The 63,643-nt window shown below is 47.2% G+C and overlaps 1 protein-coding gene and 1 long non-coding RNA gene across 3 annotated transcripts in view; both read right to left on the bottom strand.

Moving 5' to 3' along the window:
• Positions 1-3,064: 3,064 nt before the first annotated feature.
• On the bottom strand, positions 3,065-22,666 carry LOC144144760 (monocarboxylate transporter 5-like). 2 transcript variants are annotated; one of them, XM_077676270.1, is made up of 5 exons: positions 22,580-22,666; positions 19,922-20,148; positions 18,652-18,795; positions 4,789-6,009; positions 3,065-3,329 (listed from the first exon to the last, which is right to left on the bottom strand). In XM_077676270.1, the coding sequence occupies exons 2-5, from the start codon at positions 20,091-20,093 to the stop codon at positions 3,193-3,195; spliced, it is 1,674 nt and encodes a 557-aa protein (XP_077532396.1). In that variant the 5' UTR covers positions 20,094-20,148; positions 22,580-22,666; the 3' UTR covers positions 3,065-3,192. The 2 variants fall into 2 exon arrangements, with proteins under 2 accessions (XP_077532396.1, XP_077532397.1); XM_077676271.1 differs by having other exon boundaries at positions 19,922-20,108; positions 22,580-22,658.
• A 40,552-nt stretch (positions 22,667-63,218) lies between these two features.
• Positions 63,219-63,643, bottom strand: part of LOC144144759 (uncharacterized) — a 7,348-nt gene continuing 6,923 nt past the window's right edge. Inside the window, exon 3 of the long non-coding RNA XR_013317331.1 lies at positions 63,219-63,643. This exon is cut by the window's right edge and continues 55 nt beyond it. This is a non-coding gene — a long non-coding RNA (uncharacterized LOC144144759).

Raw genomic sequence — 63,643 nt, 5'->3', positions numbered from 1 at the left:
ATGTGTCCTTTTTTTAGACCGTCTTGTGTTATGACCAGCGCAATCCAACAAACGAAGTTCAACCAACTAGCCCGCCACAAAGCGTTACTAAACTAATGCTAGGATGCAATATTACTGCGCCGCAAGCATTACATGTTTTTACATATAATTACTGCACCGAATACCACCCTTCAGAACCCGTTTATATTTACGGGTGAGGCACTTCAGAAATTAATTGCTTGATTGACTGAATATTGTTTGTGGTGTCCCATTTGTAACGGGTAATGATGGGTCCTCTTACCAAAAAACTAATACATATATCTATGTTTTATAATCTTAGTTTAAAACTAGCGCCGCTCTTAGGGAAGGCACAAAATACCTTTTTTCTGTTACAGGTGGTAGCTGTCCTAGGCACTATTCCCCTCCCGGCTTTAAAGAGGTTAAACAAGCGTAGCGCTCTCTTCGGTCTGATTAATCTGTATTAACGCCGATGCTGATAAAATGCGTTTGACCGACCCTCTCAGGATTGACATCCCAACACTTTCACAGCTTAAGAAATAAGAGTGAACTTCGTGCCTCTACGAGGGCTAGCAAAGAATATGTAGTTTACGGGAATTTGGAGGTGGAGGCGAGTGGTACATCCACGCTTGCATTCGTTATCAACCTGTTAGGGTGGGAAAAACGGTCGCAGCCCGCATTGGTTGACGAGCCTAATTATATCGTACTGCATTCTCCTTAAAACCTGCACTCAAACTTGAAAAATTTGCGGATTCTGGCTAACACGAATGAAAAAAAATTTTGAAACCGTCTATTGACGACACGCTGGACAGGAACCAAATTGTGGAGGACACTGTATATTCCGAAGAGACATCTCTGGAGGAACACCGCGCGGTCATCAAAGCTACCACAGGTCTCGTGGATGTCGGCTCCAATGTCGCATCACCGCTTCCGTCGCCGTTTCTGAATAAAACGGTGGTGATGCCCAATTACGGCCGCCTAATGGCGACCTACAGCAGCTTTCCCGACTATGGCAGCACAGATGTGCAATAACAACTGCCAAAAAAGGGAGGTCCGACAAAACAGTTATCGTCAGGAAAGACATCAGCCCGGAATGTGGCGCAACCGTACGTGTGATATGGCTCACGATGATCCTTTGCAGCACCGTCCTGTACTGCCATATGAAGCACAATAAAAGATATTCAAAATATACATATGTGATCTCGTGCACGTTTCAGTAACTCAATTTCAGGCGCAAAACGACTTTCGTTGAAAGAGTCAAAGGTGGGACCGTGCAAATCATTCGGTGTCGAAGAGAATACCCCTCCTACCAAGTATGTTCACTGTATCCAGAAGCAAAAAAAATCATTCATATCTGGAAGATATAATTCAATTAAGTATTTTGTGGCAACTCGTAATCTGTTTTGTATCTTGTCGTGGAATCCGTATAAGATTTACCTGATCTACCCTTTATAATGTTAGATTTAATTTCGTCAACATCATACTTAGTTCCGTGGAAAGGCAGCAACCGAACCTTAATGCACAGTATTTTCATTGAACAAACGAAAAAAACGCCCAAATGATACACATCACACTGACTTTACACTAGTCACATCGCAGGCGTTCGTGTTGGTGTAGCGACTTCCACCGAATTTGAGGGATGAATTGTAAACATAAGCAGCGCCACCATAGCGTTCATTGAAACTGCCAGTAGCATAGCGCTTCGTACGAAACTTTAGTGATTCATGTTACGACAGCGTCCAGCCTATTCTGTTTCTTACAAAATATTGGCTCAGAGAACCACCACTTCCGAAGTAGTTCCAGATAACGTGAGTGCATGCTTGAAACTGACATAGCCCGTACCCGGGAAAAGGTCGATAAAGAAACGGGTACAACTTCGTGACGTTTTTCTTAGGCCCAGCACTTCAACGCACGGTGGCATTGGAAGCGAAAGCTTGGGCTATATTTCCCGACTAGAACTGAATCTGAGAGCGCTGACTCAAAATACTGAATTCCACACAAAGCATTCAGAAGGCTTTTAAAATCGATTCCGAAAGAAGGAACTTGTGCTGACACCTAATGTTCTACGAAATGTTATTTGCTAGAAAAAGTAAGCAAAATGTTTTCTAACGTTTGGTGCAAACAACAAAAAAAAAACGTGGTTGACTTCTTACGTCACCGACAGCGAAATTTCCCCGACTTGCTTAACTTTAATTTTTTGTATCGAAAGCTACGCTACACTACCTCGGGCGCTCATGGCGGGGTGACTAGTTTTGATCTTGAGAGCTTGAGGTCAAACCACACCCCCTTCCTCAGGCCCCGGTTTAGAGCAGCGGCCCGATGGCGGGGAGTGATAGGCGTATTCTGGGATGAAACCAGCGCGACCTAAAACAAAGAAAAAGGACGTGGCACACAAGGACAGCCGCTGATCTAAAAACTAATGTTTAATATCAACAAGAGTGTTTACAAAAGCCACGGCAATAGGACAACTAGATAGACACGGGCTACGGTCAAGGCCCACGCAGATATGCCATCTCTTTGGGATGAAGAGTGACGCTTGCTTGGCTGACACAATTGTCTCCTCTTTCTGCTATGTGGAACGCTCCCATAATTTTGCGGGGTGTTGGTTCACGCTGCCTAAATAAAATGTCAGTGGCAGGAAAATTTGGTTTACATCCGCTGGACTTAGTACAATGTTAAGAAAGATGGGAGTGGAGGGGGCCTTTAAGGACAATTCATGCTATCTCAAACGCACACTTATACAACTTGTGTTACATTCCCTTTGTCTTTGTTTAACTTCGCGCTGGTTATATCTGCGGATATGTCTTTTTAACTAGCCCAGCTTTCAACCCTTCTGGCGAGAGATAGGCGAGGAGGGAACGGACACATGCGCGGAACCCGTGTCGCCACCTGGCGGAGCAATGTGAGGAGGGCGGTGCCGGAGCGATAAGCGCTCGCTACAAATGAAAGCCAGGAGGCCACGGGCGGCGCAGAGCCGTGTGCGGTGCAGGAAGGCGAACATCCAGTGGTGGTCGCTCGTACAGCGGCGAGGCTTAGACAACGCCATCAGGCGAAAAAAGATGCTGAATAAGCAGTGTATTTATTGCAAACATGTCTGCATATCACTGAAAAACCACACCTCGACAATGGGCCTAGCCAGGGCAGTGAAGCTTTCGCTATTGACTACGGTTAACCAAAGCTAAACCCCAGCAATTTTTATGTAACAACCCATTGCTTGGTTTGTCTTCTATCGATAATGCTTACTATCGCAAACAAAATTCCGACGAAGATATGAATTCCTGCTTGCAATTGGTACAATCCGTCGTAGCTTCCCTGTTTATCACGGAAGAAGCCTGAAAAATGAAAAGAACATTGAAAATTCTACCTAAGTCATATTTGGGTGCCTTTGATCATTGACATCCTACAGAAATTGTGAGTCCTTTACTTAATTTATAAAAAATGTGTTCGTCGTGTGTTCTGAGGAAATGATAGGGTTTCTATTCTTTTGCATTCGCAGCTTTTTTGCTGGAAAGACCGATGGTTCAGGAACTTAGTAAAACCACTTCATATATTTCCCATATAAGAAGGAGACAACTTGGTAATAAACAACTTGAAACACTTTCTAGAACTACAAATAGTTTCTTCTGTAACTTGTTCTTAAAATTTGCATCTGATAGGTTTAAAGCTAATAGTTTTCATTACTCTATAACGTTGTAGAACAATGTGTGAACATAAAAGTGCCACACGTCCGACGTTTTCCGTTAATGTTAGCTTAGCGAAACTAACTTTCATTACCAAAGGACCGAGTTGAGTGAGTGAGTGAACAACTTTTACTGAGATTCAAATAAAGAATGGTGCGCGCAGGCACCAGATGGGGTGGTTCCCTATTCGCGGGACCCATATGTGTCCAGTAATTATTCTTCTCGAGCCACCAGCTGTTGCTGAATGGCGAGGTCAGAGCTGGACAGTGGGTCTCCCACAATCATCCCCGAGAATATTCCAACAGCTACGCGCACCATATTACGGGACAACAAAAGTAGTGTAAACTCCTGCACACAGAGGGTTCCGGGGCAAGAAACAGGCCAACACTGCTGCTTGCGCGATCGTCACTCGAACAGCAAAAAACGCCCTTTAGAGGCAGCCAGTCGGTCACAGAAGTTTCACACCCTAAACGTATCCAAAGACATAACAAGCACTTGTTACAAACTTAGCAGGTGGGTACTTCCGGCAGACCAGCGCGCGCTCAACGCTGCACAGGCCTAGCTATGAAGAAAACTGGTAACCAATAGCTGCACGAACCCCGTCACCTATAGTCACTTCCATCTGGAAATCTTACCAGATAATGCAAACACTGCTGCGACCACGACGCTTCCTTAACGCACATGATTTGGAGATGCCAGAAAAAACCACAGTACAAGACCTTCTACCCTCCCCCAGACATCAAACACATAGGACCCGGCGAGGCCCTTCTGCACAGCTCGATCCCCTACTGCAGCTGCGCACTGTTGAGGTGGCTAAAAAAGCTGCCCGTAATCAGCCTCCTGGCTCAGTAACGCGGCAGGGGGATGTCAACCTGTCTACGTCTAGGCGAATAAAGTTATATATCCCCTCGGTCTCTCTCTCACTATATCTCTCTCCGGAGTAATGACTTGTGGAAGAACTATGACGAGTAGAAAAGCTGCACTAGTTTTTTTTCTAACATTCTTTTCGGCATACAGATGCTCTAAACTAACATTGAAATCTTATATTTCGAGAAAACCTAACGCAACATTGCTAGTTGCTCACCCAACACCGGCAGTGAATATCACTCACCTGTAATAGCCGGATTACAAAGGAGAAGCGGCAGCAGTGATACTCCAGCAAGTCCACAACAGGCCCCGATACTCTCCACTCCGAAGTAGTCCGCGATGATGACAGGCTTCATGCTCATCAGGCACCCAATCATCATCGTGATAAACGCGCACACAACGATGTATGACGCGAAAGACGTAGTGACCGGCAGGATCAGCATGCCGATGGCGACGAGTACAAAGCTGGCTGCTGCAAGCGTCGGTCTGCGGATGCAGCCGCAGTCACCAATCATAGGCAACACAATGCGTCCAACTAGCTCCGCTGGAGCGCAGTAGGTTACGGACAGGTCAGCGCTGCTTCTCGGAGAACGTTTGTCCAGTGCGTAGTCCACAATAGTTGCTGGGAACACAGCTATGGTGTAGTCAAGCGCCACAACTCCAAGAATGATAACAAAGAGTCTGCGGTTGCGTAGCAGCCGTCTAATAATCTGAAGCGTTGAAGAACGAACCTGCTGTTCTAGAGAACCACATTTCTTATGTACAGAAATAGAAGTGGTGCCATTGTGGGGGGTATGATTCCAATCCGCTTCTGGTACTTTATTCGGTTTGGTATCTGCCAAAGCCCTCTCGTGCATAACAGCACTTTCAAGACTTGATGTACGATGGTAACGATGTATTAAATATTCTGGTTGATTATATCCCAAACAGGTTGCATCGAGAACTTGTCCGATGGCATTCGCTTTCTCGGCGCTCTTGCTGCAAGCGGGAATGTTTTGGGGAGCTTCCTTCTTGCTCGTGGTATCATCATTCGTCGTGTGACTATCCCCTTGAGAAAGCTTTAGTACACGGTCACGCTCCAATATGTTAGGCGTGTGTGGCAAATTCAAAGCACTCCCCTTGGTACACACTGTATCACAATTGCTCAAAATAGACGCAGCAGCACTTCTAGCCACGTCTGTTTTTGCAGAACCCACCTCGTGCTTCGTCTTTGTCTTCACTTTTAGCCACGGTGGTTCTTTAAGAAGCAGTGTGAGGGCTGTTACGTTCATGGTAAGACCCGCGTAGACGAGAAGTGCACCTCTGAAGCCAAATGCATCTTTGAGCATGGTCAGTACCTTCGGATAAACTAAAGAGCAGATGGTGTAGCCGGAGAACTTGATACCACTCGCAATCCCACGGTATTTGTCAAAGTACATCATAACCACGATGGTGAGAGTCACGCAAACGATGCCGACGCCAACACCTGCAAACAAAAGCAAAATCGAGTGACCACTGTTTAGTTCCCTTTCTTTTGTGATGAACACATCTACTAAATTGAACCAAAAATATTTTCACCCTTGTTCTCGGAGAAAACAACGCACACGTACAGTTCTCTTGTCATAGAGAGTTTTTGCATATGGAATAATCTAGCACGAAAGCTGTCCTGTTATACCGAAAAATTCTTTCCAGTTATTTTAGTTTTGATTGGTTATGTTCCGCTTTTATTGATAACGCAAATATTCATCATGGTACGATAAATAGAGACATCTTGTCAGCCGCTGACACTACCATTTAGCTGCTGAGAAAGTCCTACGGACTCATATTATCCCATCGGCATTAAGGATCACTTACAAAACCCGTGACTCACGAGATTTTAAGTCACGAAGAGAAGAGAAGTACCCATTAGCGGAGTAATCTGGTCAACGTTCCGTTTTAATAATGCCCCCACAGATGTCTACAGTTGTCAGTGAAATGTTATTTTGGTGTAACCAATCATCTCTTCATGACTTACAAATCTCACCAGACTTGTAAGTCACGAAGAGATGACTGGTTACACAAAAATAACATTTCACTGACAACTGTGGACATCTGTGGGACATTATTATAACCAGATGGACGTTGACCAGATTGCTGCGCTAATGGGTACTTCTCTTCTGGAAACACCTATTTTCAAGCATTGACAGTTGAAGACTTTGGATCTTCTTTTTTCTTTTCCCCTAATAGCGCTCTCATTAACAATACTGGCCTGTCTTCACAAGCAGCACAATGACACTTTAACGTTTGAATTGCAAATTTGGTGGTTCATTCAACGACACTTTTTCAAAAGAACCTGTGGTTGGTACATTTTTAAAATATTCTGCTCCTCAAACATGTACACCCAAATATATAGTACAAGAAACGTTTACGCATATGTATAGTCGTTATCACAACAGTTAAAATCGCGCCTGTTGCTCCATGAAACCTAGGGAATATAGTCCAGATAATTGACACAACCGTATTTTAAACACTCATAGGAAATATGGGTAACTTAATCCTGCATAACCAAGTGTTTAGTGATAATGCTTCTCCAAATTTGCTGAGAGAAGCTTGTTAAAAATATCGTAGTAGTTTATTTTCTTTCTCGCAGTCTCAGCGGACACAAAGCTTACCTTCAATGGTCAGCAGAAGTGAAGTGAAATTCACAGTTCTCGCAGTCTCAGCGGACACAAAGCTTACCTTCAATGGTCAGCAGAAGTGAAGTGAAAATACACAGTAAAAAAGACAAGTTGGCGCGACCGACTGAGGGATGATTCGGCTTGGCATCACCACGGCCGTGCCAGCAGTACTAAAAAATTAAAAATTTTAGGGCGGCTACCGTTCGTTGCGTGGAGAATAAATATGGAGAATTTCTCGATATTTTACGTAAACGAGGTGCGACAGCGGAATTTAGTGCCTTAAGAGAGACTGTGATGAGTGAGGGAATTCTATAGTTGAAGGAACTAGTTCGATACAGCGTATGAACAGCCCCTTGGGTACCATGTATTTGAAACTGAGGCAGGAAAAGGGCCCAACCACCCAAAGGAATTGAGAGCCTTAGCTGTGCCTGCCCAGAATTAGTCGATAGCAATATGTTTAGTTTCCTGATAGGTACAAAACTTCCATTTCCTGCAAGAATCGAGCGACACCTACGTAGTAACATACGGTTGACCAACTACTGAAGAGGTCACGATTTTTTACTTCCGTGTCATTAAGGTAGACTCTGATATACCCTGCAGCGGCATTAGTTCGTGTCACGTAATTAGAGTTGATTTTAAGTCGAACTATTTTATTGAAAATGTTCTAAATCAACTGTGCATGCGGCTGTACTCTGCCCAAAGAAAAAAGATACCAAAACAAAAAGATATTGTGGAGAGCATCCATTACAGTAACGGCGGACAACAAAAGAGAGGCTTTATCGGATATAATGAGGTGTTATGTGGGCACAGGGTTGGTTTCGTACTAATATATACATTGTTTCGTACTAATATATACTGGAGGGAAGGCTCGCGCTGCAGTCGCCGGCCGTTGTGGGCGCCGTCATTGCAGCAAACGACGTTTCTCGCCTATTCTAAATTACATGGCACACGACTTCTTTTTGCTTATGACGCCAAAAGAAAAAAAAAACATGGAGACATTTTTTTCTCGTTCATCTTACACAAAGCTTCTAAATAATCTCTGAGAAATAAAACTTTTTGAAAGTCAATTTTTATCATAGTTCACCACAGTTACATAATCTTTTACAATAATTTTGTTCCTTTTTTTGCAGCCAGACAACTTTTCAGCCTATTCATGAGCCATGCCAAGAACAACTGGAACGTGCCTCCCCGATACATGACGGGACGTTCGCTAAAGCGCGGCTTACCTAGACGCTTGCGCCAGGTTTCTCTCTAGTATATTTTAGTATGTAACTCTGTGGGTTGCAGAAAATTTCAAAGGTAAGGTGGCCAGCCTCCAACCGGACAATCACTGTGCAGGAATTCACCGCATCATGCCCATCGCAAAAAACTTGAAAAAAGTAAGGCAGTCACAAGGGAAAGTCTCTAAAACATGACATAATTCTTAGGTCCATTTCGGAGAGTTCTCCTTTCTTCACCTTTGGGAACTCTCATTGGAAGGTGGTTGAAACAAAAGAATTCGCGGGGATCTCGGAAGCGACTCTGTCGCTTGTCTGCGTAGTTGTGAGTAGAGCCACTAAATGGCTCTAGTTGTCAGTATTTCGGTTCACTACAGTGTCGGTTCTGTGTTGGCAAGGACACATGACGACTGCGGAGTCCTCTTTCGTTCACATTCATAGGGAACTGGCACCAACTTGGACGCGCTCTATGTCCGCCCGTCCTCCAAGCTTAGCGAGCTTGGGCATAGTTGCTTGACCATTTGCAGAGGATTGTAGTAGGATAGCCCTGTATTTCCCGTACCCGGTGGCTTAGACATTCACACGTATTCTCCTTCACGGAACTCAGCAGGCTTCGCAGCTCGGCTCTCCTCGGTATGTGGGTTCATGGATACCTCTTTTTGCCGAACTCCATCGCGGAGTTGCCGCATCGCCAAGGCAGGCTGTTGGGAGAACGCCTTCAACAATATGCCCACGATCTCGAGGCGTGTCTTCGGCTGGCGGTGGTGGAATAATATTGCCGGAGAGGCTCCTGCATTAGCATGTAGGGAGGACCGGTACACAGCCAAATACCCCACGATACTTCAATTGATGGATCGGCCTTCCAAGGCAGAAAGTTAGCAATTAAAAACTGACACCGACTACGAATGTTTATAAAAACCGAAAAGACATTTCGGTTCCCGTGCAGAAGCCTTGTTCACAATTTTCCCTACCAGACGGACTTAATACCCGCCGCTGTGGCTCAGTGGCTAAGGCATTGTGCTTCTGAGCACGAGGTCGCGGATTTGATCCCCGGCCGCGCCTGCTGCTTTTCTGATGGAGGCGAAAAGCGTTTCAAAGCGCCCGTGTGTCGTGATTTCGGCGCTGGTTAAAGATTCCCAGGTGGTCAAAATTAATCCGGAGCCCTCCACTACGGTGCGCCTCATCACCCGTGTAGCGTCGGCGCGTTTAACTTCATAATCAATCATAACGATTGTGTGCGTATGAACATCCATTCGATCAAAGACCGAGCCAAAGACTGATACCAAATCCAATTCCGAGCCAAAGTCCATTCCTTCGACAGTGAAACAAACGCAGTTTTTATTACCCTTTTCATCACATCGTGTGTCTTCTCATTGCAATACTGCACGCTCCGTTGGGCGATTTTGGTGAACGGCGGGGTTTACACTGGTGCAGTAGGCAGCTGCCAGCAACCGATAGCACACATGCGCATTTCATGTTGTGTTGCCAGAGCTGGCGTACGGCCGTGACACATGCTTTAACCCGCCACATGACCACGTGGCGCCCTTGTTCCAAAAGAAACATGGACTTCATGGAGAAGGTTTGGAGTGGGCCTTGACCTGTTTGTTTGTTTCTTTGTTTATTTGTTTCCATAACCGTTTCCATAAAAGATATTCGTGTGTGTCATTAGTGTGCCCTTTCCTCAATCGACAAAGTGCAACTTCCACGAATCTGTGTGGTTTTCCTATACCTGGTTTAATTATATAAATCTTCTTTTCTGTTGGCGTATCGCAATGTTTCTGCCAAATTTCACGGATATTTTTAGTGGTTTGAGGGCAGAGTAAGGCACAGAAATAATATCCAAGTTATTATTAAGAGCTGAAGCAGCTGCTCCTCTGTCAGCAGCCTCACCCATTCAAGCGATTCCACAATGGGCCTGTACCCAGCAGATTGTTTGGCGAACTTCATAGCACCTGCTCGCATGAAGGTATTCAAGCGCGATGTTGATTTTTGTGAGAATTTTCTCAATACATGCGTGATTTGCCCTTTTGTGTAATAGCTCAAGATTCCGTCGCCTGCCTTAACACTCGCTAGCTTGGTGTAACACCACTGACCAGCTAGCCACGTTTGAAGGTCTTCTAGACTAGTGAAACGGCAAGCGCTACGTGGGCTACTGAATGCCATAATGGGATTTAAATATCGCCTAAAATGTCATTTTCTTTCTTCCGTTTTCTGAGTAGCGATTCTAAGGGTATGTTGGTCTCGGTTATTTGCTATATGCAGATGATATCAAGGCAGACCAGGGCAGATTTTTTTGTCGTTGCGATTATGGAGCAGTTCTCACAATTTGTGGAGACCTATATCCTCTCAGACAGTATTCCTGCCATAACAAAGCGCCTGAACACAAAGTACACAGAGGGAAAGGCTTTGCAAACTGCTAACACTAATGACCCAAACCATTCATGACATCAGCCTCGAAAGTAAACAACACATTCGGGATATTTCACGCGAAACGTAAGAAAGTGACAGCGCGTACAAGCGTTCTTCTAATTCTATCCTTGGTTCGTGTTCACAAAAAGAAATTACAAAGCGTGCTCAAACCCCGCGTTTAAAAAAGAGCCACGATAAAAGTATAAGGAACAATATCAAGAAAAATTCACTGTCTCGCGCTCAAATAGTGCCAAAACTATCTTTGGGTGTTGGAAAAAGGTTCCATGTTTAATTCAGGAAAAACAAAAGTGAGAGAATATGCCTTGCGCTGCTGCATCTTGCATGGGCCCCGCGGCCGATGTGGTTTACACCGTGTTACGAATCGGCCAGCGCCGCCGTACTTTCCCGCATCACTCCGCGGCTGTGCGGAGAAGCCACTGCGTGCGCCTTTGAAAACAGGCGCCACCATGTCGGTGACAAGTTTCGGCAAGCCCGGCTCAGACGCTTCGCTTTCGGCGCATTTCAAAACTTCGGCGGCTGCCGGCGAGGCTCGTCTCCACGCTCTTCAAGGACACAGAGGCCCCGCGAACTCAGCGGAGTCCTCCTCTCTCCCCTCTCTCGGACGCAACGTGCGCTGAGGCTACGAACTATGGAAAGAGCGTTGTGCGTGTCGGTGACGTTCGTGGCGTGTTCCAGCTTTTTGGCGTTTGACCGTTACCGCTTTTGGGTATAAATAGACCCCCGCAAGCGCTGTAATTCATTCCTGTTTGAGCAGCGAATCCATGCTGTCGCTCTGCTCGAGTCCTGTATTGTAACCTCGCCCGTCGGGGCATTGTTCTTTGGCTTCGGCTCACCTCCTGCTATGAAGTAAACAGTTACGTTAGCCTTCGGCTTCTGGACTTCTTCACGGCTGCAACAGCGGCTGGCCGCTCGCATCATACACGCTACCACTCGTATGTCGGAGGCCACGGAGCTCGGATCGGGTGCCCCCACACGGTCGCAACAACCGCTATAGGGCCACTGTTACTTGGTGCCTCTGCCGCGGCGGCCGCTTTTCTGATGGAGGCGAAAAGCAAAAACGCCCGTGTGTACGAGATTTCGGTGCACGTTAAAGATCCCCAGGCGGTCAAAATTAATCCGGAGCCCTCCACTACGGCGCGCCTCATCGCCTGCGTTGCGTCGGCGCGTTAAAACCCTACAATCAATCAATACTTGGTGCCTCTGTTACTACTGTTGTTCCTGTATTAGGCTGTCTTCTACTTTTCCCTACGTCATCATTCTCTAGGATCAATTGTGCCTGCAATCGCGCGGAAGCTGGTAAAAATGAACTCATAGCATGCATGTTATACCAAATTTCCTTTTTCAATGACTACAGTCACGGCAGGTGCCTTCAAAGTTCATGCATATGATAGATGACACACTTCCCGTCTTCTGAGCAACGACATCTGCATAGATCTATTTGGTCTATCGCTTTTTTGTCCAACAGAATCTGGCCTTGCTTCGGAATGGCAATTTATAGAGCGACTCAAAAAGCATCAAATGTAGGCGATCCGACCACATGCTTGTTCCGGTCCGCGTTTTACCGTGCGTCTTCGCTCCATTGCAGCTGTAGCACTACAGTGTTTGAAAGCCCACAGCTGTTTTGTACCTTGATCGCAAATAAAAAGAAACGTCAACATTCGAATTTGATAGAATAATTTTAGTTCGATGAGGAAAAAGGTGCATCATATAGGGACCGGGCGGCCGTTGTATGGCACCACCGTCGTTTCAGCGAACAACGCCGCCTGTGGCGAACGGCTCGTCAGTGGAATGCTGGTGGCGGTCAGCGCAGCGTTGCTGTTCATGGCTTTCTGTCTTTTTTCTGTGGTGCGGCTTGCAAAGCGTACATAGCCATGAGGACTTTTTTCAGGTCGGTAAATCTTGGGCGTGGATGTGACCTTTTCGAGGCATGCCATGTGCGTGATAAACGCCCATACTCAGTATTTACAAATAGCAGACGACGCTCAATGCGCCAGGCTGGAAGTCGAACTCGAAGTGAAAGTCCGTTCTTTCATGCGATTTTTTCATGCCTGCATGCAATTTCGCGTATCGAGGAGTATATTGCAGCTAAATGCTCCCAAAAAGCCGGTGTGTGCTACCGATCCAGGAATGCTACCGCGCTGGCCTTTGCAGCTGACGACGAAACGGTGTCGTGCACAGGCGAAAGGCAAAGTGGGCGGGTGTCTTCTAAGATTTACCTCAAAACATAAATTGTGATGGTCGCCGCTCCCGTAACTTCATTAGCTACGGCTGAAACGTGTTTAAGTTCACAGAAATGCTCTTACAACAGTTATCGGGAATCGTTAAAGAATACATACAGCATGATAGTAGAACGTTATTGCTTGTCGTGGAGGAGCACTGGTTTGCAAGAATTGCAATGGTTGCTGGCTAGTTGGTTAATGGTTTTTCAAAAACCAATTCCTGCGTGGCTGAAGGACGCGAGACAGGAGGGCGCCCGAAACCTGTACTCAGTTTCACAACTGAATGCTGCGGTCGGTTTACAAGCTGCCACCTGTCCTTGAAAAATCATGCACTCCTCCGTCTAACGACGATGATGTTGTTTTATAGCAAAGCTTTCTAGTGTGTGTTACCTTAATTGCCTTACGGATTTGAACTTTGTCGAACTGTGCTTCGAATTTGACCAGCACGAAGTTTGGTCTTTGACTTTCACCATTTCCCATTCGATTTCGCACGAAGAAAGCTTTGCGTTCAACCATCGTAATCATTAAAGAGGGAGAGCTAGATGATTTTGCTGTTTAATTTTGAACTTCCATGCACCCCTCTCCAAATCTAAACTTTTTCAGCGTGTCGGGATCTGTCTGTGCTGGAGGACTCGGGCTGGTACACCCATATTTGTGGCAACTAATCCCGCGTTTTTGGTGTGTTCACAAGGCATTACACGACTTTTTAGGAATTCTGTAAGGAATGCTTAAGCATTAAATTACACCGGCTGACGTTAACACTGCCACATTTTTAAACTATCGATGCCAGCCTTTATTCCCGGCAGGTGTGAAAACGGGAAGAGAAGGAGGGATGGTTTGTAGCTTGGGGTGTTGGGTGGGTGAATAACTTTGGCTCTTGATAAAATTATCGCCACAAACGTGGGAGTTCCACTTCGGCTTTCAGGCTCCCATGCAGTCACAGTGTCGCTCACCAAAACCGAAGGCACAAAGCTTACGGGTACAGAAAGAAAGTACACTTCTACGGCTACACGGTAATCCATCTCGTACGCAAGTGCATTTCTCTTCAAAGCACACGTATCGAGGTATCCCAGCGCTAAGGCTGGCGTGGAAACCATAGTCAATGAAACCAGTGAAGATAATTTAAAATGGTAGAAATAAATACTAATATTAATATTTTATTCCTACTCAGATAGCGCGCAGCCAGGCGCAGAGCGCTGTAAAAAGCGCTCATGTCAGTGTCGCCCGTTCCCAAACTTAGAAGCGTCAAATACGTTTATGGAGCCGTTAGTGCATTTAGAAAGAAATAAATACTAATAATAGTAGTTTTATCCGTACTCAGAACGGGTGCTGCCAGGCGTACATCGCTGCAAAAAGCGCCCATGCCATTGTAGCCGATATCCAAATTTGGAAGCGTCCGACAAGTTTACGTAGCCGTTACTGCATCTAAGAACCCAACACATCTGTCTAGACTTCGTTTCATCTCACATGTCCGCTCACTTCACCGCCAAAACATTCAAAAAACCGAAGCAAACTAGACAAAAACAACGTGAGGCTATGTAGTCCAATGCACCGGCTCATTCCACTAACGAGGGGAGCGCCGAGTGGTGGCGCCACCCGTACAGCTGCCCGGTCCCTATAGAAATGGCTTTTTTGTGAAGGTCGAAACAAGAGCGAACATATCCCGAATATTCCTATCACTGATGCAGCTGTCAATTCCATAAGCACGACCGCGGTACGTGACCTAGTTTCTACATGTAGGTAAAATTGCAAAATCGATATTTCTTCGGAAATTGTATTGAGTTTAGATATTCATTGACACGAGTGGTAGAGGATAAAATTGTAGTTTTCCTGTGTTAATGAAATAATAGGCATAGTTATCGGCCAGCGGTTGTTTAGGTATCTCGATGTTGTCGAAGTTATTAAGTAGTCCTCTGCTAGGTTTTGGTTCAAAACCCGATTCTACATTTGACATTAAGCTTTCGTTAGACCCAAAGGACTCTATTCATTCGGTCGCCCACGCATCGTTGCCCATTATTGGCGGTGAGCGCGAACACAGGCGGCGCTGCGAAGCGCGCCTCCCTGACGTCAGCTTAGAGATTCTCGCATTTGTCGTCTGCTACACTCAGGATCGCTCTCCCTGCTATTTCTTTGCGCTCGGTCAACGTCTGATGCTTGTCCGCACCAGAATTGGCGTGTGGGTAACTTTTAAATGCAGAGCATTTCTTTAACTCACGATGTCACCCGGCGTTGTCGGCGTGCTTCGGCGTCCGCAACAGCCGTTCCAGGTACGCCCTCTCCCCCACTCCTCCTCTCCCGCATCACGCTACCCTCCTCGCTCTCAACAACAGGTCCGCACCCCTCCCCCTACACTATATAAAAAAATAATACTTACCGGCGCCTGGTTTCGATCCCACGACCCTGCGGGCGGAAGGCAAGGTACATGGTGCTCTACCCACCGCGCCACAAAGCCGACACAGAATGGAAGGCTACGAACGCGCCTTATATCCTTGACTCATTCAAACTACGTCAAGAAGCTGCTGATACAACGCATTCACTACCTGTGGGCGGAACGCGAGGTACATGGTGCTCTTCCCACTGCGCCACAAAACCGACAGAGAATGAAAGGCTACGAACGCGCCCTATATCCTTGACTCATTCAAACTACGTCAAGAAGCTACTGATACAACGCATTCACTACCACCAACTCCCCAAACACTAAACGTTAACGCAATTCACCCACCCCCTATGCGACGCATTTACTCGAGTCCCCCTCGCGGGGAGATGGGCCCTTTTTTATCATAATATTTGCTTAAAATCGCATACACTAGCTCATGGCGTCAATTGAAGTATAGTTTAGGATACCGCTACGGGAGAAACATTACCGGCGCCACCCCATTCCTTGCGAAGCCGGTCCTGTGCGGAGCGCAAAGAGTCGGAGCTAGGCGTCAGCTTCTGATGTAAGCATTCGAACAAAAGGAACAGTCAGCTGCTAATAACCGACAACAGCGAAAATGGAAGACCAAAACAAATTCTAGGCCTTCAGGGCTGTCGGCTTTGGCAGAACGCATCACGATTCCCGGTAATGATATGTAAGGTAAAACAGTTTTTCAACCTTGCCGAACGTTCGAACGCGTTTTGTCACATCACTTTACGTTGTCAAGGCATGAAAGTTTGCCGACATGCACTATAGACTGCAAAAACTGTAGGTTGAGTTCCAAATAACCCAGTGTGTATATACGCGCGTGCTGATTCTATACCAGGCATCTAGCCAGTATGGAGGTTTATTGAGCAAAACGAGTCACGTCTTCGTTAAATTTATAGTAACACATATATGTTTGTTAAGACCTGGAGGGATATTTCGGAACATTTTGCACAGCTATATCTTTCCGATATTCGGAAATGCGTTATAGGAAAACTGCACTCAAGAGGAGGAGGAGGAGTAAAGGGAGGAGGGGAAAACTTTGTTTAACAATTAAATCGATCTGGTTAGTGGGACGGGTCCTCAGTCCAGGACAAGAGAGTAAAAGTAATTTTCTTCAAATCATAGAACGCCATCCCGAGTAGAATAGGATTTGTTCTTCGCGCCTGGAAGGGTTGAAAAGCAAAAAGAGCTACTTGGAATTATTCGGTTTCGAGTCTTGTAATATAAGCTGGTATACTATTTATTACGTTAGTTAGCAAGTATATCATGCCTTCAACACCGTAATCATGTCATCATTGTTCGAGTTGAGAGTCAGTTCGTTATGATAACGATATAATTACGATAGAAATTCGGAGCACAAAAGCCGCCTTCGAGTACTGTGGACCACGTTGTTTAGGGCGCGATCGCGGTGGCGTAGCACAAACATTCTTATTGTATTTGCATGTGAATAAACAAAGCACGCTGCGGATATGCACCTTCTTGCACGCAGCCGTAATGATAGTCAATTTGTGAAGAAGGGAATGTATGCCATAAAAAATGAAGGAAATATCCACACGACCTTTGTGAGGCTCCCAAACATCCCGAAACCTCCTAATAAGAAGTTGTTGACGGCGTCGAGTACTGTGGACCACGTTGTTTAGGGCGCGATCGCGGTGGCGTAGCACAAACCTTCTCATTGTATTTGCATGTGAATAAACAAAGCACGCTGCGGATATGCACCTTCTTGCACGCAGCCGTAATGAAAGCCAATTTGTGAAGAAGGAAATGTATGCCATACAAAATGAAGGAAATATCCACACGACGTTTGTGAGGCTCTTAAAACATCTTGAAACCTCCTAATAAGAAGTTGGCGACGGCGCAGAAAAATTAATGCTTTGGGCAGAAAAAAAGAGCAAGAAAGATTAATCCGATAGAAGACAACAACGAACGAAACAGAAGAAAGCCGCTTTATTTCCTGCTGTGCGATGAGCGTGTAGAGGCCGCTGCTTGGTACGTAGTATTGACTGTTTATTCTTCATAGGAGCATCTCAAAAATACTGCAGGGAAGCCTACGCATTTTGAATACTTATCGAGAAGCTCTGATCGATGATCCTCGCGAATAAGCAAGAAAGGACGAGTTACACACGATCTTCTGACCGATACTCTAAAGAAAGTTGTTCTCTATCTCTTCGTGTGTTGCAAACTGGTGGGGGATACAGCTTCAAATTATTCAGGTGCCTCAGAAGCTGGCAAATAACTGAGTCGCTAGAGATACGCTTTTTAACGCACTACAGCAACGAAGCGGGCGATTTCTAGCCCAGGCACTGTTGCCCCTCACAAGCGGAGTGTAGCAGACGACAGCGGCGCGAATCCCTAAGTCGACGTCAGAGCCAGGGGGGGGGGGGGGGGGGTGAGTGAGTGAGTGAGTGAGGGACGCAGTTAACTATTTCCACGAGCATGAAGCGTTGATAGTCCAGCGCTCTCCCGTTGGGGGCATCCTCTACTCCTGGCAGCCCTCGTCCGCGCAGGCCGCTCACGTTGCGCTGCGCTGGTTGAGAGGTCAGTTCTGGCCAGCTGGCCCGCCCACTACTGGCAGGATGAATGTGCATCAGGGATAAGAGGTCGTGTTTGCTGCCACTCCCATACCATATGGTACAGAGTGCCAGGTTTGGGACAGAAATTACAGGTACCGTATTATCAGGGGGGGGGTAATTGATATGGGGAGGGTGCATTGGGGGATGGTAGTTCATCTGAAGCCGTCGAAAGGCTGTCTACAGATGGGCTGTGCTGGCCGAAATTGTCGCCGCCTTATAAAAGTCACAAAGAACTGGAAAAGGCGCCGATTCCAATAGCTAACTGTGCGCTGTGCTTGCGCTAAACCTGTACTTGTTGAAGAGGAACTTCTCCTACGAACGCGTATAAAGGCGTCGCATAGGCGCCTTGACAGCGGACAACCTTCGTTCCTGTCACTCGATGGTGGCAGCGGGTAACCACTTTTAACAAGCCGTGGTATTGTTTGTGTTCGGAATTTTGTCATGTCCGACCGGCCACCAAATCTTGCTGTTGCTTTAACAGTTTTAGCTTTATTAAACCCTTCGCCAACTTGTATAAATAAGCGTACATGCTGTAACGTTCAAGATTTGCGAAGAGGTCTGTATGAAGCTGGGCTGCAAAATTTAGCACAGCGTGGAGAATGCGATCGAATAGTTGCACCATGCTCACCGTGTACGGCGCCCAGGGTTGCCGTCATCCAGGCCATGCTGGGGGCAAAGACAGCGCCAAGGATTCCCGCCCATAGAAATATGCTTCCAGCAAGTCCGATTTGGAAGACTGAGAAATGCTGCTGACCCATTACCACTAGAAAACCTGCGGTGGGGAAGCAAAAAGCGGAGTACCGTTTTTGTGAGCCCGTCATGAATGGCCAACTCAGGCTTGTGGCACTTCATGAAATTGCTGTGTTAACGAAATATTTGTCAGAACCTCACTACTCATATCAACGCCTCTCGCTGGAGAATCTGATAGAGCGACGAGCACTAGTGCTTAAGAACACACTATTCCAATGGTACCGAAGAAGATAACGTTAAAACTCAGCAAAGAGGCGTAGCCGGGTAACGGTTGTTTACATGTCGAATGTTCGACATCTAAGCTTTGCTTAAATGCCGAACTGTCATAATACGAAGGCAATTTAACACCCACAAAAAATATTTTAACCGTTGAACGAAGCAAGTGCGCAACAAAAATGTCCCCGCATCTGCTGTCGTTGCTGTAATTGTCGCACGACGATAGAGGAGGCTGCCTTTTGGCCTTCCAGCCAGCACCCACGCGAATTCCTGTACTAGTGCCATATAGTCCCCTAACATGCCTGTGGAAGCATGGGTGACATGTAATTGCCATAGCACCACCACCGCCATGTTGGGCTTGGAGACGTTATAATTGCCATGGCAACAACAGGAGAAGGCGCAATTCCGGTAGGGAGAGATACGAGGAGGGGACAGACAGACAGACAGACAGACAGACAGACCGACAGACAGACAGACAGACAGACAGACAGAGAGACAGACAGACAGACAGACAGATCAAAATATTTGCGTTTGAGTATTGCAGGAAAGACTCGTCTTTAAAAACAAACAAAGCGAGCACAGACGAATACCTTACACTATGGAGCACATCGCACTCCAAAAACGTGATTATAAAGTTAAGTTCCCCAAAATATGTTTGTAGAACACAAGACAAAAATACATGGGATCCTAGCCATTAGCAGCTTCGCTGTCAAATCTCTCGGCACGCATTTTGTGTGTATGATGGGCCATCGAGCTTCTCACGTGCATCAAAGCGGACAATCCCATCTCCTACCCCGTTTACTTCATCGACTGCGGGGCCCGGCCAGTGAAATCACCAAGCAATACAAGTTCCAAGCATACCGCCGCTTGTTACCTGAAACAACTGCTTTTAGCAAAAGCAAATGGAAGTTCAGGGTTCGAATTTTGCTCACCGGATGAATGCGAGACAATAGACAGAACGCTCGTTGGCCAAGACGCCGACTCCCGGTCAACTTGAAACTCCTCCAAGAAGGAAACGTAGAAGAATCCGGAGGTGGTTATCATAGCCACCGTGAAAAATGCCGCCAAACTGCCGGCGGTGGCAACGCTCCAGCCGCGGTCCATGCTTGTTCTTCACGGCTGAGGGCAGTAAAGCTGGTTCACGTGTACTGCAGAACGTCTGAAGCAAATACTCACTGTTAAACAGTGTGAAGGGCTTAACACTCAGTCAGGAACTTCGGAAATTTTGACGAATCAAAAGAGCGATGCACAGGTTCTCTTCCATGTTTCAAAGCGAAATCTTATGCAGTGGAATCACTGACGTCTTGTCCAAAAACTAAACTAATTTTTCATAGACATGTTGGGCCACCGAAAAGCTCTGACAAGATTTCTGCGCACACGGCGCGTGCGTGGAACTGGGCTGCCATTGTGTCATAACGGTTACTTGAAAACCGCAAAAAACGATCTGCTCTAGATGAGGGAATACATGCGTCGATTACGAAGAAAGAGTGTAATAGTATACCTTCATCTTACAAACCACGTAACGGAATGCATTTAGATGGAACCTAGATGCGTGTACGTAGTTCGCAAAAAAAATGTAACAAGGGTTCGTTCTTTGTTTCAGATTCTGGTCTTTGAAGGTTTGACGATCGATTGGATGAAGTTGAAATGCCCTTTCAGTTTTCGCGTTTCTGTGAACTTTCGTTAAGATGGAACGGTAAATTTTTGCACTGCTATGGGTATCCTTTAAAGGAGCTGAATAAAATGAGGGAAAACTAATGCAAAGGGCTTGAAAGCTTTTATGATTCATATACTCGGTTACACCTGAAGAACGGCACCACCTCATGTAGTGTATCACTCCGCAAAGCGCCGGACCCGTGACGTCAGTTCGCCCGCGTTTTGAAAGAGGTTTGCTGTGAATGCGTGATATCGTCTGCCTTGTCTCACGCACTTTGTTTGTCGTCACTGGAGTCGTTTATAAGCATATTAAGTCCACAAAATCACGGGAACGGCTCAGGCCATGTTCAAAATATTCCCAGTAACGCCCTACTTGCGCCGCGCGGAGAAACATCCGGCTACGGTGATAAGGCACAGCGGCAACTTCCAGTGCCGTTCTTAAGTTGTAACTGAGTATAGTCTTTTTGTCGAAAACAATGGTTTCAGGTTAAAGTGAAACGACGTTTCCTTCACTCTTTATATCACAAATAGTGAATGTCACATACATGAGAGGAAGCCGGTGTAATGCCGAAATTTCACGAGAACAAAGAGTGTTCTATTCATTGTAATGGTCTCAGTGGAAAATAAAACTGCACGCTGTGAATAGGAACTGCAGACGAGGTAACTATTCCATCTAACGCATCTTAAGAACGCAGGCACCGGCTTTACGTGGGCAAGATAAATGCCACTTCTGTCACTTTTGCGCGCCACCAAATACAACCTCTTCATATCAAGCATACTTAGTAAAATACGAAATTTTCCAAGATAAAGGATGAAGTTTTTTGTGTCAGCACGTAGAAGCATTTTGGGACTCCAGGGAAGTGTCTATAGTTTTCAGTTCCTCAGGCCACAGCCCAGTCGTGTAAACAGCGAGATCTTTGAGCAATCTTTTGCATCATACGACCCGACATGGCTTTCTGACTCAATCGATTGCTCAGTTATATAGAGAGCTCTCCACACGTGTACATACCGGACTGCGGAAATTCAACCCAAGACGAAACAGCTTTGCCAATTGTGTTCCGCTCCTTCATCGCTTGGGCCAGGCGTGCTCATGTGCCGCTGTGTAAAAGTCTGTGCTTTGCAAATGGAATCATCAACACTAGAATATAACCAAAAAATTTCTCTGTGCACTTCAGTGCAGTTCTTAAGTTCCTTTTAAAGGGGAAAGGCGGTCACAGCCAAAGTACGGTTTTCTTTTTTTCCTATGGTATCAAGCTCACTCAGGTGCGATTTGAATGGGAAGAAGCATTTTAAAATATGCACATTGCCAGATCTTCGAGAAAGATAAAAAAAATGGTAGCATCTCCACTCCGTAAATGATGGTCATGGTTCGGATTACGGGGACTCGAAATGACATCAAAGTTGCGCCAGGAGTGACATCCGATTTATGTCCCGACCGTCATTCGATTTGACCCGTGAGTTGCACCTTGATTATTGCGTGGATGCAACTGTAACTCACGGCTCAAATGGAATTTTGCTTCATTTTTGCTTTCTGGTGGTGTGCGCACGATGGACGCGGACGGACATTGGGACGTCCTAAGGTACTCCGCACCGTTACAGGCGAGGGTGTAAGTTGTTTGACTCTCGGGTACTAACTCACGGCCGTAGACCAATGGTTAGGATGACTGACAGTAACTCTGTCTGGTATACCACACAGAGGCTCGAATCCTACCGGTGCCTGTGTGATTTTGCGGTTGTAAATACTATGCAAACGAACGCGGACGGGCATTGTGCGGTCCTAAGGTAATCCGCACCTAACATTGATTTTGGTTCTAAAACATGCCTTTGCTCAAACCACGCAGCCAACGATAAGTACTGTTTCACTAAATACGCCTCCGTATGCTCACCCGCTTCAAAGCACCCAATGTGCGTAACGCGCAAGAAAGCCACCTTACCGATCAACATGCAAGGCGAGTATTCGACGACATTCGGGCGACAAAATGATGACCTTCGTTCTTCTGCCGCACAACGACACACCTATGTGGTAATACCAGGGCGACGTCTGCTGCATGGCGAGTGCTTATATCACAGCCTACTGTGGTGTTGTAAAGAGGCTTATTTGCATTGCTTTATGGTTGATAACGCTTTGTAAGCGGCGGGCGACATATGATTCAGTTGGGCCGAGTGCAAGCGGTTTTCTGCGCCCCCCCCCCCCCCCCCCCCCCCCCCGTCTGCCGGTGACACGTGCCCTTGCCACATAACCGGTAGCGCAATGATTGGTTGACGCGCAAGCGGAACAGTCCGTGTCGTAGATTGTTTACCGGCGACCCACCATAGCAGCACAGTTTCTATCATTAATCTTTTACCCACGCTCGTGCACGAAGCCATCAGGTGCGTCACGGAAAAACGCGAGGACAATTGTGTTCATGCGAGTGACGGGATCGGGCTGCGTTTTACTAGGCAGAATTCCAAGGGTGGAATTCTAGGGTTTCTTCATTTCGTGTTTGTATCAAAATGTTTACTTCGAACGAACTCTCGTTCGCTGACAGCCGATACGCATGTGACTCAAGTTGATTTCTGTGCTAGGATAGGAGGTTCCAGAGGTTACAGAGGCACAGGCCGCCTACGAGGAAGTACGCGAAATAGGCATTTTAAATGAACGCAACACAAAATTTCCACCTCAGATATAGTTAAGCGAGAGACAACATACCTGCCGCAGCTGAAACACCCTATACAAACGTGTGATCCCATGCAATGAAGCGAAATTGCTCTATGGTGGCCTTGTTCGCGTACCAACGGTGGCGCCGCGCGGTAGCATGAGGGTAAAACATTCTATGGACGATCGGCCAGCTACGGCGGAAAGATCGGAGCCCACACGCCCCCACGCTGGCTGGAAGCATTCGCCCGTTGGATTACAGGGATTTTGACGCCGTTTTCACGTGATAACCAGCACAACATTCTCTCGAATTCATGTTATGTTCTAAAGGCTCTCGTGTTTGATACACTGCGTGCAAGAGATTTCAACGGGCTGCACGAAAACGAGGACACGAAAACCGAACACAGAGCGCAGGGTGTGTATTGTGATGTTTTAGTTCCTCGTCTCTGCGGTTACAGTGCGGACGCCTTTACTTTCTGTAACCCTTACTCTACATTTGTGTACATATCAGAAGTTACGGGTCGCAGATGTCCGTCGCCTTAATTGTGCAAGCAACGATAAAAACGTTGCTTTAATTTTATTTTCCTCGCGTTCACGTTCTTAGATGGCAAAGAACCGGTGTGAGAGCGGAGGCTTTGCACATTTCAGTAATACGATGTTACGCTGAACGATAATCTGTTTTCAAAGCCTTCCGCTGTTGGTGACCGTTTCTCTGCTTTGCGCATCGTGCGTTGTTCGAACGCGTTTTCAAATACTATGGGCTCATATTAACAAAGCTGTATCCACGTTCGACCGAATGAGGGAAGTTTTTGATTTGGGGACATCCTGGCCATCACCTCACGTTTCACAGACAACAGGCTTGCCCAGACGCGATAGTTTAGAACCAGCATTACAATTAATATTTTACGTGTGAAAAGCTTTCTGGTTCTTCCTTGTATTTCGAAGTTGCAGGGCGCCGCTGCTAGCAGTGCAGAAAACATTAGGCGATAGTAAGAAAGCAGCATAAGCTGGTTAGCAAATTAATTTTCTGCATTAGGTTTCAAGCGTTTAATCAGCTCCGCTCTTGTACCACAACGTCGTTTTGGTTTGTTTCTGCGACACCTTTAATTTAACTGACAGTGTGCGATACAAAAAAATGCTACACGTTTATTATGCGGTATTTGCATTGCTCGAAGGAACAGTAAATTTGCTAAATAGAACCCTCTGGGTTATGGAATGGAATGGAAGCACATAGGGTTGGAATGCACAAAATTATTTCCTACACCTCCCATAAAAAAGAGCGAGTGGGTGTACGGTTTTTCTAAAAAAAGGTTTTTCTTTCTTTATAAGCAGAATCCAAGCCTCTACTGATAGTGGGTCTAAACAAAGTATTGGTTTAAGTAGACGACAATGCGTCTACGACTGCCATGGCGTCGATGGCTCGGTATTGTTGTTTTAAACAAAAAAAGCCGCCTCACCAAGATACTGTCAACCTTCAAGCGACCACGCTCAGGTAGTTTCATAGAAAGTGTTTATATCGTTGCCTTAGCTGCTGGTGAAACAGACCTAGCACAAAACTATTATTGATAACGCTGACCAGGCCATTGACTTTCGTTTCCTCCATCTACTACCGAGCGGTATGCTATGAAAATACCTTATGCAGGCAAGATTGGTCAAGTAAGGTGGCGTTAAAGGCGTACTGACACCAATTTTCGGTGTCAATATTACCGCACAGTTCGCTTCCTTTACTCAACAGAATACCCTGGCTGAAATATGAGCGGGCTGCGAAGTGAAAAACACAATTTCATTGGATCTCATTTGTAGCGCAGACGGAACAGCACGTGGAGCGGCATTCAGCAAATGGACATCAGTGTGACATCATCCCGTGACAGCCAAAAGAAGTGACGCGGACAGCGCTCGTCAAAAACTCGTGACGTCACTTCACGCGCACGGTCCCGCGAGCGGTGAGCGGGCGCCGGCGCATTTATAAACGGGTGCATGTAGAGGAAGCGATAATATAGCCCGGAATAACAACAGAAGTCGCCATCAGAACTTTTATTGAAAGCGGTCATCGAATTTCCGCTGCAATGGTAGGCCTAGCACCTTCACGCAGCTCAGCCGTTCAGTTCCGGCGGAGGCGCAGCCGAAACAACCGGCCTCCTGAGCGTTGTGACGTCCGCACAAAGCGGTGAGGCCATGCCTGGATTCTGTCATATGCGCCTTTCGGGATGAAAGCACGGGAATTCGAAACAAACGATTTTCAGGCCGTTCAGTGTAATTAATTATCGCGCGCTGAAGTATTTCAAGTGCTGTTTCGGGTTCGCCAGACCAGTAAGCATCGATAAGAGCAATAAAAGTGGCACATAAAATTTTCGTGTCAGTACTCCTTTAATGAAGCGCCTAGTAAGTTCGCTTTCTCTGATAAGTCTGTACAGCTAATGAATGAACTCCGCCAATTGTGTTGGCTTGTGAATCATTATATCCGCAGGCAGAAACTTTGTAGTTTCACAGTTCGAGCGCTGGCAGCCTTCACTTCGCAACAAATGCCGTGAACGGCTTTTGCCACATCTCTTCACCTTCGTTTATTTGGCAAAATGTTCGTATTTAGTTCTAATGTGGTGCGTGACATCTTTTAAGCAGAGTATTCGTTAAAATCAGGCGTCACCGCAACATAACGACGTTAAAAAGTAGAGCTACCCCCCTTTCTTTCAACGGGAATATAAGCCGCACTCCGTGGAGGAAACCTCCGCATAGTATTCTTTCGTCGATGATCCGGATCCTCCTGAGGACAGCCATCTTGGATCGCTTTGCGCGCCTTCTAATGTGTGCGCCCCTTGCGAATACCATGTGGCCCTGACGGTATGATACCGGGTGGTGCCTACTCTCGTAAAGCTATTCTCATGGTGACTGGAGAGCCATGAAATGTAAACGAACAGCGCTAAGAGCCTCCATATCGACGCAGGGATCGCGCAGCGGTAGACCTGTGATGGAACGGTGAAATCGTGTTCAGAAAGCTATATATAAGATGCGCGGCCATGAGAGAAGTAGCAGAGGACATCTTTTTAGTCCTAAAGATGTTAGGCGTGATAGCATGCGGCTACAGTGTGTCGGTAAATTTTAGTGAATTTTTTAGTTTCTGTGATTCGAAGTGCATATTCTGCGAGCGTTTTGTTGGGCCCGGTGCACGGCCGCATGGCGCCAGACATCATTTTGCAGATCGCGCCTACTGGGGTTATTTGGCCGCCGGAGATTCCAGACGAAATTTGGGTATTCATCTCACTCGACGTTAATTTCAAACCGTAATTTTCAATGAGAAGGCATTTCAATTCGTTTCCAGTCATAATTTCGGCTTTCCATTCGTTTCTGCAGGGCAAGCACTACAATGACCATGACCGCTTTTTGTACCCTTTGGTTACGCAGTGTTGGCGCCGGAATCAGTTCCCGTCGGACAGGCGCTCTGCTGTGCTGGCCTCATTTCCGGGCACGACTGGTGCCGGTGTCTACGGAGTCCCATGCGCGCACCTCCAGTACGAAGGAAATGTGTTGCAAAGTAGCGGCGTTGGCTGAAAACACGTGTCCTTTCTTTTATGTCAAAGTACCACTCTGGGGCCCCATTCCCGACTCCGTGAATTCGCCGTGAACTGCGAATTCTCCAGAAATCTTGTTTAATTGACTTTCAGTTTCGGTCACGTGCTTCCGGCTGACAAAGCGGCTTTGTGTGCTTTCGTCATTTTGATATTTCATGAGGTTTGATAGCCCCACTTATAACGTTGCCCTTAAGTCTCTACACCGAAAGCGGATCCTGCTATGAAACTAAACGAAATGCAGCGTACATGATAACGGAGGCCTAAACAATTCAACAACATTATGGTTTGTAGGTCACGCCGTCTCTGTGATTGGCTCAGAAGGCATGACGTAATATAAACAGTTCACGGGGAGGTTTACGTCACACATTGGCAACATCAGCCTGCATTAAAATGACGTGGCATCACGTAACAACTTGCAAATGGTGACTGCCGTCGCTGTGGAATAGAGCAAAAAAGTTCACTGTATACCGGAACACGGCGTCCTTTCCACCAAACTCCGGTTTTGGTTAGCGAAATTCCAGCTTCACCAAGAAACTTGCACCTGGGTGCCGCGGTGGCCATTTTTGGTTGACGAGATGACGTCACTTTTCGGACGCTTTATCAGTACGGCTATGAGCCATGGCAGCTGCGGATGGGTAGCGTCCATGGAAAAGGGATCAATCAGCCCGGTACCGCGCATGTGGAAAAGGTAAAATCAGAAGGCTAGTTTTCTGGTAATAGCCATGGTACGTTAAAACTATGTTGGAGAGGGCCCTGTCCGTCGCTCTGTCAAATATGTCACGCTCAATCTGATTTGCTTTGGCCTGCTGTACTGTATGGCCCATTCAGCAACGTCATCCAGTCATTCCCTGAGAAAGTACAGCCTCTTTCAAAGGTTTCTATGCAATGTCAAACGTTTGTGGCCCACAAAGAATTCATAGCAACGGTTTAGCGTTAAATTTCCCGGTGTCGTTTTACGTCAGCAGGTTACTTTCCCAGATTTGCGGTATAAAGCAATTCAGCATCACCCTAGAAGTAAGCTTGTGTTTTGATTTCTTTGTAGCCTACAGCCATCTGGCATGGCCTAGAAAGAAATACTGCACGCGGCTGTTTGTGCTGCTGGCAGTTTGTTGGCCATCATCGTGGTTCTGAATTTTTTTAGCAGTTTCTGCCAGCGGTACTCGCGGAAGTGAGATACTGACCAGTCAGCGGCTTCGCCTTGGGTTCCAGTCGATTTCTCTATCCTCGAGGGTACTCCACCACTTCCGCCGCAGCTAGTGTGCAAAGAGGTTTACTCCTATTATAAACAGTGCCTCGTCAGTTGGGGGAGGCGAGTTACTGTACTTTTAGGTACGAACAAGCGCAAGCCGAACTCAGTCTTTCTGTCTTCTGACGACACACACTCTCGACTTCTAGCAGAGATTGGTACGAGTAATAGCCGACTAGCTTCAGCAATTCTACACAGGCGAACATTCGTAGTAGCATGGTTACCACGTCAAAAAAAAATGTTGCCTCAGCAACATATTTCAATTGCGCCAGCTGTACGAATTAGTACGCATTGTAGAAAAGTGCGACATGTGCAGCCACGTTTTCTTTGAGAATGGTTTACAGTGGTTTGGGGGTTCACCATAAACAAGGAGGGACTTATATGACGGTAATACTGTAAGCTACTTCACGGAGAACAGAGAAACAAAACCGCATGCCAGGCTGTTCCAAACAGAACCTGCTCCGCAGTTCTCCCATGTGGTGCACGAAAGTCTCTTCCGTTATTCAAATCGTTGGCGGATCCATATCAAGCGGAGTTGTTATTTATGGCAGGCTACTTTTTCCGCTGTTTCGTTAGAACAATCCCCGATTTTTCGAGTTTGCACATTTCTGATGAGGCCACAATTGTTGGCCAGGGCCATTTCGCGGCTTGGCGATAGCGCGGAACGTACGCACTGAGCACAAATTGGACTTCAGGACGGCCCATAAACCTCAGCAGATTTATTAGAATGCTAAGAACCATCTACACGCGACCATTCTTAATTGCAATTTAATCAAGGGGTTGATAAGCCGACGGTGGCGCGATGTTATCTTTTCTTGTCCCATAAGTTAGCGCTCTGTTGCATTCCGTTGAATATGACCGACTACCCCAAATGACCGTGTTAGATGCGTGTTACGCGCCTACAAATATAATTTCTCGTTGTGACATTCAGGATTGACGGCAGGTTTTGTCCGCGAAAAAAACATGGGTGCAGGAGGCACTTCAGACAGCAACCAGCCGTTTCAGGTGCTACAATGCTGCTTCAAGAGCCAGGTGGCCCAGGCGCTACGGTCTCGCATGCCCCTTCTCAAGATCCGTACAGCTGGTCCAGACATCGATCCCGTTGCATTTCCCATTCATTGCGGTGTCTAATTACAATGCTATTCCAATCCTTCACGTGGTGATGGAATTTAGTTCTCAATGTTCTGTGGGCTAGGTACAAAGGTGGAATTGTTACAAAGGCATTAAAACTCTGAATTGGACATTCCGCGGCAGACTGCCTTATATAGTATGTGCCCGCCAAGTCACTTAGATATCATACGGCCCTATCGGCTAGGTTGAAAAGAGTACGCGCCACTTGGAAAAAACTTGAAAAGGAGCAGGAAACAACACTGAGAGCATTACAGCCAAACACGTACTCAAGTTCCAAAAGAGAGCACGCAGCATTTTCCAATTTCTATAAGATTCAGCGCGCACACCGCGCAGTACGAGCGCACCTATATTATGTAGTATGTGTCCGCCAAGTCAATACGCAAATACCTAAGATATGAGACCGAAAGAGTGAACGATGTAAGGAAATGTGTTCCAGTAGAGACCCAAAAGTTCACCAAGGTAGCCAACAGGAAAACACGGTCAAGAAAATGCAACATACTCCAGAAATAAGGGGGGCAGACAAAATTTTTTTAAAAGCGAAAACCATTGCGAAGAATCCTGCACATATGAGGGGAAAAAACAAACGCGGTCTGCTACAAAGACGGACACCAGTAACCATGCTTGTATGTTTTTCTCTCTCCTATATCCAGCGCCTTTTACAAGTACTCAGTTTTCTAAGATCATGAACAATATGGCCCAGCAAACTAACTTACATGCGAATTTGACAGCTAAATGAAGAATGTTTATATAATTATCATTATCATGATCATGATTATCATCATCATCATCATCGCCATCCCTCCCTTCTTTGGTTTAGTTGCTACTAGAGTGAACTGTTGCTGCGGTAAGTTTAATTGCAATTGCTGACTGACTCAGTCCACTTCTTGGCAAGTCTCATTGTGGTTGTGCGCTTTTGTGTGGACCATCACCATGCCTTGACCATCATCATCATCATCATCATCATTATAAATGTACCCGCTCTCTGGCGCGTCGGCGAGACTTTCTTCCCAGGGTCTGTAGTGGCTATCAGGATTGGTAGCTGGCAACAGTAGGTCAAGAGGCTTATGACGAAACAGCTTACGGTAGCTCAATAGTATCAAAACGAATACCCGATGCAAGAGGGGAAAGTATAAGGAGCCTAACGTCACCACAAATCATCTCAATGAACCACCTATGCAAGGCAGCGAGATGGGCAACGTAACGAGTGTCGCAGAAGTGCCGAACAGGCTTAGCTATAGGTTTCAAGGATGGCATGAACTTTGTCCCCGTGGTTTGGTTACTGTGACAGGTTACTGCTCTTTGGTGCAGACTGTTTACTTTTCCTTTCCCAAAGAATTACTCATTCGCTACTCTGCTTCACTGCTGTTTTAACTTGCTAATAATCGACAAAGATGGATATTCCCTGCCAAGTTGCTTTATTTCCCCAGGCTGCAAGGCAGCAAAGCATGATACAAACCCAGGGTTCTACTGCCACCTTCTATGAATAATTGTTATAATAAAGTGATTTTACCATTCGTCGGGGGGGGGGGGGGATTCTTCGATCGTGACCCCCACGAAATATTCCGTGTTCATCTGAAAGCGACGCTTTGTCATATCATACCTGCCAGCATTGCATAAAACTCCCCCGTTGTTTTCCACGATCAGCGTCATCTTCACCAGCTCTCAAAAAGCCGAAGAAGAAGACGGCGATGTGCTCTGCACGGTTCTCGATGCGGATTCGTCAACGGGAACCAAAAGACGACGGGTACGTACGTATTCTGTAAGGCCGTGGTCACGTCTTTCCGTTTCGGTTGTCCGGAACAATCAGAGCCACTTTCTTGCAAACGTTTAAGTGTAAACATTTCTTGCTGCCTCAACCATGACGATAGTCTCTTGGGTGGTGCAACACTGATGTCGCCTTAGGCACAGAAACGGAAGCAGGAAGCTTATTCAGCTGCAGTCAATGGTGAAACTCGTATCTTAAGGCTCGTGCTGAATTTTGCAGCGGGTACTCATTAGGGCAGTATGAAGATTTTGCTACTCTGACAGCTTACCGGACGGACGACCTTGTTTCCCTCAATATCGGACCTCTATCTGATTACCGACACCTTTAAACTTGGTAGGCTACCGTGGAATTCGTGTCGTGCTCGTTCTCGTCAGGCTCGGTAACATCTTACCAGGCGTTGCTTCTTTCTGACGATCGCTAAATGCCGTTTGTACCAGCGAGAAACCAATGTGCAGAAACGCTATCCCTGAGTGCCAGTGTTGACAGAATGATTATACGTAACAAAAGTCGTCGGATATTAATTGGCGTATCTTCCAGAACGCACATTTGTCGTCCCTATCCCTCCACAATGTGATGGCCGGTCCCAGTCTCTCGCGTTGGTCCTGTCGCGGAAGTTCACAACTCGATGCTTTTCGCTCGTCCTTCGTACACTCTTCCGACCATGCTAAGCGCTTAACCATCTCAGTGATCACGTTTGCCCGCTTTAGCAGCGCCATTCGCTGCTTCTCGCTCTGTTTTTTCCCTGGCGGCATCAGCATGTCGTCGCTGTCATTCTCATTCCTTCTTTATTAGCTACGCCGCAATATGCTGTACACCTATTATGCAAGCCTTTCAAGCGTTGTATGGAGTTAGAAGATTCTTCGAAACGGCCTGCTACCAGCACTTCGGCAGGGGAGGATTGCTAGCCACGCTTCGGCTCGATGCCTCCCTGGAGACGACAAAAGCTTTACGGAGGCAGCTCTTTCCACGCGCCCTTTTTGTGCACTCTCATAAGTCCTGCTCTTTTGTCACTCGTTGTGTTCGCGGTTCAAGCGATAACTTTTGTAGACATGCTCCATCTTTTGGTCATATGATAGCGGGTCACCCAGATGGCAGGAATAAAGATTGCTGATGTTCGGTTCCCCGAAGCCCGGTGCAGATCAGGAGCCCAATCGCTCGAGCTCCGGCTGATTTAGCACGTGGCTGGTAGGGCGATGGTGTTGAAGTTCTTGGAGATAGCGACCGAATTGATGAACTCGAGGGCTTTGTGTGTAATGGAGGGAAACCAAAAGTTTGTATACAACTATTTACATTAGAGTAAGTGAGTGCATAAAGTATACAAAGGGAAAAAAATTAAACTGCAGTTAGACGTTAACTCTAAGTGCGTACAAGTCACGCGAGCTTCTCTACTCCGAGTTACTCTCCTATGCTCGTATGCTCGGAGTGTACACAAAGCGCTCGAGAATCGACGTCCAGGACTCTGTTTCCGCCGCAGGATCCGTATAGTGTACAACTGTACGCTGCACTTCCGACGCGTTCCTCCAGTCAGTCTACCTCTCGCTTAGGGGGCTCACAAATCCCAACCAGCTTCAGCGGTCGAGACTCCTTGTCTTGCCGGGAACTGCCTGGCTGAGAGCTCAGAAAAGATCGCTCTTTTGTTGCCAAGTTCGGCATTATAACACTTCGGTATTGCTCTCTCTCTCGAGCACGCCCATCCAGTTTTCGTACTTGCGTGAGGGAGGGCCCCACTTCACGTAGACAGCTGCCACTGAGCCATTTGCCGAATAATCAATTAGGTGCCATCACCTACACGTCAAAAGCCTGTGCACAGCGCAGCAAGCACGCGGCGGCGAGTACACATACGCCTCCGAAGGGTCGGGGCAAAAAGCGGCGGCTACCCAAAAGCACCCGTTCCTACGGTGGCGCGCGACAAAAAGATCTCCCGGAAAATCCGCCGTTGCCGTGCTATCAGACGACGATAATTAACCCTTTGTTATCCGCTACACCAACAATCCTCAGAACTCGGCGGTGCCGTCTGTCTTCCTGAAGGCGATTATTCCCGCGGCATTCCCTCCATCAAGACAAGCCGTCTCCCGAACGCGCCGCAGCGAATTGACGATTGCCGCAGCGTAGTGTTGGCAGCGAGCGGCGGGGATCTATCCTTTCACACGCAAGGCCGGTGCGCGTGGCCACTGACCTCGTGAGTGGACCTTACAGCAGGGTAACCGAAATTTTCAAAATAAGCATAATTTTGGAGAAACAAGACTGCAAACTGCGGTGCTGCTCTATCCCGAGAAGTGTTCGGCTATCGATGTGCTTGTTCTGGCGTGAGGGGAAAAGTTAACCCTCCCTGCAGTGACTCTCCCCACGATGTGCACAGCATAAATGGAGGAGTGTAGTAGTTGAGAGATGGTTGTTTACTTGAATCAGTTTGCGCTAAGACACGGGTCTCCGAGGTTCTTGTTTCCTGCATGGGCCCCAAGGGATGCACTACGCGAGGGAAATTATGCGCTGTCTCAGGTTTCAAGCTAGGTACGTCGTGAAAGTACATCTTTAACGTTAATCTCGCAGAAATTACCCAGAATGAATCACCACGATTCCACAAAAATTGCTTTATTTCGCGGAAAAGTTGCCTAAGGCTTTGTGCTGCCATGAAAGAAGGCGTCATTTTGAGACCGGAGCCAGATACAGCAGAGATAGTCTGCTCACTTTCAAAGAAGTAACATAGCAATTCTGCTTCTCCCGCCACAAGCTACCCCCGCCCACTCACCCCTCACTCCAGACGAGGAACACCTCTGACGTCAACTGCAACCGCAATGTTTACTCTGTATTACCGTCCTATAATATATCCACCCTTCACTCTACCCATCCCCACTCTGCTCCCGCTGCGGTGAAAGGGCGACGGTTCAGCACAAATTATGGGCTTCGGCAGAGGACCCATTCCTTTCCATTAATTCCCCCACCAGTTAATGGAGGCGCTGGGTCGCTCGGACCCCCCGCTCCAGAAGGAGATCGTGGCTCGAGCGTGCTGAAGTCGTTGCGACCCCCAGGATCGCACCCACGGCGCCCCAATCTTTCCTGACAAATGAAGTTTTACAGATATATCTTTCTCGACCGTGATGGCTTTTTCTAGCAGAGGGAGGAATCACCAAACGCCCGAGGGTACAAGATTTCAGCGTAGGGTGAGCCCCGGGTTAACTCATCTAACCCGGTCACCTCTACTATGGTGCGCTTTATCACCTAGGTGTGGCTTCGGCGCGTTAAATCTAAATTAGCGTCACGACACATCTCCGTTGCAGAACATTCATTGGCTTCTTTATTCTATGCCGTAAAGTGAGTGGGTGATGGAGTCGTAGTCCATTGGATGAGCAAGTAACGCTGATTTTTTTTTGGAAGGCCAGCACCTGGTCTGACCATGTGGGCGCATCGTGCAACTTATAATGATTACTGGGAATTTAGATTCGGGATGTGTGAAGCCTGTCAGGCATGATGTGTGAAAGATTAGTGATATTAAGCGCACTCAAATTTGCGCTAATAATTTTGCCATCTCTGAAGATATAGTTGGCTTCTAACGTCAATACGCTGTAAACGCTGTCGTGACGTTTATGGTTAAGCATACTTGCGCATTTCTTGAACGGATGTTCATTGATTCAGCGACCGCGTAGATCTTGAAGGTACATCTGTCTCGAGAGTACTTATTGAGGCAGAAAGCAATGCGGGGACTTCGCGCACCTAGCATTAGTCACATTTGACATTTGAAAAAGGACTTAGGGGAATTGAAAAATATCCTATCTTGTTTAGCAAAGTGCTAATGTTTAGCGAGAGACTCAGCCTAGTCGCATGCCTACCTGTCCTGCCGTTAGGCACCGCTCCCGCGTAGCAACCATAAGACAAAGAGAACAATAATATACATTGCTTAAAGTTCGTGAAAGTAATGCTAACATGCTTACAGGTTTAGCGAAACTCGACACTGCCCGAATGAGATGTACACATTTGCACAATAGTGATATTAATAATTGCTTGTGTAAGTGAGTGATTGAGTGAGTGAGTGAGAGAGCGATTGAGTGAGCGAGTTGGTGAGGGAGTGAGTAAAAGAGTACGTGAGTGAGTGTGTGATCCAGCGAGCAAGTGAGCCAGCAAACAATCGAGCTTAAAGAAGCGTGGTCTTCGCGCTTTGGAACCATGTTTTTTTACTGTCGATGCATGTTTTCCCTGCCGCGCCAGCATACCCGTCTCGTCATTCGGTGGTTTTAGGTCTTTTCTGTGCATCCACTGTTGGCGATGTTTAGCGGTTTTCCTTACCAACGACTTCTGAACAGCCACGTATGCCGCATTAGTTTCTGAAATACTCAAATTCCCTTCAGGTAAATCAAATAACATGTTAATCTGCTGGTTTGAAAATATAGCCGGCAAATCATGAGCCACGATAGTCGGCTGTTCGGCAGCTAATGTAGACACGCGGGATAGTCGAGGTAAAAGATTGGCCACATTTACAGACGTAAAAGAGCGGCCACACAGGCAGCGCGAACTTCCTCTTTTTCCCCACAATATTCTACATTTACACAATCCATGTATGAGGAAAACAATTTTATCTTTGAGTAAATTACATTTGATGCAACAAATCTGACAGTGTGTGTATAGGGCACTTACATCACTGTACCTTTCGTGATCCGGCACTCGTTCTTATAAAAAAATAAACGGGTTCTCGATAGGCATTCCCTCTACCAGTACACATTGTCTAAACATTTAGAATAAAAAATTTCTAATCGGTTTTTATTCGCGGATAAGTCTAAATACGATGGCGCATTTTAGTTATTCAATGTAGTTTTCATGTCGTTTTTCTCAATGACATTTCGGTCGCCTTGTGTGTGGTTATGTTTAGTATTTGGAAGCCTGTATATAACAGCGAGACTTTACTTGCTTGTCAGCCTCTCTTCCAATTACGCCATGTTCTTTGCAGGCCAGTTTACGTGCTCCAGCTGAGCCACTTGTGCGATGCACGCCCAGCGCCGCTCGAGTCTGACGTGCAGTTCGCCGGCTGGCGGAGAGAGATTGCCAAGAGAGGCGCTGTCATATTCCTCACACTGGTGGCGCTGCTAACAGTTGTCCCCTTGGGCTTCGCGATCAGGGCGAAGGCCGTGAGTACATTTACGCCCCATCTGCATTCACCTCCCGCTTACCGCATTTACACCGAACCGAGTTCCCAAGACTACCACGCGAACAGAGAAAAGTAAACATACGAGCTTGCGGTACCTTTCAGCGAAGTTGTTAGGTCGGTTCCTACATGCTCTCACGGTAGTGTGGACGCTTTACTCGGTGCCGTTGGCTCAGCGAATGAATATTTCATAGAAATGAAAGAAAATCCTGAAGCCTCCGGATATTGATAATAGACGGCTTTTACTGCCCCTCCAAAACCTTGTCTTTACAGAAAGACGTTATCGTTTAGAAGTGAAGCCTATATTAGGTAAATAAATGCAAGCTTGGTCTCTCTGAGCAGTCCTTCCCACTTTGTGTGTTGCGCAGTGGAGCATGGCCATCTATGGATCGAGTGTGGATCCAGCCCTAATTTGCACTCCTTTGTATTTCGGTATCCTCTCCCGAGTTGTGTACAGTGTGTACTGTTAACCATGCGCAGCGCCTCTTTTCTCCCCACTCACATTGCGCAATGCCGTGTGCTTTTGGTCAGCCACCTGTGCTGCGTAGTAGAGCCTGCGTTGTGACTCGCGTAGCTGCGTGTAAGAAAACTTATTGTCTTTCCCCACCCATACTGTGCGCCCTTAGTCTGTGACTTGGGGATCGCGTCAGTGTCCTTGTAATTCAACATAGCAAAACGTCGATATAGGAAAACCTCAACATAACAAATCCCACCAGAGCACCAGCTTCACTGGACGTCCGTCTGTATAGGGTGAAAGGGCTGTGTTTTTTTGAGCAAAGCTTTGTTACAAAACATCTACCAGCAAGCGATTCCTTTGTGCGTGCGGGAATGAAACTACGAACGCGGATATGGAGGGAAAGGGCGGATTTTACTTCCGGAAGACAGCGTAGATGGCGCGGCGATAGGGAGCTTTTACTCAGCGTTCCCCCCGCGCAGCTGCCTGCTTGCACCGGCGGGTAGGTTGGAGGTACGGCTTTGTCCTCTGCTTTAGCGACGGCTGTTTTTAGCCTGTTCTGGCTTGCTCCGTGTCCATTGCCTTATTCCTTCGCATGGCTTGATTAACTTGTCCGGCAGCACCTCCTGGGTAAACCAGACCAGACGAAATGAAGTGGCCGTATCGCAAAGATACGTGAGGATTGTTTTGAAGGGCGGGAAAACAAAACGTAGAGACCACGTACAGACATGTGGCCGCGAGAGAAACGCTACGTTTTGCGAACTGCATACCACGAATGGCACTCCGTTTTCTAAATTGGTGAATACCAATTCGATTTAGTTTTACCAAGTATTACAAAAGGCTTAAGGAGCAACAGGATCTGATAAATAGCGATTATAAAGTTCTCTTAGCCTTCTTGCAATTCTCAAACTTACTAAACTAGCTACTTTAAATCTGTATAATAAGTGGGAATAACTAATCTCACATGCCGAATTATTTCGGTGTCTGCGCTTGTGTCACGCGGTGGTGTAGCACCAAGCTAGTATATCAGGATGGCTAGGTTCCGCTGTCTCAGCCTTGGAAAGAGGCTCCTTTCCGCTTTCTTTCTCTCGACTTACGGCCGAGCTACAGCGGCGTTGTCCCCCCGCTCTAGCCCAGCCGTGGCCGATCGACGCTGCGGAGTTCGGCAAGCTGCCCCAGCGAATTCCACGTCGAAGCTGGCAGAATCTCTGGAAACTGGCAGAACCACCTTCACAGCGTGGATTGGTGCCAATTTTTAAAACGTCGTTCATCTAACACATGCAAGCAGAATACTAGATTGTCTACGGGGATGTAAACCTTCGGGGCTTCGCGCTGCATACATAGCGCTTAAAACTGTTTTATATTTACTTTTTACTAAGTAACCACTGGCTCTGTACACCAATTTTAAATACCCTCCCCTTAACCAAAATACTGCCCATAGAATTCGCCTCACACACAACATATATTTTGTTTGACGAGCCTTGGGGTAGTAGTCCTTGTGGCATTAAACGAAAACATCATCGTTGTCGTCATCATCTATTATCTCACTCCACATTTGGACGTGGAACGGCGATGCAGTTAATACAGGGATATTCTGAGGTTAATAACAGCGCTCTCTTAAAAATACATGCACACCTACCACACGCTCAAAGCAATGTCGAAATAGCCTGCTATCATCTTTATACAAGTGTTGGTTTCGATCACTGCTCTGAAAAAGCACATCCTGCAACTGCACCATCAAATGGGACGTTGCAAAAATCATTATAATCGTAAAACCGGCTAAGTTCGAACGAATTTCTTTTCAATGTGGTTTATTACTAAGACAAAGCTGTTGCTCTCAGCGGCATAATCTGCGGCTGCGGGGCTCGACAGTTTGACGTTGCTTTGTTTTTCGATTCCCCGTCTATCAGTCAATTGTAAAGCGTACAGTATCCATACTTCGTGATCGAATGGCAACAAAGCACTTAGTCAAGCCGTTAAAGCGTTGATCTGGCATTTTTTTTAGAGTGATCATCTGCGACTTCGAAAACGCCACCTTTTTTGTTCAAACTGCGTTGGGAAAACATATTGCGCCTATACAGCGGTCCCGTTTCAGTAACAGCGATGAGAGTTGTGGACGCTAACAAGCAGCACAATAAAACTGCAACATATCATTTATAAGAAATATGCAGCCTCGAGCCAATTGTATACGTAACAATTTTCTCTGTCGGCAACCTTCACAGCGACATCGAATGTAGAGGAAAGGAAGCTGTGTGGCCGCGTTTTTACCAAAAGCTGTGCGCCTAACGCGGAGTTTACAGACATCAGTCGCATTGTCGCAGGCTGTACCGAAAAAACACCAAAGTAACAGCGGCGTTATAAGGGGGGCTGCGTATGTGGGGTCATGTAGCCAAGGTTGCAGCTTATGCCAGTGGATGTGGCGTACGGAATATAAAAAGAAATAAGTGATTTATCTGCTAAGTTTTGTGCTGAAACGTCAAAGAAAAGAGTGTTTTGCCGCCTATTCCACGTAAACGCCTCTCTTCCCTTCCCTGCCGGCAGTTTACGCTCTCCCCCCCCCCCCCCCCTTTCAATGCTGCCACGATAAATACGTAGGAGGTTTGCCCAAGTGAATTTCAATTTTGTCGCGTTCCACTGCTCGCGCCATTTAAGGGAACCTGTTGTCACCGCTGAACTTGGAACAGGCCGCGAGGTCTAGGCTCGCGCGCGCTGCGGTTTTTGCATTTTCGCTACAAAATGTTGTTTTCATTGGGTATTTCTCGTATGCTACACCGTGTACGAGATTTCGGCGCATGTTAAAGATCCCCAGGTGGTCAACATTAATCCGGAGCCCTCCACTACGGCACGCCTCATCGCTTGCGTTGTGTCAGCGCGTTAAACCCTACAATCAATCAATCAATCAATCAATCAATCAATCAATCAATCAATCGATGTGCTACACCTACAGCTATACCTACAAAATTGTTCTTCAGTGCCATCTGCCATCCCGTCGTCTTGTGAAATAAACCAAATGCGGACTACGTATCGTGAGAGTCCTTTCATCTGCACATGTCAGACCCCCTCAACAAGTGGAGAGGTGCTGCAAGGCTAAAACAAAGCATAGTGACTCCTATAAAGGTCCCTATGCCATTATAGTTGATTTGGCGCCGCCTCTGTACTTTGTTTTTATTTCTCCCCTCACTTCGTCTCAAAAGACTTCATGGCCTTTTGTGCTAAGGTAGACTTTTATCGAACGAGCCCTCTCTGTCATACTGGCAAACAAGATCAGCCCCCTCCTTCTTGTGAAGGTAGCTTTTCGGGCACTGCATGTTTCCGAATGACGGGGATGGACATTTAACAAGTTTGACATGATTGCCAAAATAGGATTTTGAAGGGGTACGTAGCAAGGGGGGGGGGCATGTTACATGACCCTTGGGACCCAGTAAGAGGCAATTAGGCACACCATAATACAAGCCTCCTCCTCATAATGCTTGGCTTGTTTATTCTCGTCGGGACTTCTCCCATGGCATCGAGTTGAAACAATCTAAAACTCTAAACCACTGGAGAGTTTTACATTACAAACTAATGAAGCAATTACGGAACGTAGAAAGAAGTGGCTTAGAGAGCCATTCAGGAGAGGCGCTCGGTAGCAGACACGAAATGATAATGATGATGTTAGTGCTGATGCTGCTACAGCTGATGATGATCTTTATATATAATATGAAGGCGTTTGTTATCAACTTGCAGGACACCAACCGAACTGTGGAGCTCATCGCCTCTTCGGAAGGGACGCCGTTTGCTAAAGCCAGCAACGACATCCTAGCCACACCAGATCCTGTGAACGTCACTTCCAATTTGACATCACCGCAACCACCACTGTTTTTCAACGAATCGGAGGTGGTTCTTAATTTCATGCATCTAACGGCCTCCCCTGACCACACGTCGTCAAGCACTGGGAGCTAGGACCACAAGAAGGGCCGGTGAAGACTGAAAGTCTGCTTTGCAGATTCTGCGACAACGCGATTGCACAGTACTGTGTGTGAGCGCTTTTAAAGTTTATTGCTGAAATTCCGTTTGCCTTTTCCTCGTCGACGATAAGCATAGTAATTTATGTGTGCTGTTATGACGTCCGATTTGATGCTGCTACGATGTTTAAAGTTGGTGTGAGAAAGCCTGTTCGAAGGAGTTCTCACGACATCATGGTGTGCTTATGCAATCCGGTTCTTTCGGTGTGGGAGGGGTAGAGCAGGTGCGTACTGGTGCCGAGCGCTAATTGCCTTCGCGCGTAAACGCAATTAATATTTCGCTACAAACAGCGCAATGCAGGAATGCACGAGGACAACATGTATGCGTCACTGCACATACGTGTTGTCTTGGGATATGTGAAAAGGACTTATGTGATGTAATCTCCGTAAGGAACGAGTGTGAAATGTCACTATCGCAAGTTTAACTCATCGGCAGAAAGGGCGCCCGCATGCGGTTATTTGTAGCGGGAACACATAAGTGGCAACAAAACATACAGCATGGAAAGCATGCTATTTGCATATTCACTTGACAGTGCGAAATCACAAAGTTGCGTTGGTAATGGGGTTGGTGGCGATTGACGACGATTATAAGTCGCTCTGAAACTGTAAATTGTCTCCCTTGATTATGTAGTGATTGCCGTAAAAAAAGAGCTTACTTTGAAACGAACAAAAATGTAGGAGTTCCGCCTGCCAATTCCTCTGAATTCGTGTGCCATACAAAGTAATTTTATAAGAACAACAAAATTTTGCTCGTGGGGTTACCCGCATGTCCGCATTTCCCGTATCCACGCACCAGGGTTGTTTCCCGAAGCAGCCCATTTCCAGATAATCGCGTACGTGCACAACGGTGAAAACACGGGTCATCAATTGAAGCGGCAGCCTGAGTTCTGAAGACACTATGTCCAAGCACATCGTCGCCATTCTCCACAGGCCGTACGCAGCGGTTCGAGACAGCAGCGGACGTTCAAATTGCGCTGTTATTCTAGGCCAATCCATTACCGTTCACTACAGCGGCTCTGTAACGCAAGTGTCACTTTTGGTGCGGTGAACGGTAATTGGGCCTACTTCAGCTTCTACACGACACTTAGAGTTCTGCTGAATTATGTACAGTCTATTTCGTCGCAGTTTTTTTGCCTGCTCCGCGAAAAATTCGCCGTCCTCCAACAGAAGAAATGAGTCTACACCCCATGTTGTTGTTTATTTGTTACTTCTATCCTCAATGAGTTGCCTTATTTCGTTACTCATTTCATATTGTGATGCAGCAGAAAATAAATAGAGTCCTGGCACGTAGACCGCAGACCAGACAACACTGCGTGATGCTGCAGCCAAACACCAACAATAAAACCAACCTACCGGTCACAGCTGACCAACCGCGTACTCCTTCATTTGTAATAGAGTGGCACCCCGTTCGTATGTTTTTTACCAGACCGGGAAAAGAAAACGCAACAACCAGAAAAAGCAGGATTGAGGAAACCTTCGAAAATGAACGAAAACACTGTTGCTTTGACTTTCAACCATGCATTTCTGCAACTATGGCTTTCGAACCTTAAAAAGCTTGAGAATGTAAGATGGCCGCTTTTTTCGACCGCTGGAAAACACCATGCTTGGCAACGCAAGATCCCTAGCAATGTCGACTCTCTTTGGCGCTGGCTGCTTGTCTACTACTGTCTGGTACATGCTTATGTTTCGGATAAATTATCACGAATTTGTTGCTTACTTTCGAGGCTGATCTCATGAATAACTCGGGTCACTAGTGCTGGCAGTTTACAAGCCCTTTCCCTCTGAGCACTTTGTGTTCATGCGCTTTGTTACGGCAGAAATGTTTTCTGGAAGGATATACGTTGCCCCAAAGTCTGAGAACTGCTGCCAAAAAAGCGACGCATGAAATCTGGCCTGGGCTTCCATGATTTTCCCTTCGTATAACAATTAAACAAGACCAACATATGCTCTGGATCACTACTCAGAAGACGGAAGATAAAAACGCCATTTTCGGCTCCATATAAATCCCATTTCGGCATTGAGTAACGAACGCAGCGCTTGCCTTTGCACTAGACTGGAAGACTTTCAAATATGGCTAGCATGGCTAGCTGATCTACGTTGTTGCACCAAACTATCGATTCTTAAGGCGGGTGAAGGAGCTTGTGCTATTAGGCAACAGGGCAAATGAGGCATGTACTGAGCAAAGCCTCACACAAATGCATTGTTCAACTCCCTCTTAAACACCATCATATGATCAGACGCTATGAGGCTCGACACACAATCTGCTGGGTACCTGGCCATTGTAGAATAGCTGGAAATAAGACTGCTGACAGAGAAGCAGCTGTTTAATTCTTGGTAATGTGAATATTGTTTGTGTGCCTTACTCTGACCTCAAACTACTAACAAATCCTTAAAACCTGCCAGAAACATCCGGATACACAAACAGAAAACAAGCTTCATATACTTAAACCACGTATAGGCAGGTACTCAACAGAAGAACAACACAGATCCCTGGAAGTTGCACTTTGTCTATAAATATATTTGAAATGGCGCACCACGACCAACTTGAGCGAGAAAGGGAGGGGCTCCTTCTGTACGCCTTGTGCAAATTTAATGTAGAGAATTTGAAATAAAAAGGCGCGGACATTTTTTGTACATATAAACACAACACATACCACAACACCCAGGGTAGTAAAATGTGCTTCTGGGCCAGTTGGTGCATTATGAATTACTAGTAATTGGTAATTACGTATTGGTAGCATGAACGGGTGATAATTACGAATTATTAGCATTATGAATTGGTAGATGGTCCATTATGAAAGTTAATAGTAACCCAGCATAGTTTCTGTTAAATGGCGCAATAGACAATTTCTGAAGAGTGGTAGATTATTTTGCTGGCGTTGATTTTTTAAACAAAGAAATCATACCGTATATAACAGCAGCCTGCTCTTACGTGATAAGGACAGTACTGAGGGCTCTTTCTGTGGTGCTCAAGAGCCTCGCCTTTTTGGCTCGGTCCTTTAGGAGGCACTCTATTTTAAACCCTCACGTTTTTATGCGCCCCAAACTCCCTTTTCATCCACTTTTAATTTGGATACTTTGACCGTATACAGCAAATTGTAAGCAACAACCACTAACACGAACACACTGCACTTCTCTTGGCGCTGTTTAGCCTGTAGCCCTTCCGCAATTAAGCACAATCGTCAGCTTAATCGGATGGTGCCCTAGTGTGTCACAGGACCAAGTTCCCCAACTGTGCAGCAGCTACCGTTGCCGACAATCTACCTTCCCTCCGAACAGAGCCTGGTTGTGAGCACGTTTTCCCGCAGTTATTGTGGCGTGAATATTGAAGCTGGAGCCCACTTTAAAGCTCTTTAGATGTGAAACACTGCAGAAGTCCAGGCCCGCATCGAACCTGCTGCAGGAAGTCCTTGTTTTGGAACAAGGGCGTACGTGCCCATGTGGTGGGTTTACGCGTGTATTACGGATGTACGCCAGCGCTAGTAGCACAGCATGACATGCACCTGTGTGCCTCCTGTTGCTGGCAGCTGCGCACAGCGCCAGTGTATATATAGACCACCTGGTTCACCTAAAACCGCCAAACGGGGCGCAGAGTGCTGCAGTGCGAAGAACACGGTACGGTGAAAAAGTGTAAAAAAGCAAGTTTATCACTTCTGTTGAAGAAATGGAAAAGTGCTTGCTATTTGATTGCAGTGATGTTCATACGCACACAAACACACATTCCGAAGTACACTGTTTCCATTTATTGCACTCTAATTAACAGCAGTGGAGGACACGGTATTCTTCGTCTTCAGTAGTGATGATTTGTGTTGGGAGTACACTGAAGAGTTCCTGAGCGAGGTCCCACTTTCACAGTTAAGTGGTAGCGATGTTACTCTACTTGTTGTGATTCAAATGGCTTTAAAACATCAGTTTAGAAAGCGGTGAACAGAGTGGAATACTGCGGAATATGTCCTTTCATACTGTGTCGTAATGTGTAGACCGATCGCTTCCCAAGCAAGCAACCAAGGTTCGAGTACGTTTGGAAATGTTTGAATTCTTTCCAATTATTAAAACAAAACCCTTAGACGCCTCCTCAAATGCGAAAAGTGACCGTCATCGTCCGCACGAATGCTACCAAAATGTCGTCCGTGTAACTAGAAAATAAGTCATTAAAACACAACTATGTTTATGTGGAATTCAAAGCCAGTTCATCACAGACGCAGTCAAAGGCGCCAGCTTGGCACCTGCACCGAATGAAACCACATCTCGCCTTATTAGTGCCCCCTGGCAGGTGAACAAGACGCCACGCGTGTACAAAAAACGGTGCACGTGGAGGACAGCTGTGACTTTGAAGACGCCAATGCGTAAATTGCGCCCATTTTGCGTGTCGGCGTTAGGGTCGTTAAAAGAGGAAGAAACGAAAGTGAAGAAAGAGACACAACCACGATGTATTAAGAATACGCTTTTGATAATTTAAAAGCTTCGCTTTCAAAGCACGTAAGCAGATTTATTTTCTCAAGGAATGCCTCATTCTGTGCTTATTTTTGGGTATTTGTCAGGTACTTCAGGGTAGCACTTGCTACTTTAGCGAGGGCTTAGTTACAACTCAGAAATTGATAAATAGGTGTCAGCAGGATCCAGTAATTTTTTCCGCGTGTAATTGGAGCTGCATAAGCGCTGTGAACACCGCGGCTAGCGCGACGAAAGGTCTACGTTGAATGTACAAAAGAGGCCCAATTGGGAATTACATATGAAAGTAGTTACTATACGTTGTTGCTTGAGTATATTTTGAGGGTTGCTAAGGATATCATCTGCAGTCTTCGCGAAAATTTCTGACGCAGCGCCAAACGCTTTTGTGGCCAAAATATTTTACGACAGCAAGAAAGAACAATGCTTTCTCCGGATTTCTGAAATAGAACGCTTCAGCCTTGCCCGGAAGGTAAGCTTTTACGCCGAAATTTTTTGTGACCTACGCCCTTCTGGTGTAGCCCCAGAACATTTTGACACAGACTGTACCTGCATTGATGCACCACATAATGCATACCCCTACATAATGGGCTATGGGTTCCTCGACACAAAATCCGCATCATGACCATCATTGAACAAACTGATGCCCTCCTGAAACTTACACAGCCCTAAACATATCTCACTGAGGTTATCCGAGAACACTCATGGAATTACACGGGTCGCCCACCATAGGTCAACGCCTTTTGCGTAAACCCAAGTATGGTTCCAATTTTTGTGTACACACGGAAGTTCTAATACCACCTGCGTTATTCTCAACCTAGTTACCGCGCTGCCAGATGGTCTAAGGCAGCTGGAAACTTGAGCTGAGGGCTTTATTGGCCGCTCCAGGAACTTTCCGGCCGAATGACACCAGGGTGGCAACGTCTTGTGTTGACAAGTTTTATCATTACCCGCGGCTGTGTTCAGTGGACAAAGCATGGTGCTGCTGAACCCAAGTACGCGGGTTCGATTGTGGCCTCGGTGGCTGCTTTTCTGATTCACGCAAAAATGCCTGTTTCGACATTTCAGAGCACGGTAAAGATCTCCAGGTGGTACAAATTTACCCGAAGCTTAGTTCCATGGTGCGATATATATCCTAGGCGCAGATTTGGCGCCTTAATCCTCACAATCAACCTAAGTTTGATTATTGGCGTTCAATGATCAGTGTTATTGCTCCTGTCTAGTTCAACCCCCCCCCCCCCCTGCTATTCATGTCTTCTAAGCGCCGGCCGCCCTTGAGTTTTGAAAGACGCCTCGTACCCAACGAGTGTTTCAGCCTTACTCCGCTAAAACTTGGTTGCCACGTAAACATCAGAGGCACTATCTCGGGGAGGCCTAAGTTAGCATTAGTGCTGCTCTAGATACCTTAGGACATAGGTTCAGTTTTACTGCCCCGTCTGATTTGTCTGATCTGTCTAAAGATTTACGATACTGCATTATGATGGAAGACGAAGTGAAAGCGGAGGTGATTGGTTAACTAGGAAAAGTCTACAGGAAAATGCTTTTGTATGGACTGTACATTCATCTGGGCGGTATTTAGCTTTTTGAAACATTCATGCAACTGGTGAGCCGTGATCCTCCCATAGTGGCTTCGATTTTAGGACATTTCGAATATAACTGAATTGCAGTGACCCCACGCAATGTTGCAATAAAAGAATCGTGTGGTAACCTCGCACCGCACCCGTTTATTGAGAATCTATACAGTTTTAGAAATGAAACCTTCAAGGATGCGTTAATTTACGCAAAGCTATAAAACACGCGTGAGAACATGGCGGTAAGTCGGTGCAGCGAGTCGAAATTTGTAAACATGCCGGAACTGAATAACTACTGCAGTTCGATGACAGTAAGTAGGTACAACAAGCTGTCATTGGTAAACACACTAAGGATTAATAACTGGGACTTTAACTCATTACATCAAGTCATGGTTGGCAAACACATCAAAAGTAAATAACTTCGGTAGTTTGATAATCTGTGGTGGGAGACCTCAGGCAGTTAGCGGGTACAGGTCTCCCGTTCTGCCAATTATTCTATATAAGACGTTGTCCGGAATCGCAGGGCGGTCGGTGGGCTCCTGCGCAATGATTTGGAAAGGCCTTGGCTGGTGAACGGAACATGAAGGATCGTCATCCGCGGGCGTGTAATGTGGCTTTCGGGCGAGACGATGCGGATTCTTCACAGAACAGGCTGCATGGTTTGTAGGCAAGTTATCGCGCTTGCGTTCTTGAAGGATCGAACCGGGATGCTTGAGCCTGGAATGAATAAATCCCTCCGATAATACGCCTCGAGATTCGCGATCGCTGCGCCGCCTGCCGCCGCTTCTCCGCGGCGTTTGCGGGATTAGCGCTGCGTGGCTGATAGGTAGTCATGCAGTGTTTTGGTTCTCTTTCGCTTCTCTTTGCCTTTCCGCGCACTAAGCAACTTGTAGCGTCACTAAATAAGCTACGCTTAAGAGTACCGCCACTTCGCGCACCCGGAGGCGTCCGGGGGCCACTTTGTTTCTGGCTTGCAGTGTTGCCATCTCTCCGAACGAAACCGCCACCGGTTGTGACGGGCAGAGTGCGACCGGCCGCTCTAGCGCCCGCGCAGCCGAGAGAGAGAGAGGAGAGGAGCCCAAAAACAAAATGGCTGCGCCCATATGTAAACAAACATCACGTGGTGCCGACCGACCAATGGAAATCTCGGCGGCACATAACAATGAGAGAAAAGAGTGCCGATACTCTAAAAGCCTTTATTTAGTGACGCTAGTAACTTGTTATGGCGACGTCTGTAAGCTAACTGCACGTTTAGGGCACTTAAAAAAAACAGCTTTTCATCCAGCGGCCGTGGTAGAGCGCTCTAACGTCAACAAGAGCTACCCGGGGAGGCGGTTCTGCGCGCATCTTGGCCGCTCTTGCGGGCGTCGGCGACGGCAGCAGCATATCACCGCTGTCACCTTCGAACACGTCAGCACAAGTGAATTCTATTTATTGTCGCCTCGTTTAGACCTGATATTGGCACTGTAAGAGGTTGGTTCGTTTTGCAGCGCAGACAACAAATGCGGCTTTGCTTCGAATATGTACGTCGTAGAAAAATATGTTTCGGGGTGGTGATAACCCAATAGCTGACAAAAACTTGTGCCTTTTATGGGAATATAAGGCAAGCGAAAATATTAAGTACACTCAAAGGCTGGGCATTGTCAGATATGTGCCCACTCATGCCTTATAGTAAGAACCAAGGTATATGTTAATGAAACCCCGGGAAAATGAAAGGTGTGCAAGTCAGGAATAAATAGAAAAGTCGTACGGGAATAAAAAAAAAACCGAGTGCAGCTTCCGAAATGCTAAAAACGTTTGTTTGAGCAAGGTAGTATTCACCAGACCAACTAGATGCGAAATGCACCGATATTTCGCTAGACATGGGGGGGGGGGGGGGGGGGGGGTGAGGAGGAGGACGCTCAACTATCGTTGTTTACAAATGCGGAGCGAAATCAACGAATGAACGTTTTAGTAATCACACACACAAGCTGCGTGTTCACTTTTCGTTTGTTTTTCGCCTTCAGCGAACCGCTGATAACTCGGCGGACGCATTTTTTGAAGAATACAGGGTAGGCAGTTCACAAGCGATACGAGGTGTCGTTGGAGGAGTTGATTGATTGATTGCAGGGTTTAACGCGCCGACGCAACGGAAACGATGAGGCACGCCGTAGTGGAGGGCTCCGGATTAATTTTGACCTCCTGGAGATCCTTAACGTGCGCCGAAATCTTGTACACATGGCCTTGTTGGAAGAGTGTCGTATCTGATAAGGGTATCTGATTTCGGTTTTTTCTAGATTCTGCAGTCTCCCTGTGTCATATGACGATGTTTCGAAGAAGAGTTTGGTCGCGGACGCGGATTGCTCTATAAGCCCGTCTTCGCGCTTCTCGTGGAGGATAAATGTAACAGATGAATCTTTGCGAGCGCTCACCTCGGGACAAGACGACCCAGCATTAAATTTGTCGTCGTGTGCTGACTCCGGAGTGTAATTTTGCATTATTCATCGTACTTCTTTGGTACAATGTTTGTGAAATTTATGCCGCACTGGCGTGTTCATGGTACTGATCAATATCTGATATGTGATATTGGCAGGCGTAACTTGCGTGCTGTCAGGTATGAGTGCTCCGCTGGATTTTGTAAGTGCACAAAGTCGATTTACATCATAGTGTGTATGGCCGCAACATGACCATCGGAGGAAACACTGCTTACGGAGACACTGCAACTAAATTTCAGGGCAGCGGAATTGCAATCAGCTGCATGCGAATGCTGGCTTCGGGACGCCGGCCTGTGACACACGCCGGCGCTCATATAGATATCACTAAGAGCGCGTCATAAACGTTTATTCTCTCGTGAACACGCCACGCTTGCGAACAGAGTGCCTGCTCCACGTTAATCGGTATTTCGAACGCGGACAAACGGTAAATCGCTGTCTTGAACGAGCCCCAAAAGCAACGGCGACAGGGGGGAGCGGGCCGGGGACTCCCGCGCCTGCTTTCGAAACGGGCCGCTAGGGGGATTTCAGTGGCGCCCCTACAGGCCTCGCTCGAGGCGTATAGGGTTACAAATTGGGGTAAACCCACTGCACAGAGGGGTAAGAAGAAAGGCACGCAGAGAATTTTGGGAAGAACGTTTAATTCAAAAAATATGGGGGAAAAACGCCTGTGCGGTCACAAGTTCAGCAATACTCTAAGAGAGTCTATATTTGAGCGGTGGGCGATCGGCCGATCGTTTATGATTCGGGAGCGGATGTTGCGCATTTTTAAGAGCATGCACGACAAAGAAGTGCCGAATATTTGCTATACGTTTAGGTGCCCCTACCCCATCCCTCTTTCAGTTAGAAGCGGACACATGCTACGTAAATACCGTTTCACTTTTCGCAGTTGGTCACATCGGACACGTAGTACCTAGACGTGCTTCGAGCAGCAATGACGCTACACCCTCTTATGCAATTTTTTTTACTTTAATATTCATGGGCGTTTGAGGTGAGTGTTACATTTCCGTCCACAACAATGGAATTCATCTGTATAGGCAAATTTTCTTTTTCTCCCTAGTGTCACTTTAAAAGTAATACCTATACCTTGAAGTAGTGCAGATACGTTCTCACTCGATTGAACTTGGCAATCAATTTCGCCCAGTACTGTCTACTCCTTCATACTGCCGGCGTTTGTACAATTCCGAATCATGGAGTGGTCAATACAGTACCACTGGTGCGTTCCACATTTCAGGAGTGTGCGCCAATGTAGAGACATGAAAATGCTTGAAGCTATACGATTTACTCCTTACCAGAACATGGAGTGGGCTTATATGCAGGTTACGTGCTAGTCTGATAGCTAATGTGCACAATGCCATCATCTTCCAAGCTCAAATGCAGAGGAAGAGAAGTCTAATTCGTCATCACAGCGCCTAAACTTCGCCGCCGAGGCAAGCCAATCGTATATCGTAACTTTAAGGGTACAGGGTAAGCCCTGTACTTCCCATGCATTTTTGGCCATTTTGAGGTACCTTTTCGTCGGCATCTACTAAAGGTATCTACATGATGCATGTATCATTTTCATTCAAATTTTGGGTTCGTTTACTGTAGCAGAATGATTAAAATCAGGCCAAAATTACAGTTTTATTAGTATTTTTTCCACGAGTAGTGAATTTTTCGGCTTCGTTTGCATATTGAAAATTGTGCAATAAAAAAATGTTTGGTGCAGATTCTTCATTTTGGCACAGTAGATGTGTCAACTTATGTAGATGAATCGGGGGACAAATCAGTCGTGATTCTCAAACATATAGGAAATAATGTTACCTGTTTATTAAAAACAATATTTTTCAGATAACTCAATTTAAAATATGAAAAGAGGTCAAAAACAACACTTTTGCCGCAAACAGCACTAGAGACATTTTTTAGTAAGCACCAGCTTCGTATCGTAAGCACCAGGAGGCAGCCCCAGCTTCCTGCCCTCTTCCTCCTCCTAGAAAAATATTTCTGCCTACGCCACCGCGGCCTTTGACGTTTTTTACCTTTCAGGTGCTGTCGGCGTCTTCTCCCGACACGCCAATGGGGAGGCGCCACGATTGAGCCCTATTCTGCTCAAATTTTCTTGTCGCGTGAACAGCAAAGATACCCCGTCTCGGATGCGTAGAGCAACAATATCTCTGCTGTTTAGTAAACAAAATTGGTCGTATGTCACGTCTCATTTTTTAAAATATGAAATTGAATAATGACGTGAGCAGAGGTGATCGATTATTAAAAAAAGCCGACAGGGGGCTGCTAATGCCAGGGCTGCACGTTCATCACGGCAATATTTTTGTTTTCCACAGAATTATGTCTATTCCTGAGCGATGTTCCCCCCAAAGTATCTTAGATTTTAGCACATCTCGAATGTAAGCGAAATGCATCGAGAGCACTCAAATTAAAGCTGCGCAAATTGTCGCCGTAACTTTGCTACACGCGTTTTTTTTCTAAAATTCATAGAGTTCTCGAAATTAAAGCCGCCTCTAACATACAAACGAGTAAAGTAGCGCCTTTGCCGGTACACTTAATTACTGCGAAAGGCTACATGGCTCGCCTGGGAACAGGGCGGTAAGACGGTACAGCAAGATTTCATTGGCAAACATACCGGACGTTATTAACTACTGAAGTTCGATGATTGTGAGATGGTACAAAAAGGTGCAATTACTAAACACATCGACCGCGAATCAAGGTGAAGCTCGTAGAATGTAGATCAGTATAGCAAGTCTTCATGCGTAAACACACCAAACGTGAACAAATCGGGAAGTTCCATACCTTCGGTAGGGGATCCACTGCAGTTGTCGCACACAGGTCTTCCCTTCTGCCAGTCGTTATCCTGGGTACCGGTTTGCTGATCATTCGCTGATAAGACGCCGTCTGGAACAGGAAAGCGTTCGGCTGGCTCTTCCACACTGACGTCGGTAATACTGGGGCCTTCAATGAAAAAATCCCCAGGTCGTTAGAGTAACCAAATGAGGGTTAACCCCTGCACAAAGGTTAAGACGAAAGGAGAGTTTTGAAGGTTGAAGAGAATGTTGAATGCGAGCGGCATGGCGAAGTTTATACCTTTAAGTTCAGCATTGCAGCAATACTGCAACAAACTCTGCATGTGCAAGGCAGCCAGTTTTATATGGTCTGGAAGCCGAGGATTCTGTATTTTCTCATAACATGCACGAAGAAGAAAATGAAAATATTTTTTGACGTTCAGCTCTCCATACCTCTGCCTTTATCATGCAAAAGTATGCATAGCTCCACCGCTCCCGTGTCACCTTCCGCGGTTTCTCATCCCAAATAGCAGTAAATGGAAGTGTTTGGAGTGGCGTTAGCCTTGCACATTTCGCGTGAATATCCATGAGCTACTCTACGAGCGGTATAAAGCTGCCCACGACACTATTTTATACCAATAGAGGCAAAATTTTGTTTTCCTTTAATGTTGCTTCCACAGCCGTAACTACAGCTCTACTCGGTTTAATCTGGCGCTGCAATTTCGACTATTATTTCATACTGCCTGTAATTTGTTTAATTCCTCACCAGGCCGTGTTCAAGAAGCGAACACCAGTGTGACATTCTATTTGAAAGCACTCGCCTGTGCAAAGACAACAAAGTGCTCCCAGCTGCACATTTCATTCCTTGCCGGATCATTGCTGTGCGTGTAAGTGGCATTCTGAGGTGAAGCAAGTAAAGCGTCCGCAGTGCCATAATCTACCAACACCAAATAGAACTGGAGAAAAGTCTAACTTGCTGTGCTAGCACCCAGTTATTGTCGCCACCACGAACAAAGAGGCGATCTTTGAAGCGCCGAAACCTTAGAAGCGGTTTCTTCAGTGCTTATCTAGTGCGTGCTGACCTGCGTACCACTGCATAAAATGTGACTATTGGGTGCATTGGCATTATTTCGAGACAGAATAGGCCGATGTTTAGTTGTTAGATGTTAAACACTTACCTGTTTTGTTAACCGCTTGGTCAGCGTGCTTCGAACACGGTCGTTGAGCACATTCACTAGGCGTTGTGTCCGCATTCACAAACTCAGGACTGAAGTATGGGCTGTGCACTTTACCGAGACCCAACCCGAACATCGGCGTTTCTGTTTCTTCAACGGCTTCAAGAGAGCAACATTTACTTGATCCTAGTCCACGTCCGTTTGGTGTCATGTCCCCGTTCACAAACTCCGGTTTGAAGAATGGGCTGTGGGCCTTGCCACGACCCAATCCAATCATTGGCCTTCCTTTCGTGGGAGCTGCACTTTCACCTGTGGAGTGTGACTTCGACGAGGACATTTTCTCTCGACCGGACGTTGATGCGATTGTGCGGGAGTCGTTCGACATCTCCAATGGTCAAGGCAGGAATGTAGGCTGACCGGATGGCCCCACGGGGGAAAGGGCAAGGAACAACACGGGCTCTCCCTCTCTCATTGGCTGGGTGGAACACAATGCTCAACTTCCTTGAAACACCACCCTCACGGATTGCTCAGCTGATAGAGGTCACTGCACGTGTTCTGTGCGCACCCGGGATAGCTTTAGCTACAGAGGTCAGTGAACTTTCCCTCCGTGCGTATTCCTCATCGTGTTCGCTCATGGGCAGCATGTGAGGCTCATAGGCAGGGCACGATAACGCTATCGCGTTCCACGCTTCAAAGCCATGGCTAAGCGTCAGCCACTTTTTGAAGTTTTCCTCATAAAAGAGCAAATAATTTTTTTTCAATTGTTGAACTAATAAAATATTTTATAATAAGTAAAGCGTTATATTCATCACTTAAATAAACGTTCATAACACCTCCGACTTCAAACAAAAGGACCAGTAAAGGCGTCATTCAACGAGGGTTAAATCATACTAAACGCACAAAATTAATTACGTTTGGTACAGTTGCTTCAACACCGTGTCAGGGCAGGATTGCAGTGGGTAGCATTGCGCCATTCCAGTAGATATTGAATTTATTTGGTGGCTTACGCGCCGAATCTGCGCATGGACTATGCGGCGCGGTGAAGTGGACGGCTTTGGATTAATTTTGACCACCAGAGAATCATTACGTGGGCCGAAATCTTGACACCTTGACGTTCCCGTTTTTTGCCTCCGTCAAAATAGTGGCGGCCGCGACCCAACAGATGGTGGAAGAACGCGCTAAATGAACATAAGCCCAGTGAAGTTGTGAGACCGTCTACAAACACGAGAACGACAACGGGCCTGTTATGAAAAATCGGTGAGAAAAACGCCCGAGTGCTGAACTTGAGGCGGCGGGTAAATGTTCCCCGGTAGTCTAAATTAATCTATCGCCCTTGATGAGGACGCGCTTCACAGCCCATACCTTGCTTGGGCGCGCAAAATGCGGAAGTTTGAATTTTTGTGCTTCGAAATTTATACCGCCCGTGTGGAGTTCTGCGAACTGACTTAATGCTCTACGTCAGCACATTTGTGGCATCGTACAATTTTGCAGACAGAGTAAATAGAAAGCAGTGTATGTGGAAAATGGCGAGGAATGAGGGTGTGTGTTCAGTGAAGGTGTATAAATATTTTCATTCGTTAATCTTTCATAAGATCAGGACATGACCTGGGCTGTGTCGCGCATGCGCAGGTACATATTTCGGTTTGACTGCGCCAATTATAGGGCCGCTAGCACAGCCCAGAGCTAAAATGGCAGCTCCGAGGACGAATAAGTTGAAAAAGTGCATAGATTAGTTAGATAAGTGGACAAACGCGCACCCCTGTTTTTGCAAGGAAATGCAAGGGAATTGGGGCGTACGGGGACACGTGCTTTTGTGTTTATCGCTTCGCTCGTGTATAAGCAAGCTAGCCGTGCTTCATGCACACTCAGGCTTGGTTGTGCTGTCAATTAGACCAGCACAAGACAGGTTCACTCGTAGGATACCGCGTGGTAGTGAAGTGTTACTGGATATTTTGGAGCACCCGGATCTTAAGTGGAGGCCAAGATCTTGTAGAAACTCGCGTTTCTTTTGTGGTTGCCTCTACGGGGAAAACAGCCTCGGTCCGGATTAACCTCTTAGTCTCTGTATGTGGCCACATCTCGCGAATAAATTGGTTGTACTGTACTAGATGTCCTGATTCCCTATGCCGGAGTGAGGTCGACCTGAGCGGGCTTGGTACGTTAACAAAGTTGGCTGGGATGGCCCGCGAAAACGATGCCTCCAATCATTTTTCACATTTACCTATCAGTTAGCATGTTTTATAGCAAGCAAGTAGCAGATATCAGAATTTTTGATATCAGGGCAAGGGAGAAGGGACACAAAAATACATGGCCTTTTTTTATTCACTGTGCTCTAGCTGGTGTACTGACACCATGTTTGCAGTATGACCTAATTAATGAGAGCTTCACTGCCATCGAACGGTGGCAATACTTGGTGCCTTGGAGGAAGCCCATTCGGCAAAATGTTTTATCTAATTTTCGTTCGTTGGTATCGCCTAACCATCCCTTAAAAAAAGAAACCGACCACCTTGTCAGCCAGGGAGCAGAATTTAAAGCGAACTGCGTTACTAAAAGGGCACGTCGAAACTTTAAAAAGTGGCTGCTGCTGAGCTCAGCTATCCCCGAATCATAATCATTATCATCACCAGCATATCTACGCCCTCTGCAGGGTAAAGGTCTCTCCCATTATTCTCCAATTACCCGGCCTGATCCCTGCGACCATTGTCCCTCACCAGAGTAGGATTGGCCACCCTGGTGTAGTAATTAACGGCCACAACCTCTCATGAATACGCCAGTTAACCCTGAATATGCGAAGCAAAAGCTTTTAAGTGCGATGCACTTTATAAGCGACCCTGAATCCGCCGTCATCCGCGCTCCTCCGCCTCTCCCCTAGCAACGGCGCGAGGAGCGGAGAGGAGCGTCTGTAGCAACGGCGCAGCGACGTCACACCCCACGTGACCCGCGCGCGCTCCACCTCCCGCGCCGTGGCTGCGCGCGCCCGCGCCGGCTCCCGCACCGCTCCTCGCGCCGTGACGTCACACTCCCACGTGACCGCGCGCTGGCGCGTTTGCGTCTGCTCCCCCTCTCCTGGCGCCGTGACGTCACATGCTCTGCAGCTGGCGCGCCTCTCCCCCCGTTAGGTTTGCACTCACCCTCGGCGCGCGCCTCTCCCCTCGCCTGACAGCTCCCCCTCGCCGGTACTGCGCCTCTCAAGGCGATGGCAGAATTACTACGCCGTGTACTCTCGGCGCAAGAAATGCATTCGCACTTCCTCACGATTCCCTTCGGGGAGGTGGGGGCAATTTTTTTAAGTGCGAATGCACTTCTTAAGCGACTCTGAACCTGCGTCCACCGGCGATGTCCGCGCTCGTGCGAATGCGCCGCTGACATGGCACATACCCACGTGGGGGATTGGCCAGGAATCTCCTCGTCTTCCTTGGCAACGGGGGGAGATGGGCGCGCGCTGCCTGGCCGCTGACATGGCACATACCCACGTGGGGTATACTCCCCCACGTATGTTACATATTAAGTGCGAATGCACTTCTTAAGCGACCCTGAACCTGCGTCCACCGGCGATGCCCGCGCTCGTGCGAATGCGCCGCTGACATGGCACATACCCACGTGGGGGATTGGCAAAGAATCGGGCGTGAGAAGGGCTAATGCACCTGCTTAAAGGAGTACTGACACGAAATTTCAAAGCTGAGATCCGCTCTAGCAATCAAGTACAACGACAACACAAATAGGTGTCTGTGAATAAATGCATCTTTCTTTCTTTGTAGTTGTGTGTGTGTGATCTCTCTTTCGCGAACATTGCCGAACCGCGCAAATTCAACTCGTGCATTCGCACTTTCACATTCTTCCCCTCGGGGAAATGCGGGGAATTTTTAAACCTGGTTTAAGTCTTGGTTTCACTTGACTAACCTTTTATTTAGCCCAAAGCTAGTCTTTGTCTACGGTTTTAGTTACTCTTTCGGCTTTTTGAGAGCCGAAAGGCTTGCTCTTCTTCGGTCTCCGATGCTATAGCTTCCCGCGCTGGGCATTCCGGATCCTCTTCTGTAAAGTTGTTTGCGGGGCGATATCTTCGGTGTGGTGAAACGCCGCTTGCCGACCACGGCTCAGAGCCTCCCGTTCACGCGCAAACCTGGGAATACGGCCCGGTCTCGCTCTCAGCCAATGCCAAGCTTACACCTACCAGGCAAGCGCGGCGCTCCTCTTAGTCATGCGCGCGGTGAGTAACGTGGTCAGGCCACGACCTACCAGCGGAGACCGCATGCGCCAAGCCAGGGGCGGAAGAGCTCGGCGCGGTGAGTCACGTGATGCGGTGCCAAGGCTACGGCGCAGTTCCGGCCAAAGGAAGGTAAAATTGCTGGCCACAACTGAAACTCGCCTAGTATAGGCACGTTGCGCTGATGCTTGCCTCGTAAGCACCATCGTCGTTTTAAGTACAATGCACTTTATAAGCGACCCCAAACCTTCCACCGCCGGCGGCGCCGTCCGTCCGCAGTCCTCCTATCCCCTAGCAACGGCGTGGAGCGGAGAGGAGCGTCGGTAGCAACGGCGCAGTGACGTCACTCACCACGTGACGACACGCCCCTCACCGCTCCTCGCGGCGCGACGGCGTGGGCCGCGCGCGTCCCTCTCCCTTCCCCGCGCCGTGACGTCACATACTCCACCTCCTCTCCCCGGCAGCTGCCGTGCGCCGCTGTGTGTCACTCTCCCTCCCCGCGCCGTGACGTCACGCACCCGCACCTCCTCTCCCTTCGCTCGGCTGCAGCTGCCGTGCGCCGCTGTCCCTCTCCCCTTGCGCTCGCCTCCTCTCTCAGCCACCTGGCTCGGCGCGCTGGGCGCGGCGTACCCCCCTATATATGCAGCGATAAACTGCCAGACCTCCGTGGGTCGGCTCGCGCGCGCTCACGGGCGAATGCCAACGGATTTTAACTTTACTACCACTCATAGCATCACCCCGTGCATTCGCACTTAACCATGTTCACCCTCGGGGAAATGCTTGGGAGTTTTTTTCTATATCGTGGTGGTTCGGGGGGTCATTTCTGTCGTGAAAGATGCCACGCATATCACGGGCTCGGTTCGTAGCCTTCATATTACGTAAGTGTGAACGCTCTGTCTCAAACATCAACCGCCAGGATTATCAGGAGTCCCGCACGGGCGGCCACACAAAGAAGGCATCAAAGGTAACGTCATAGTAACAAGGCCGAGAAGAAGGGACAGTTTAAGTGGCGCAGGTGAAAATACGTCAGTTGCTACTACTGTAGCCGACCAGTCAGATTGCAGATAATACAAATGGCGGGGAGGAACCAGTGCATTTATCACGGCCGTCTTTCTTTACACCGTGTCTCAGTGTCAGCCCCATAGATTGCTGGCACGGCATGCTGCAGGCAGTAGGTGAAAACTGCTCGAGAAATCGCCGCTCCTTTATCGATGCTCTAGCGTCCGCTGCAGACAACCTTAGTAGGAAAAGTGCTGCGCTCACAGCGGCCTCAGTGCGGTGCAACGTGCCTATAGGTTAGTAAGGCTTTGCACTAAATGAAAGCTATAGCGACAGTAAAACTCAAGTGGCTTAGGGACGCAGTTCAGCGTTGCGATGGGGGATGCTTAGTGGATAGTGCAACTCACCGACATAAATGCCACAATATTGCATCGCATTTCCTCGCGTATAAGATGTGCCAGCGTTTAAATGTAGCGCATCAACTGTCGCTCCCGGCGGCAGCAAAACCCTTGTGCGGTTCGTGCGTGCCTTACAGTGCACTTACCGTGACGAATTGATAACACGATGGGCCGCCGTCCCAACCGACCCCCCTTGGCCATCGTTCTGGGCTGGGCTATTTTAGCGCATTGGTCACCTCTACGTGAATACGATGCGCTACTGAATGGGTCAGGTAAGCACGGTTGCAGATTGGGAGATGGAAAGGAGCCGAGCTAGAGCCACCACCCGGAAAGAGGATAGCTAAACATGGTATTGCTTTTCGATTGTCTCTGACGCAGAAAGCGGGACCTAAGATCTTTTTTCCTTGCGGCGTAGCATTCGGTGTAACCCCCCCAGTACTGTGTAAGCCAGCACTCTTTAACCCCCTGCATTTCCACAAAAATGCAGATTTCGCTTCGTTGCACATTTGATCGTTATAATAGCGCAAATTTAGGTAATTGGTCAAGTAAAATTTAGAAAAAAAAAGAAGTATGAAAATAAAAAAATAGCGAAGCTGGCGAACCATATAACGCCCTGCTGTTCAACAAAATTGCAGATATAGCTGAAGTCCCACCGCTATTTGTTATAATACCGTAAATAGAGATAATTGGCAGACCGCGCAAAGTTTCAAAAACAAAAAAATAAAAAATAAAATAGCGAATATAGTGACCGACTAACGTCCTTATTTGAACAAAAATGCAGATTTGGCGGAAGTAACATCTGTAATCTTAATTATTAGCGTGAATAGAGATAATTGATCGGACTGAATCTATAAAAAAATATGGCTGTAAAAACTCACTTAGATGAGCCGCATAAGAATGCTTCGCAGTAGTAGACAATTCTCTGAAAATTGACTGGAACAGTGCATTTGAACGTGTAGTTTGAGTACGTGCTTTAAGTGACGCTCATTTCTCCAGGGACAAACCCAGCAAACGCTGGGCAGTTTCCCCTGACCTTCAAGGTCAGCCAAGGTCTGGCCGGTACATCGCGCAACTGAGTAGAGTGAATGCGTCCAATCGGTCGTTCTTTCCAACGGAGGGTAGGGGGTGCAGTGAAGGGGATAGGGCAAAAGAGTAAAGAGCGCCTGTCATCAGAAAATGTCGTTCCCGGCGCGCTGCCGGCGCCAAAACCGATATATTGCTCCACAGGTTTCGGGCCGAGTCCGCACTGTGCAAGTTCGTTCCAGCGGCCTCGACCAGCAAGTGTGTTTGGCTTGTGGTACACTTCCAGACAGGATGATTGCTGCTACAAAAGCGGCTCCCTGGCAGCCGGTTCGCCAGAACCGAGCTGTCGCAAGACAAACTTGGCTTAACTACCGTGTTCCATCACTTAAAAATGTATATCTTCAATTGCATAGATGTACCTTGTCCGAAACGAAAAAATTATTTAGGGAAGACCACCGTTCACGCTAGCGAGAAATAAATTTTGTTTATACCTTTAGCCGAAATCCTGTGTCAGCTATATGGCTTATGTTAAAATATTACTTTGGTCATCCACCTTCACAGAGTGGAATGTCTCAATTATTTTGGGTATCATCGAGTGACTTTCCTGAATTTTTTCTTTCGTGTGGGTCATGTGTCTCTATTACATTACCATTGAGTCTTCAGTTGTAAATATGAATCTTCGATTCAGTATGCGTTTTAACACGAAACTGTGTTCCCAGGATCCCCCAAGATCTGACTGACGTAGTAAAGATGGTTGTGGTTCGTTTCCCTGAAGTCCGGCGTCGATCAGGAACCCAATCGCCCAGGCTCCGGTTGATTTGGCAGGAGGCTGGCAGGGCGATGGCGTTGACGTTCTTGGAGACGGCGGTCGAATTGACGACCTCGAGGCGTTGGGGTTGATTAAGTGAAACGAAGAGTTTATATACAGCTATTTACAGTAGGAAAACTGGATACATGAGGAGTCAAAAGAAAACTTCCACCTTCAGCTAGACGCTACCTCCAAGTGCGTACAAATCACTCGAGCTTCTCAACTTCGTCTAACTCTCCTATCCTCGGAGCGTACACAAACCGCTCGAGAAATGACGGCCGAGACTTTGTCTCGCCGCAAGATCCGTCTAGTTGCCCGGTACGCCGCTGTAGCCTAAACTTCCTACGCGACCTTAACCTCTAGCCTAGGGGGGTCACAAATCCCAACCTAGCTTTAACGGTCGAGACTCCTTGTCCCGCCGGGAACTCCCCAGCTCAGCGCTCAGACAAGAACAATTTGTAACTGCCAAGTTCGGCCTTATAACACCTCGAGCTCACGCTCTTTCGGGAACGCTGCTGTAGCATTCGTACATGCGTAAGGGAGTGTCCAAATTCACGTAGACAGCTGTCACTGAGCGCGCTACGGAATATTCAATGAGGCGCCACCATCTTTGGGTCAACGGCCCGCTCGCGGACGAGCAAGTAAGCGCGACCCCGCGGGGTGGGGGCGGAAGGCGGCGACAGTGCACTATGCCGACCAGAGCGCGTTAACAATGGAGGCTTGCGCGGCGCATGCTCCGACGTCGGCAATTACTCCTCCCCGGCGCACCACGCCGACGATTCTCGGAACCCAGCGGCGCCGCATTCATTTTCAATGGGGGATTATCCCCACGGAATTCGGTCGGCCAGATAATCCATCTCCCGTGCGCGCCGTGACGAATTGGCGTCGACTTCTCTGCAGTGTTGGCAGTGCTACGTCGCCAGACAGAGTGGCGAGTTCTCACGCGCCGCCCGGGCATTGGCCACTGACCTCATCAGTGGGTCTTACAACTCCTTCGACACCGACTGCGTTCTGAATGGGGGGTCATCCCAGCGGAATTCCGTTGGCCGGACTATCCGGTGCCTATACGTGCCGTGACGAATTGGCGACGGCTGCTGCGTAGAGTCCACAGTGTTGAGCCACCAGACAGAGTGGCGGGTTCTCACGCGCAGCCTGCATTCCTGGCCACTGACCTCATAAGTGGACCTTACAGACGTCATATCCGTCACGGAAATGCCATCGCGAGAACAACGCGGCTGCGCCAGTATTCCAGCCGGGTGCTCCGTCGCCGCAACGGGAGGTGCCAGGCGCTTTATCGATTCCGCTAAGAGCTGAAGCGCAGACTGCCGTATGAATGTGCCATATATCTTTTCTATAATCTCCTCTATTTCGATTGTGCTGCCGTCTAAGAGAGGTGAAGCGAAGTAGAGCATCACGATGCTAATGAGAACCGACAGTTGGCGCCAGCTGAGCTCGTCGCAACGCAACCGTCTGCCCCACACTCGACGGAGTAGGGACGGAGTCGTCGCACATTTTAGAAAGCGACGCGCCAGCAGGTTGCCGCTCGCCAAACACAGCCACAAGACAGCTCCGCAAATCATGCTCTTTTGCTGCAGCGGACCTTGCATTCACCAAACGAGTCGCTGCAACCCGTTCGGTTTCGTTCGCATGGTTTGCAAGCGCGTGTGGTTTCATTGCGGTTTACGCAGACCCCCAGCGCGTGCAATCCAATGTGTAATGTTAGGTCTGACGGTGTCATACTGGAGAAATATAAATAGTGATGTACAGGTTCATATTGATGCATAGTGAACACTTAACTGGCCCTGTGAAGGCACATCTCATTTACGCGTTGTACAGATTCCTATTAATGAGGGATCAACCACATTTCTTTAACTACTGCGGAGCAACTTTCTATTGATCATCGGTTATCGTTCCTGTGCCCTGAACGCTGTCTATCTGGTCTTGCTGTACCCTCAACACAGCGTTCCTCTCTTTTCTTCTTCACACTAAACTTTTTTACAGTCTTACACTCTTATATATTGTGGTAAAGGTGTGGTAAGGAAGGTGGGACATCACTGCACTCATTTTCTTAGGTCCCAAAACCAAATTTGTACTTTTACCCCAATTTTGTGTGGTAAAAGGGTACTCAAAGAGTGTAGAATGAGTGTTTGTGTTTTGTTTACAGCAGTGAATAATAAAAGCCATCTATCTAGTTTTAAACCCTAAGGTAAAAAACATCCGATTCCAACCACACCGGCTGTAGGAGATGCTAACGTCCGCCGCCGTACCCTATTTCAAAGCTGTGCTGTCCCACTCTTATGTGAATAAAATTATCGCTATGCTAAAGGAGTTGGTGCGCAAAAATTATTCCACACAGCAATTAGTGGTAGTCGCTAATAATTTTGTACTTGTTGGTACTGATTAAACAAAAATTGTGTCGCGGGTCAAGGTGATTATTACCACAATTTTTCTATATTACATTGCTGTTTGCGTCGTGTAAAATTGTGTCATAGGTAAAGCAGAATATTCACACAATTTCTGTATATTACATTGCTGTTCGCCAGTTCTAGTGCTTAATGGAACAGAAGTATGATCCAAGCGCAAGTGAGAGGACAGGAGCTCGGTTATCCAAGAAAGCCGCATAGCACTGCGTCTGCACCGACCACACGCTCACCAGGGCGGTACGTTGCTAAGTCATGCTAGTTGGCATGGGAGTGACGCAACTGCAATTGAGCGACACCACTAATAGTGTTCTTAAAGAACTCTTGTGGTCAGCTTGTGCACGAGTACTTTTATTCCGAAATTCCAGTTTGCGAAATGAGAGTTATCTTACACAAACATTTCAAGCAGTGCCATTCTAACAATGGCACGCTAAGCGCGAAAACCTATATTGCGCTCTTGGCAACACGACTGTCGATCAGTGCAGCAAGGTGTCATTTGTAAACTCCCCGAAGGTGAATAACTCAGGAAGCTCGATATCCTTGGTGGGGGACCCGATGCAATTAGCGCAGACAGGTCTCCCGTTCTGCGAATAATTATCTTGGGTTCCCATCTGTGGTTCAAAAGCTTGGGTCCCGTTGTTCGGACTATCCGCTCGAACGAGTGGAACATCGTTGGTAAGGGCCGGGTGAAGTAGTTTTGGATGATCCGCAGCTTCTCGGCCGTGTATAGATAGCGTTCCCTGGCCTCGCAAGATGCCCTGAGGGAGCGTA

Source organism: Haemaphysalis longicornis, unplaced genomic scaffold (genome assembly GCF_048455015.1).
Source record: "Haemaphysalis longicornis isolate Haplotype H1 unplaced genomic scaffold, Haemaphysalis longicornis Haplotype H1 scaffold_7, whole genome shotgun sequence".
NCBI lineage: Eukaryota > Metazoa > Arthropoda > Arachnida > Ixodida > Ixodidae > Haemaphysalis > Haemaphysalis longicornis.
This window is presented reverse-complemented; position numbering and strand designations above follow the sequence as displayed.

Coding starts and splice junctions, on each gene's coding strand:
- LOC144144760 (XM_077676270.1), bottom strand. CDS start 20,093: ATGGACCGCGGCTGGAGCGTTGCCACCGCCGGCAGTTTGGCGGCATTT. Junction 6,010..18,651: donor AACCCTGGGCGCCGTACACG/GTGAGCATGGTG, acceptor TTTTGTTTGCAG/GTGTTGGCGTCGGCATCGTT. Junction 3,330..4,788: donor TTGTAATCCGGCTATTACAG/GTGAGTGATATT, acceptor TTCATTTTTCAG/GCTTCTTCCGTGATAAACAG.